Below are 72,089 nucleotides of genomic sequence, written 5' to 3' on the forward strand. Positions count from 1 at the left end.
GATTGTAAGAGGCCTCAGAGGCCAGAAAATGAGTTAAAATGGTTAAGTGAATATGGTTTAAGCAAAGCACCTAGCATTTGAATTGAGTCTGCTGAATGTAGGTTTAAAATCACTGTTCTGGGTTAGTAGCTTAGCTGATGGTTGAGCCCCACATCCATACCTCGATTGGCTGTATTCTTGAATCTGAAAATGCAAGAACTACTACAATGTCTGAATATTACCCCTAGGGCTGTTATGTTATCAGTTACTTGGTGGGGTCATGGCAGTGATGAGTATGTGTACATCCCTGGGAAGGGAGGGATGGGGCGGTAGCCTGTCTGGATCCTTAAAGGTCAAAGATCTGTGACCCATGAACTAAGAGGCCTCATAAAAGCATTTGGGCTAACAGAGCTCTACAAGAGCACCAAGAACATATTTAGTCATTTGTTCATTCATTAACTCCACAGTGGACATTAATTGAAAGCTTATGACCACAGGAGTTTCCCCAAAGAAGAGAGACAGACAACCTATTACAATATAATGTGGGAAGTGTTGTGGCAGAGATGGGCCCTCAATGCTGTGGGAGCCCGTAAGAGAGCTATCGTTATAACTCACGGTGGTGATGGGAAGGGTCTGGGAAGAATTCCAACTCAAGTAACTTGAGTTGATTCAACTAAATGTTGAAGGGCTTTTAGGAGTTGACTGGATAAAGAAACAGAAGAGTATTCTAGGTAAAGAGAACTCCTAGGGCAGTGGGATCAAGATGAGAGAGATTAAATGTCTCGCTCGGGACAAAAAATAGAGAGATGAGGATGGAGAGGAAAATAAGGGCCAGGTCATGAAGAGCATTGTAATCCATGTCAAGGAGTCTGGAATTCATGCCGAGGCCACTGGAAAACCATTCCATAATTTTAAGGAAGGGAATGACCCATGATAACTTCAAAAATGAATCATAATAATTAACATTGATTGATTTCTTATTGTGTGTCACGCACTCTTCTTGAGGCCTGTCATGTACAATGACTCACTTAATCTTTTCTAAACTCCTTTGAATTAAGGATTATTATTAGCATCTTTTTTTTAAATGAGGAAGCTGAGCCCTCCTTAATGCAGGAAATTCTCTCAGAATGGCTCAATTAGTAAGTGGATGGACTAGAATCCAAAACCAGACTGTTGGCTCCAAAGGAGAGCACATGAGTACCCTGCTACCTACCTAGTTCCTTGTCACCAAAGTAGGGCTTCTGGACCAGCAGTGTTAGCATTACCTGAGAACAGATCTTGGGCCTCATCCAAGAACTCTTGAATCAAAAATCTGAATTTTAACATTTCCCAGGTGATTTGTATGCACATCAATGATCAAGAGGCCTAACCCACATGAGGGAACTGGGCCAAGGGTGATGAATTAGAAGCCAAATACTCCATCCAAAGAGGAATACTATTCTAGCTCCTATTGATTGGGGAATGTCAAAATGTACTGAGTGCCCCCAACCCTACTGCAAACTCATTTTTCACGTTTTGACAGTAGGGAAGGGATAAGGATTTCACTATCTTTTTAAAACCATTTTACTATTTTTTTAAACCATCAGTGTGTTGGCTGGCAAAAGATGTTTGCAAGTGGAATTTGGCCTAGCAGCTGCCAGTGTAAAATTTCTGGCTCATAAAATCTGAGAGATTTAGGGACATGGAGAAGCTTCTTTTCCCTAGGTCACTTTCAGTTCTTTGTTTCTAAGATGACAACTATTTGTGAGTAATGACTAGAGAATAGGTCTAGGAGTATGGAGCCAAAGAAATCCCTTCATCTGTGTTTCATCTAGAGTTTTGGGAGCTGCCTGTGCTAGGTGGTGTTTATGTTGGTTTGGGGCCAGATCCACAGTTGGTAAGAAAACGCAATTAACTCCTTGGTGTGTCTGGGACCTTACGGTGACAGAAAAAGACAACTTGTCAAGAATATGGGGGGCTTGATATTTTGACCATTGGTTATTGTCTTTCCAGAAAGTAATAAAAATACACAGGGATTTGGGAACTGCTTTCCAAGGTACTCTTGGAATAATTGTATAGTGTTATGTCCTTATGATGTAGGCTATAAAAAATACGTGTTTTTAGTGAGGCTGCACTGTTCTCTGCCAAGAACCCCAAAGTAAGCCGAACAGATTTTCTTTTGCAGACTTATAGGTAGCAACGAGAAATTTTAAGTGATAGGATATATAAAAATTGTATTTTAGAAATATCACTCTGATGGGAATGTTAAGGATAAACTGGAAAGGGTAAAGACCGAAGATCAATAAGGAGGGCTATTTTAATGGCCCCAAAGAGATATGAATGATATCCACCCATTCACTCAACTCAAATAACTGGGAGTCACCTTGGACTGCCTCACTCCCAAAACCTTTCAGTCACTAAGTCCTTTAAATTCTACTGGATGTCCATCACATCCATTCCTTCCTCTTTTAAATTTTCTTTATTATTTAATTTTTTAATTATTAACATATAAAGTATTATTTGTTTCAGGGGTACAGTTCTGTGATTCATCACTTTCACACAATTCATAGCGCTCACCACAACACATACCCTCCCGATGTCCATCCTCTTGATGCCATTGTTATTTTCCCTACTCAAACCCATGTTCTTTTTCACTTAGAATATAGGCTGAAGTGTCTCCAGTCACTATACCCTACAACCTGTCTTTCATGTAACTGCCAGAATCTGACCTTTTCATTACTCTAAATAAAAAATTCTATGGGACTTCTGGGTGGCTCAGTCAGTTAAGCATCTGACTCTTGATTTCTGCTCTACTCATAATCTCAGTCTCAGTTGTGAGATCGAGCCCTGAACTGGAGGGGCCTCTGCACTCAGCTGGCAGTCTGCTTCTCTCTCTCCCCCTTTGCCTCTCCCCCCATTCATGTGCACTCATGCGCTCTCTCTCTCTCTCAGATAAATAACACTTAAAAAAAATCCTCAGGGCGCCTAGGTGGCTCAGTCAGTTAAGCATTTGACTTTGGCTCAGGTCATGATCTCAGGGTCTTGGGATCAGCTGGCAGCTCGTGGGGGCTCCCTGTTCATCAGGGAGTCCACTTCTCCCTCTCTCTCTGTCCATTCCCCCACCCCGTCCCTGCACTCTCTTTCTCTCAAATAAATAAATAAATCTATTTCTCCAGTGGAATATGAGCCCTCCGGTTACTGCAATGCAATCTGCTTCTTGCTGTATCTTACACTCAGTCATCTTACTCATTATCCCCTTAAGCCCCAATATCCAGAGGGAAATGTTGGCAAAACTTTGAATATAGCAGGATGTTTCTTCATGTCAACATTTTTCCATTTCCCTTCCTTTCTCCTACCTTCTCCCCCGCTTTTCCCCCCTTCCTGCCCCATTCAGAGAAACCTGTTCATCCGGCCTGTCGGGCTTGGCTGAAAACCCCACCCCATTGCCTTCATTATGTCCTGGGAAGAATTTCTTAATCCCCAGCATGTAGCAACAGCATAAAAATAAATCTTGATAATTATTTATTGAATAAATGAAAAAACTGGGTGTGTGCTCTTTCCATAATTCATTAGTGGAAGAGTTTGGTGGTTGTTTCTTAATCCTATGTCACCGACTAGGAAAGCTTGTTCATACCCATGGGCTTCAGTGATCACCTCTACAGAAGTAACTTCCAAAGAGGCTTCAGTTCTGGGTCCTTTATTACTTCCTAGATATTCCAGTGGGAAAAATAAGCCAAAAGTAGGGACAGTACTCAGAGGTCTATTACAATAGTCTAAGTGAGAGGCAGCGAGAGTGGGAATGAGGGAACAAATTTAAGACACATCTGAGATGTAACTTGCATCCAGCCCAGATGGGGGGACTTGCCAGTGTTCTGAAAGTACACAGTAGCTGCTGATGTCGCCTTCTCCCGTGATGGAGGCTGACAAAGTGAGTGCTCACAGGGCTGAGGAAGGGCAAACATTTTCAGAGCACCACTCCTTTCCCCTTCCCTTCCCTCCTCCAAGTCAGTTTTACAGATGAGTGAGAAGCCAGTGGAGCTGGGAACTAAGAAGGAAAATGCCAGTTTCTCCTCTCAGCCCTAGGTCTAATCTTTGGTCTTGGGATTCCCAGATATATAAGATCAAAACTGCTGAATACTTTTAGTAATTGCATGACATTAGACCAGAAAATTTCCTTTATGCCCTCTATTCACAATTTATGGCTTGTGGCAGACCGGCGTGCTGGACGGCTGAGTCCACCTCATTACTACCAGATCTGCCATCTCCTGGATTCCCCGTGAGAACTGTGGCTCCAGGCAAAAAATCCCATGTGTGACCTGTCAGGTCTGACCACAGGCAATAACAAGGCTTTGCCTGGCAGGCTCCCCAGGGGAAGCTGCCCTCCCCATACCAGATTTGGTGCACAGCCAGTACATCTGGAGGGCATTGTAGTCAAGGACTCAGGCCCTTTTTGAGCCTGCCATACTCAGATGCATATCAGCATTCCCAGCCTATAGGCACCTCTATTTGGAGGCCTCTTTATTGGGGGGGAGGTTGTTGAGACACTTATCAAGCACTTCCACCAAGAGCTTGGCCAAGGCAGTTTTCTCCACTTGGACTCAGTACCTTTTCACACCAAGCCCTTTCCCCTCTTCCCTCCTGCGGCCCCACAAGTCCATCAAAAAAGCAAGGGTTTTGTTCAGGGTTCCTTGGCAGTGAGATGATATCCCCATCTGTGCTTCCATTCGATCCCTGCCTGGTGCCATGCCATGGGGAGAAATGGAACACTAGTGCCCTGGTGAGCTAGTGCCCTTCTCTTTTCCTTCTTGTTTATACTGTTGCAGTAAGTAAATAAAAAGATTTGCTTGTTATTTTCATTTTAGTGTGTTATCCTAATTGACCACTTCAACACCTGCCAGTTTGGCCCACATCTGTTTGGGTTCCTTTTCTTTTAAATAGGTATAAGAATATTCCATCCTAAACTCCTTCTACTAAAGGCTCTGGGCTCTTGAAACAAGACCTATTTATTCTACATGTTATAGATTCTATTTTTTTTTCACTCTAGCAAGATTCAAATATATTGAGAAAAAGAGAATGGATAATCCAGATGCACATTAGACAACATTAGATAGAATATTGAAACCTCTAAAACAAAAGCAGTATTTTTGCTTGGCCTACAGAATAATGTGACTAATTTTGGCCAGATGGAGCATGATTATGAATTAGCTACGTGTAGACTAGATTTGAGACACTAAACAATGACCTGCTACATTGCTTTAAATTACACAGATGAGGCTCTTTGCCCATGGTAGTTTAATTATCTTCTTGGAAGATATTACACTTCTTTATTCGGGAAGCCTAATGAATTTTATAATTACTTTTTCCTCTGAAGTCCGCAAATGATGACTCCCCATCTGGACTGGTAAAGAAGAACCCACAGTGGGAAACATTACTGATGTGTGAAAAACTCAGGACAGCGTTCCTTTGCTGACCGTTCCCATTTTTGCACATAGCCAATAGTCGATTAAAGTGCTTGTGTCTCTTGCCCTGGGGGAGAAGAGCAAATTTCTCTTACCCCTGCAAGGTCCTTATCTTTATTACTTTCATAGTTCCTGCCATAGATTAGTACAGCATCACCTCTTGTCTGGATTGTTAGGAACTAATGCATAGTATGTATCCAATTCTCCCTCCACATTGACATCTGAGTTCCTATTATCAAATACAAGCCTCCATTGACTAGCCAATGCCTTTAGGATCAAATCAAAACTCCTAAGCAGAAAACAAATAAACAAACAAACAACAAAAACAACTCCAAAGCAAGTTAAGTCTCTTTCTGTCTCATTTTCTAGCATCATATTATATGCTCAAGGCATAATATCCCCACTCTCCTTTGAACAAAATCCCTTCCACTTCTGTGTCTTTGCACCAATGATTTCTCTGGCTAAGCAAATTACGCATTCCTCTTCTAGGAGTCATCATCATCATCTCTTTTTTTTTAAGATTTTATTTATTTATTTGACAGAGAGAGATCACAGGTAGTAGGCAGAGAGGCAGACAGAGAGAGAGGAGGAAGCAGGCTCCCCATGGAGCAGAGAGCCCGATGTGGGGCTTGATCCCAGGACCCTGGGATCATGACCTGAGCCGAAGGCAGAGGCTTTAACCCACTGAGCCACCCAGGCGCCCCATACTCATCTTTTGCTATTAGGTCAAATTTTAGTTGTTATGTTCAGTACATTAAGGGCAGAAGAGCAAAACAGGAGAGAGGAAAAGCATCTGGAGCTTGGGCTCCACCACTCATCACTGTGAGTTTGAGTGACTTGCTCACCTTCCTTAAGCTTCTGTTCTCTCATAAGTAAGTCGGCAACCTTTCCTCCCAGCTTTATTGAAGTATGACTGACAAATAAAAACTATATTTATTTATATTGTAAAATGTAATGATTTAATATACGTATACATTGTGAAATGTTTACACAATCAAGTTAACACACATATCACCTCACGGTTACCTTTGTGTGTGCGTGTGTGGGTTTGTTTGGGTAGTGAAGACATTTTAGATCTACTCTCTTAGCAAATTCCAAGTATATAGTACAATATTATTAACTACAATCCATCACGCTGTGCAGTAGATCCCCAGAATTTATCCGTCTCACAACTGAAAGTTTATACCCTTTGACCAACATCTCTCCATTTCCCTCAGCTCCTGGAGGCCACCATTCTACCCTCTAGTTCTGTGAGTTGGAGATTTAATAGTCACCACGCATGAGTTTGTTGGGAGGGTCAATTGCAGCAACCTTTTTAAAGTGCTTAGCACAGTGCCTGACATATTGTAAGTGCTTCATATGTAAATGTTAACTATTATTTCTATTTTTGCTGATATTTTCTCCAATTCAGTTGTATTTTAACTTTGTTATGTTTTAGCTAAACTACCTTTTACGCCTAGAATTGTATTAGTTTGGGTGACTTGAATGACCAAGGTAATTGTCATTACCAATTCTAGTTTATTTATTCCTTAACATTTACCACAGCTGTATCTTATGGAGTATGGTTGAACAAATTGCATGGAACTATCATGCAGTAGTGATATTCTAAATTTAGTTCTATCAAGAACTATTATTAAGCCAGGATCAAGTTTTTGTACTTAGGGGATTCTTAGAGTCCATTCAGGTATTTTTAATACTTTGCACTGATAAGAAGCAATATTGACATAATCAAATAACTTAAAGACCCTATGTTTATAAGTTCTTTCTACCTATGTTCCCTACGCTTGATTAAAGAAAAGTATTTTTATTGAATTTATACACACAGGTGTGATCTTTTAATACCATTTATTTCAATTTAATGACATGTCAGAGTCAAATTTATTTCTATCCTATATCAAAATGCTACAGATTTCATTGTGATTTCTAATCTAGCTTTTGGGATCTGACCAGCTCTTATATGTAAATACAGTTTTCTGCCAAGAGAAGGTAATAGAATTTGCAGTAAAAATTAATTGTGAATGACTTGTTTCATCTTTGAGTATATACATGTGTACAACTATGTCTTATTCATCTAAAATCACAAATTTAAACATGTTGAGAATAGAAACCTTCCCCCATTATTCCACAGCTTTGCAGTTGACTTTTCTTCTAAAAACCTGTAATAACCTGTATCACCTCACTTCTCACTTTGTATTACAATATTGGTTCACAGGGTCATTCTGTGTCCATCCACAACTGAGAAGCGAATGAATAAATAAAAATGAATAGATGAATGAATTCTGAAAAGACAAATTGTTTCTTTGAGTGACCTGTCCATGAATCAGACAGATATTCTCAGGTTAGTAGATGACATATTAAAATGCAAAGTCCTGACAAACCATTGCACCTGGCCACCTGCCCCATATGCTCCACCCAGGTGAATATGATGAATCTCAGGAAACTATGGAAGGCACAAGGCCATGGTTGGCCTAAGGTCCCAACTTAAACAGGACTACCTGTTCTGGTACAACGACCTCAACAACCAAGAGCCCACTGAAGATCCTTCCTTGATTCACACAAAATCAGCAAATATCTACCCCAATTTCAGACCCACTCCCAAGACCTCATTCTGAGGAGTTCAGTTTGGAATTTGGCTGCTCTTCTTCTACTATTGTTTTCAAAACTGACTGGGATAGGAAGGAAGAACTTATTCAGGAAAGAAAATTGGATCAAATATTTAACACCTCATATTAAGTGTGGTAATGATGACTATATGCCTGGCTGTCCAAATAAATCTCACATTAATTCTTAAAAAACAACAAAATAAAATGCAATACAAAGCCCTGAATGTTAGCACATGTACGATATGGTTTTACATTTTACATGGATATACTGTATGTCCAAATGGTATATGCATTGATACTCTTCGGGTAATATAATTTAGGAAGAACTCATGACAAGAAAAGGCACTGTTTAACAAAGTCTGTCGTTTCAAACATTTTTTTCTGTTTTTAAAGTCAATTTTTAAAATCTTCTTTTAATATGGATCTATGAAATGACATTGACGCTTACACTTGAGCACCCACAGGAAAGTTAAGAATTATCTCACATTATATGTCAGGTTCACATAAATCCATACTCACAAGGACAGAGATCTGTGAAGGGAAGGCGCACTTTATCTGGCAGGAAATGGAAAATGAGCCCAGAAATTTTCTTCCCACCAAGATTGTTTGGTAAGTGTTATTACATAAATATACTCCATACGTGGTCCTAAGAAAATACTATTATTTTTTTATGTCCACACATTTTGATCTAGAAATAAAATGTAAACCACAAGAAAACTCAGCAGGAGATAATTACTGGAGAATACAAAAAGCATAATTATTAGGAAGGCAAGCCTGGTATCAGAGTTACCAGGCAACCAATCCCAAGAGAAAGTAACATGAAAGTGGATTGGGAGATAAGATCATCCAATCATCTAAATGCCTGGACAATTAGGTGTTTGAGGAGAAGTGGAAATGAACATGTTATCATTTCATGGGGGACTTAAGAAAATTTCCTAACAAGTCAGCAGAAGAGAAAATGAAGAGAAGTGGATGATTTGCTAGTAAAGGTATTATTAACCGTTCCCTGGCTTCTCCCTACTCACCCGCTCTCCTCCAACTAAATTATATTAGTCCCTAATTGTCAACATATGCAGAGCAATAAACTTTAAAATACTTTCCCCATCATTCTAATCTTGCTTACACATGAGTAGGTCTTTCTACGCGCGCGCGCGTGTGTGTGTGTGTGTGTGTGTGTGTGTGTGTGTGTGCCTGTGCATGCATACACATTTGTTTTCCTGGATATTGAGCTTAGGGTGTGAGGAAAGAGAGAAAATGGCATTCAAAGTTTCTAGGTGGAACCACTTCCAAGGACTCAAAGACATCAACATCCTGTGCAGTTTCAGAATCTATGAGCAGCCCAGTGTTGTAGGGGTTCAGTGTATTGGGTGGTGGTTTGGAGTTGAGAGATAAAGCTGAAAGCAAGCTGGGGCACACTTATGTCCTGTGGGCAGAAAACAGGGAGTCAGTAGAGATTTTAGAACAAGAAAGCACTTTTATTTTTATTTTTTTAAAGATTTTATTTATTTGACAGAGAAAGACACAGCGAGAGCGGGAACACGAGCACAAGCAAGAGAAGTGAAGAAGGAGAAATGGGCTCTGCACTGAGCAGGGAGCCTGACTCGGAACTTGATCCCACGACCCAGGGATCATGACCGGAGGGGAAGGCAGATGCTTAAAGACTGAGCCACCCAGAAGCCCAAGAAAGCACTTTTAAAAGTAAAGTTCCCCTAGCAACAATGTTCAGGCAAGACAGATTGGGTGTTGGGATTAGAAAAGCAGCAGTGGCAATGCCAAGGAGGAGCCTCATGCAGGACAGGAGCCTGGGGAGAATGGACAGGACTTGATGCTTCACTGGATACAGGCAGCAAGGGAGAGGGGTGGCAAGCCTTCTTAGCTAAGGGCAAGAATACAGGCAAGAGTGAAAATCCTGCAATCCAGGACGTAGAACAGCCAGCTGGAGCTGTCCAGTTGGCAGTTGCAAATATGTTTCTGGAACTCTGGGGAAAGGTCAGGATTAGGCTACTTTGTAACCCATGATGGCACAGATGGAATATGAAGACCGTAGGAATTGGATAGTCTAGAGAAGAGAGTAAAAAAAAAAAAAAAAAAGAAAAGAAAAGATAGAAAAGATGATGCATGGAACTAAGGATTAGAAAATTTATGGGTAGGGGCACCTGGGTGGCTCAGATGGTTAAGCATCTATCTTTGGCTCAGGTCATGATCCCGGGGTCCTGGAATCGAGTCCTGCATCAGGCTTCTGGCTCAGCAGGGAGTCGGCTCCTCCCTCTACCTCTCCCCCTGCTCATGCTCTCTCTCTCTATCAAATGAATAAATAAGATCTTTAAAAAAAAAAAGAAGAAAAAAGAAAGTCTGTAGGTAAAACAAAGGAAGAGAAGCCAATGTAAGAGATAGAAAAGGAATGGTCTGAGAAGCAGCAAGATACTAGAAGCAGGTCATGGCATGGAGATCAAGAAAGACAATTTTGAGAAGCTGGAGTATTTCATGCTTCCAGATTCTGTATCCAACACTTAAAGGATACATATCCTTCTTTTTTTTCCCCCCTTAGAGTTTGTTTATTTATTTATTTATTTATTTATTTATTTGTCAGAGAAAGAGAGACAGCACAAGCAGGGGGTGGCAAACAGAGGGAGCAGCAGAGGATCCCCACTGAGCAGGGAGCAGGATGGATGCGGGGCTCAGTCCCAGGACCCTGGGATCATGACCTGAGCCAAAGGCAGACACTTAACTGACTGAGTGACCCAGGTGTCCCAGATACATACCCCTCTTCAGCACACATGATTCATATAAGGCATAAAGCGAGTCTAAACAAATATTAAAGAACAGGTATTATGTAGAACACATTCTTTGAAAACAATACAATTAAGTTAGAAGTAAATAACAAGAAGATAGGTTAGAAATTCTATGTAGTTGGAAGTTGAAAACACACTTATAAGTAAACTGATATGTCAAAGAATAAATTGAATTAGAACTTAATGAATGCTTAAAGGAAATGATAATGAAACACTATATATCAAATCTTGAGGTATACAATGAAAATGTTTCTCCAAGGAAAATTTATAGCCTTGCATGCTTATTTAAGAAATGGATAGAGCCTGAAAATTAATGAGCTAAATGTTTTTCTCAGTAAATTAGGAAAAGATTGACAGAATAAAGCCAAAGAAAATAAAAAGAATAAAAATATAAGCAGAAGGGGCCCCTGGGTGGCTCTGTGGTTTAAAGCCTCTACCTTCGGCTCAGGTCATGATCCCAGGGTCCTGGGATCGAGCCCTGCATCAGGCTCTCTGCTCGGCAAGGAGCCTGCTTCCTTTTCTCTCTCTCTACCTGCCTCTCTGCCTATTTGTGATCTCTGTCCATCAAATAAATAAATAAGATCTTTAAAAAAAATATATATATATATATGCAGAAATAAGTGAAATACAAAAAGACAGCATAGAGTGAGTCAATCAAACTAAAAACTTTTCTTTAAAAAATACAAATTAGATAAACCTTTGTGACATTAATAATGAGAAAAGAAAAAAATAATTGGCTAGAAATGGGGACATATGTGCTGAAATAGCCTAGATTAAAAAAGATAATATGAGAACACTATGAGCAATTTCATTACTAATAAGATCTAGGAATAACAGGGGGCACCTGGCTGGCTGAGTCATTGAGCGTCTGCCTTTGACTCACGTCATTATCCCGGGGTCCTGGGATGGAGCCCCTCATCGGGCTCCCTGCTTGGCGGGAAGCCTGCTTCTCCCTCTCCTACTCCCCCTGCTTGGGTTCCTTCTCTCACTGTCTCTCTCTCTCTCTGTCAAATAAATAAATAAATAAAATCTTAAAAGAAAAAGATCTAGGAATTACTATTTTCTTCTTCCCTGTAATCTTGTTTAGGAAGGCATCTAATCCTTTATTTGAAGGACCCTAAGGATAAAGCCAGATCTACCAGCAGATATCCAAGCTATTGCCACAACCATCCCCCTCCCAAAATTTGCTGGGATTGTCACTGGAGATTTAGCAGTTTGACTTTCAGCATCACCTTTGGGGCCCTCCTTGCCATATCAGTCATCAGTCAATGATCTTCCTTGGGATACTTCCTGTACTTCACTCCAGAATTAGCCAGATATCTCAGGGGCATACTCAACCTTAAGGGTGTGAGAATTGTTAGCTGTCTTTGAATGTCATACTGGAATTTGATCAGTTTAGTCCAGCTTTGCTATTTCTTTTTGATGACTCATGGAGTGTTACGAGGTTTACTGCTACACAATCTCATGGATACGTGGCCACCGTCCTGCAATGAGAATACGAATCCAAGAAGAGGTTCTTGGAGGGATTCTTTCTTTCTTTCTTCTCTTTTTTTTCTTTCTAAGATTTTATTTATTTGGTCAGAGAGAGAGAGAGAACACGCACAGGGGGAGCGGTAGGCAGAGGGAGAAGCAGGCTCCCTACTGAGCAAGGAGCCCAAAGTGGATGCCGGACTTAATCCCAGGACTCTGGGATCCTGACCTGAGCAGAAGGCAGTCGCTTAATCAACTGAATCACCCAGGCATCCCAAGGATTCTGTTTCTTCTGTGTTAAGCTAACCTGTGCTCTATGTTTGGGATTCTAGGATTGAATTCTTACTATTCAGATTTTTTTGAATTGCTGCCTTCAGAGGTACTAACCCACGCCAAGTTTTGGTCTTTGCCACAAACGGTGGTGTAGATTTTCTTATAACCCTTAAACAACAAAATATTTGGTACCATATCTCTCCCTGGACCATCAGGGCCACTCTCAGGAGTTCCAAGGTAACTTTTCAATACTTCCTAAGGAATTCTGAGATAATTTTCTGTCCCGGTCTATATTATGAAGTAGTTGGCTTTTTCCTCACTAAATAAGAGAGTGAGAGAAAAAAAAAAAACCCATACATTTCATACTTGTTAGAACCCTTTTCTTGTAGGATACCCGTACAAAACATTATGATGTATTTATCCTTTTATTCTGTGGATTTCCAGAACATTAGCATAAATGAAGTAGTTGGTCTACATTGTTCTAATATCAAGAGAGATTTATGGAGTTTTCTTGTCACTTCGCATAAATCCATTTCCATTTCATAATCATGCCCAGGAATTTGTGGGGCACAGTATCAGGAGTAAGGCAGTTCCATGCCCAGTCCCAAGAGATAAACCCAGTCATGTCATCTCAGCCCCTCTCTTCCCAAAGGCTGTCCCTTCATCCAGATAGAACAGCCTCAACATTGTTGTAGAGATATATTTGTAGAACAATACTGTAGCCCAGAGCTTCTTCCTGCCCCTTTAAGCTTCTAAGAGACCCCCGAGGAGCCAGGAAAAAACTAGAAGGTAGGGATGCTGCTAACCATCCTACAAACCATAGGACAGCTCTCCATACATCCAGCAAAGAATTATCTGGCCCAAAATGTCAACAGTGCAAAGGCTGAGAAACCCTAGTGTACAGAATGTCTTGGAGAGACTTCATGTACAACACTTGACATGGACATGTTAAAAAATAAATCATTATCCCTTTTTTCATCTACTCACTTGTTACCTGTCATTCCTAATCTGATTAATGGCATCTAGTCTAATAAATCAGTACCTTGGAAATCATTCTCTGTCTCCCTCATCATGCTCATCTGTTAGTCACTAAATCCCTTCCCATTCTATCTCCTAAATATCTGTAATCCTTTCTCTTCCCTCAGCTACTACTGCCTTTGTGTGAGTGTAGACATCATTTAGTTTGCAAATGTCTCCTAAATGGACTCTCTGCTTTGAGTCTTATAAATGCCTCCAACTCATACTCCTTGAGTATTTTAAGATGGAAGCCCAATTGCATTTCTCCCACTGTCGACAAGATAAAGGCTGAGCTTTCGTGTCTGGCTTACCATGATTATCATGTGTTTTATTATCTGCAGATCCATGTTCTGGTGCTCTTTTCCTCAATCTGCTCTCCTAGTAAAAATCCAAATAAATAAATAAAACGAACAAAACAAAAAGCTTAACGTTTCACACTTCTGTTTGTTGGACATGGTGTTCCCCCTGTTTGAAATGCCCTCTCCACCAAGCCCCCTATCAGTCCCTCTTGAAAATTTCCTCGTGGAAGGGGGAAAAAATCTGTCTTTTTAAAACTCTGCTCTGTGCACGTGCATACTTCTGTTGGGACACAGGTATAAAATCCCACTTAAAAATTGAAATGTGACAAAGCAACACAGTATATTTTTATTCCACTCAGATTTTAAAAATTTGAATTCCCAGTATATGAAGTGAAAAATCACAGTAAATTTAGGTCCTCCCCATTTGCTCCTGGTTTGTGGTTAAATTCTGGGGGAACCCTCATAATATCTGAGTTTTGGAGAAGATGTAGGTGCCCACACCTCCTCCCTATACACAGGGCGCCCTCAGATTTGGAGCTTCTCTCCCCAGTGTCAGTGTCTTGCTTGTAGATACCCTCATCATTTTGCATTTATGGGGTCACGCTGGAGCTCCAGAATCTTTCTGGGGCTTTCTATGGTCTCCCCATGTCACAGAATTATTCCCTCTGCCGGCTTGCTTCCTACCCCAGACTACCTGAAATGCCGACACTAAATCATTAATCAGGGACGCAGAGGTGTTCCCATTCCTTTAATCTTGTCAATATCTTACTTCAGAAACATTTCCTGTCTTGTGAAACTTTTATCTCAGAGGCATCTAACAACTTTCTTTAATGGGCTTAGACTTTTAATGGGTTTAGTCACTTAAAAGCTAACGGCTCTCAAATTGTTTCTGCTTAGTTCTGTAGCATCCCATTCTTGAGGCAGGACGAAAAACAGAACAGAGTAGCTCCTAAATCTAACAGCCCTTTGGATACACCTGAGGAAGCTTTCAAAATGGAAGATATTCCCCCGCAACTCTGCATAATCAGAAAGCTTTTTTTTTCCTTTTTTTTTTTTAACGATCACAAAAGATCAACGTGCAATTTTCCAATCTCTCAGTGGTGGGAGAGGGAAAAGGGGCAGGACTCCGCTCAGTCTCTCTTTCCTCAGTCCCCACATTTTCTTTTACCCCTAATGCTCACACCCAGCCTCTTCCCCTCCACCTCCCGGCCCGGCTCCGTCCTTCTGGCCCCGCCCCGTCCTTCTGGCCCCGCCCCTTTCCCACCTCGCAGCCACTACCGTAACCTCTTCGCTTCCTGTTCACCTCCCAGACCGCCCCGCCCCTCTCTTTCCCAGACCCGCCTCCCCTCCCCTCCCCGCCCCACTCCTCTCCGCTCCCTCCTCCTCCTGGCCCCGCCCCCTCTTCCACGCCCTGGCTACCCGCCCCGCCCTTTTCCCAGGCCGCTCCCAGGCCGTGCGGTCTCTTCCCTTCCTCACCTTCCTGACCCGCCCTGCGGTTCGCCGCGCGCCGCTTCCGTCGTCGGAGTTGTGACGTTTACTGCCCGCCGGAAGGAGAACCTGCGAGCGCTTTTAGAACTATGGCGGCGGTGGATATTCGAGGTACAATGTTACCCTTTGTCTCCTGCTTGGCCGCGGCCTCGTTTGGGGGTTTATAGCTCGTGGTGGGGGCAAATTCAGGATCTTTTGTGAGGACTCTCAGGCGCTTATGAGTGGTTTCTGTGGACAGCCCAAGGCTCTAATGTGGCGAAAAATCGTTTTCCCCGGCTCCTCAGGGGTCTCTTAGAAGCTTCAAAACGGAGGGGTTGGAAGAAGCTCTGGGCTTCGAGCCCTCAGACCTGCAGTATTGTTGGAGACATGTATCTCTTCAGCGAGACTGGGACAGTTCTGTCCGGGTGAAGGGACGACCTTTGGGTAGAGGTGGGGGTGGGATGACGTGATTTGGTTCATCTCATGGGACGACGCGTGGGAGCTGCCTTATTCCTGACCCTGCGCCCCTCATGTCCTTGGGCATGAATCCCTAAGATTTTCTTCTGTAAGTTTTATTTTTGAGTCTGCAGTACCTTCCATCGAACACCCAACAGTTACTGAGAGCAGGGATCGGTCCTTTTTCACAGCTGAATTGTAAAGGTACTCAGGTATTTGTTGAATCAGTGAATAAATACAGGGAGGCACAGTTCCTTAGCTACTTGATTTTCGTTCCAGTTAGGCCGTACATTCTCTTCTCAGCACGCGTACACACATCTTTTTCAGTGAATTTGGAAAAAAAAAAAAAAAAAAGTCTAGGAATTGTGCTCTGGGATTCCAAAGAGTGAACGAAGGGCGGTTAAAATACAGTGTGAAGCTTGAGAACTTAGTTCCAAACTGTCCAGGTTCCTCCAGATTGGAAGTAACCTTTTATGAGAGTGAGAAAAATTTATGAGACAGAGAGAGTGCCCATGAATATCTTTATTTTTTTGCTGTTGTGATGGCTCCCACAAAACTTCTTGGCCTTGTATGAAACTCTTAACCTGCATTTATTTCCATTTGAAACTTGTGTACTTTTCTTTGAAGGAAATAAGAAATTTTGTACCTAGATGCGAGACCTCTCACCCCCAGCAGTTTAAAGAAAAAGGGCTTTCCTCAAAAGTTGTCTAACTGTAATAGTTCCTAATCGTTTTTACCTAGAGTTATTTTTGTTTGTTTACACCTGATTATTAAAGGGAAGTGTTTTGAGATGCCTTTTTCTATATTAACCAAATTGGACTCTAGAAATATATAGAGATATATTAGAAATAGAAATATATTCTCATTTATATTTACCCAGAATGTCCAATGATCTTCACCATTTCTGCAGTGTTTTTATGTTTGTTTTTCATAGAGTTTCAGCGTGCCTAAGTTAATTACTTGCTGATAGAAAGCTGTACTTTGGCTATGTCAACATGTTCCCTTGGTACCGAATAAAAAAGGAACATTTACTCCATCAGAGTGTTTTCAGATATTTACCTTTCACGGTGTTTTACTTAGATTTGGTTCAGTCATTGCAAAGGCTTTAAGGTGGGGCGTTTCTGGTGTGTTAGAAGAAAAGTAAGGTCAGTGTGGCTGAAGCAGAGTGAGAGAAGTTGCGAAGGAGATGAAGTCAGAGAAATTGGTGAGTTGATCGCAAGCCATGATAATAAGATCTCTGGCTTTCTAACTGACTAAAATGGAGAGCCACTGGAGGGTTTTGTCCAAAGGGGATGAACATAATCTGACTTTCTGTTTTTAAGGATCAGCTTGTCTGCTAAGAACAGTGTAAGAGGGTAAGGGTGGCATTAGGGAGAACAATTAGGAGGTCATTTGTGTAATGCAAGGAAATTTGGAGGTAGTTGGGACTAGGGTGGTACTTGACTTAGTAGTATATTCTCTTAATGGGGCTGTGGTCACAGGTAGTCCCCAAATGGGACAGATATATTTCTCAGCTGCATACCACCCTCATAATCTCAATTAACCGTTTTGTAACTGAACATCCTTGGATTCTGGAGTATGTGTGAATCTATGTCCAGTAGAGTAACTTGTCCTTGGCCCTCAATCATAAATAAATAGACATTTGCTGACTATTTTAAATCTGGTCCTGTGCAAGTGCCTGATGAGTAAGACACAGCCTTGGTTGTCTAAAAAGTCAAATTTAATGGGAACACATTTGTATTTCTGGGTTAAAATATGATGAGTATTAACAAAAGTATAAAAAAATGCTGTGAGAACACATTTCTGTCTTGCAAAGCAGAGAAAGTCTTTGTAGAGACACTGACATTTGAAATGAGTTCAACTGATGTGACTAAATTATCTGCTAAGCTCACACCTTTTTGAGAATGAAAGGGATCTCTATTTTTAAAGGCATAAACTGGAGGTGGGGAGAGGTACAAACTAGAACAGCCTTGATTAAGGCAGAAATAAATTTGGTCATTGAAATTTTAAGACAAATTGATTACTGGCACTGCCACCAACATCTTCATAATTAACATTTACTGGGCTATTACAGTGTGCTAAAAGCATTTCACCTTTACAATCTAGCACATAGAAACTATGTAGTATCTATATAGTACCAGCCTTCTTGAAGTATTGTGTGGTGAAGTGGTTAAAGTAGTGCCTGGCACAGTGTTCAGAAGTGGTGAATAATATTCTTTGTGTTTGTATTGGTTTCATAGGCCTTACTTGCCTGATTTTTCATCTTTGATTGGTTTATAATATGGGGAAAATATGACAGCTGCTGATCAGAATACAGCTTGGTGAAGAAAATTATAGGGAAAATATACTGAACAGTCACTTGGAGCAAAAGATATTTATGATTCCTTCCAAGTTCTGACAGTCTGATTCCACATTTAAACTCAGTATATCCAGGGACACCTGGGTGGCTCATTTGGTTAAGTGTCTGCCTTTGGTTCAAGTCATGATCCCAGGGGCCTAGTTTTGAGTCCTGTATTGGGCTCCTTGCTCAGCAGGAATCCTGCTTCTCCCTCTGCCTGCTGCTCCCTCACTCCCAGCCCCCACTTGTATTCTCTCTCTCTCTCCGGAAAATAAACAAACTTTTAAAAATCATTAAAAAAAAAAACCTTCAACATATCCAAGCCAAAGTCACTATCATTTCTTTACTAAATGAGTTATTGGTTCCCAAATTCTCTGACTTTATAATTGATCTTTCAGAAAATTGGTTGTTTTCTCCCTAAAAATGTCAATTTCGTCCTTCTCTCTCTGTGCATTGCCATTGCCTTCCTCCAGGTCCTTATCACCTCATTCCCATACTGTTGACTCTTCATAATTGTTGGCAGGTGGAATCTATAATTACATATTTATTCATTTCTGCAGCTTATTCTACCTATGCTGAAATGATCTATAATATTGTAATAGTTTATTATCAGTAACTTATGACACCATATAGACATAGTTCCCCTTATGTGAGAAACAAACCTGTAATTGTCAAATGCTTTTTTTTTTTTTTAAGATTTTTATTTATTTATTTGACAGTGAGCGAGCGAGCACAAGCAGGGGGAGTGGCAGAGGGCAGAGGGAGAAGCAGGCTCCTTGTGGAGCAGGACCCTGGGATCATTACCTGAACTGAAGGCAGACACTTAACTTACTGAAACACCCAGGTGCCCCACAAATGCTTTTATATAATTATTCCTAAGGAAATTTTAAAAATGTAAGAATGTTGCTTTGAACAAAACTACTTTAATAACTGGACTCTAGTGTTTAAAGCTGAAAGTAATAATTATCTTTAGTTGCTTTTCATTAAAAAAAAATCTGTCTTTTTCTGAAAATGTTATTTCCTGGCATGTTAGATATTTGGTTATGGTGTGGTGTATTTATGATGAACCATCTTAATGCTCTATGTTGATTATTTGATGATTCACATACTTCATCTGTTTTTTCCTTTATTTTACAGCATACAGAGCACATTTTACCTTTATAAAATTACTCTTTCTCATTTGATTAATTTCCCTTAGAACTGCTTGTTGCCTTGGATTAGGCCTGACTTCTTTAAAGGTGTCAGAAGCAATTACAGTTTAGGAGAGATTGAAGTTTTCCATTCTCCCTTTTTCAACTAGTATTAATAAGCATTGTGATGTTCATAACTTAAACCTAATGGGTTTTAGTACTGTCAGTGATATGGAACATTATTGCAGTCAGTAGGGAATAAAAGCTCATTAATAAAGCTATCTAGTTCTATTTACCGTGTCTTTTTTTTTTCTTTTTGCATTTTGAAATATTAGAGTTAATTCTGTTCCAAAATATGAAACTGTATTGTTGTAATTAAAGGCATTCTACTTCACTTGCTTCGTAACTCTTGCATCATTATCTCCTCTGTATTAATAGCTTCCTAACTTATTTTTGTCCCTAATTGGGTGGCCTCAAACTGGTGACTGTGAATGTTTTCTTTGGGGTGCATTTATTTTTTAACATCTAGTGCCAAAACCCACCTCCTCCTCATCCTGTGAAAAACCATTCCTGTTCCCTCAGGTAAGGGATTCTCCTTCCACTGTGCTCTGGTAACATATTTATTCATATCTTTGTTACAGCGCTTATCGTATCATCTTGTTATTGCTTTCTCGCACACTTTTCTGTGAGAGGATGTAGGTTAGGATTCATACAGGTCTTACATTATAGTGCCTTCTGCATTAGATGCATAATAAGTATTGGATTGGCTTTTTGTCATTTTTCTCATGCTTTATCATTTTGTTTCTTTCCTGTAGATAATCTGCTGGGAATCTCTTGGGTTGACAGTTCCTGGATCCCCATTTTGAACAGTGGAAGTGTCCTGGATTACTTTTCAGAAAGAAGTAATCCTTTTTATGACAGAACATGTAATAATGAGGTGGTCAAAATGCAGAGGCTAACATTAGAACACTTAAAGTAAGTTATTGTAAGAAAGTTGCATCTTTGCCAATTAGAGATGTTGAAATGAATGGTTCTCTCAAGCTATGGATAGTGAAGTACAGAGTAGAAGTTTTGGAAGAACTAGAGTTTGGGGGGTTGGTGTACAAATTTGACATGCAAAGGAATGATCAGTAGTCATAACCTAGGAATGCTTTTCGGTATAATTTCATGTATTCCTGTCTAGTTGAGATATAGCTATGAGGTTTAGATGCAGATCCAGTTACTGACCTTAGCAATGCAATTGTTCTCTACCAGGTGACCATACTCATTGTCTCTTTCATATCAAATTTAATGTCTTAAGCCATAGTCTGGCTTATAGTAGATTTTTCTTTGTATGACGGAATTTTAGCTTGACAGTTGCAAAGTAAGAGTCTTCAGACTTTGGATGCCAAATAATTAAGAATTTATTGCTATTATGAAAGTTTCTGAAACAGTTGTGTAATACAGTTTTTCATTTGTCAGCTAAACATCAGAGGGGTTCTTGAAATTAAATTCCTGAGGTAATTTTAAATAGCTTTTAAGAGGCAAATATTTACAACTATTAAGACTACTTACTGTTGCTTTTAAATAATCTGTCAGTTCAAAAAATTTGTAGGAGACAAGGATAAGGTTTTTGTTGTTTTCTTGTTGAGTGTTGAAATCTATGGTCAAGACGTGAATGGTCTTCATGTACTATATATTTTTAGATTTTACATATATGTATACATCTCAGGAAGCATCGCAGTTTTGGTTGTCTTTTTTGAAATGTACACTCTCCTGTGTACTTCATGACTGAAAATACTCAGATTTAAGCTTATTGTAGATTTTTGTAGAGAAATTTTGTTGTTTAAAAATAAAATCTTACTTTATATTCTACCTACCTGAGAAAATAGCCAGTTTTATTGGACAGCCAGTTTTTAGTATCAAACATAGGCAGTTTTAATTTGATTGACAATGTTATTCTACTTTTATACAATAATCTGATTGTTTTACACAATTGTTTATAGAGCATTCATAGATCTCTAGATGTGTGTGTTCTGTTTTTAGTCAAATGGTTGGAGTAGAATACATCCTTTTACATGCTCAAGAACCCATTCTTTTTATCATTCGGAAGCAACAGCGGCAGTCCCCTACCCAAGGTAAAAATGTAAACTTCAGGCATAATTTTCTTCTTAAAATACTATGATTTACTTAACTTTCTGAGCTACATATTCTTACTTTTTTGGATTGGGTTCTGTTTTGGGGATCCCCAGACCACATACATGTTCAGTGCTTTGCTGAGAGGACTCAGCAGACTCAGCATATGGGTATGTTAGTTATAACTAAGATTTGTTAGGGCAGCACAATAAGGTTCCACAGACAGATCAGTAAGGGAAAAAGCCATATCAAGTAGGATCTGTAGGAATTCATGGGTCAGCTTCCTTTACTTTCCCTCCTGCAAGGGGCTACACCAAGTGCATCCTTTCTCCAGCAGCCCCCGCACACATATTGCGTGTGTAGTATATCTGCTTTAGGGAAGTCCTTTTGATACTCAGTCCAGAATTCTTCTCGAGGGCTAATCCTGGACATCTTCTGCCTGCCAAAATTCCAGACTCTGAGAAGGCAGTAAGGCTTCTACTATAATCGTATTATTTGTACAAATTGTCTAGGCACACTAGTATAGTAGGCATAAATTTACCCCTTAGAAGATATCTCAAAAGCCAAGTTCCACTAGTCACATGCTTGGACACCAAGGGTCTTCTAGCATGCCCAAGGACAACTGTCTAAGCACTAACAAAGTAACTCAGTACATTGAAGCCATCTCTTCTGTGAGGATAGTTGTTGGGAACCTTGACATTCCTAAGTAACTTAGTCTCTCAGTCCACTAAGTCTTAATTCTTTTAAAAAATACATGGTAGATACAGTTGCATCAGATTCATAGAGGATCAGTTGAAAATCCTCATTAACGCATTCAATCGAAATTCTTACGTGGCTTATATTACCAAACACAAACTTGCTTTAGAAATCACACTGAAGAGTATAGAATTCAGATTTGACTTTGAGTCAAAGAAGTAGGTACTATTCCAGAGATGACCAGCTACATCTCTCATTAGATATCCTTATCAAGACATTTAGGAAAAACCTTCACCCTGATCTTGATTTCAGAGAATGACTTGCTAAAGAAGTTGCAGTTCCAGAGCTAAGAATCCACATTTAGTTTCATAATCTAATGATCTAGAGTCCCTGCCCAGCAGAAAAAAAGAACTTTAGAACAAAGGTAAGACCAGGAACAAGATTTCCATGATGAGAGGGTTCGAGGTATGGTAGCGACACAGGGTAGTACCAGCTTCACTAGCAGCTATTTTATTCCTTAGGACCCAGGAATGGGACACATTGGCAAGTTCAGTGCATCTGATATCTTCATCGTAGGCGCTAAATCTCTCACTCTGAGGTCTTATTCCCCAATGTTTAGGTGGCTAATAGCAGCATTGGATCACTTGGGAACTTGTCAGAAATGCACTGTCCCTACTGGGTAGAATCTGACTTTAATAAGATACTTAGGTGATTGAGATGCATATTCCAGTTTGAGAAGCATTGCCCTGGTTGGCAAACTGTTTCTCTGACGGTCCAGAGAGTAAATATTTTAGGTTTTGTGGGCCTCAGGATGTCTGTAACAGCTACTCAATTAGTGTCATAGCAACCTTAGTTGATAATGTAAATGAACGAGTATGGTTGTTTTCCAGTATAAATTTAGTTACAGAAATAGGAATTGCCAAACCCTGCCTTAAGCTTTAATATGAGAATTGTAATATGAATTTTAATTTAATTTTAATTTTAATTGTTCTTTTTATGAAAATCTATTTAGCAGTTTGTGTGCATAGCTATATTCATGAACATTTTTATTTTCTCTGCTTTAGTTATCCCACTGGCTGATTACTATATCATTGCTGGAGTGATCTATCAAGCCCCAGACTTGGGGTCTGTTATAAACTCTAGGGTGGTAAGTATTTCACATTCTTGAAACACTAAAGAAAACTTTTAATCGAGCTACCTTGTTTCCAAGAGTCAAACAGAAGCTTTTCTTCCTTGTGTATGTTGGCACGAAGTGTTGGACTACTAGAATGTCTTGAACATGGGTTTCTATGGGCCAAGTCCATGTTAAAAGTATATATGACAGCCCCAGCTCTGTAGTGATTAAAGTTCTGAAAAACAAAACAAAACAGAAAATTACTGTCTTTGCATATGTAATATTGTGGGTATTTACTTGGGAGATTTTCGTTGATCTAATGAGAAATTCAGAATTTGTTCTCTTTTCGCAAGCTTACTGCGGTGCACGGCATTCAGTCAGCCTTTGATGAAGCCATGTCCTACTGTCGGTACCACCCTTCCAAAGGGTACTGGTGGCATTTCAAAGATCATGAAGAGCAAGGTGGGTAAAACACCCAGACCTCCTAAGAACACTTTTTGGTGTTTTGAGGATGAAGCTGTTTTCCCTAGAAAAAGAGCTATTGATTTCTAGGTGTGTTTTAAATAGGAAGACTTCATAGGATGATGACGGTTTCATAGCTACGATTCCTGTAACTACATGTGGTAATGCTAGCTTTCCCATAGGAACAGATAGAAATTTTAATCTATAGGTAACTGGTAATCTTTGGTAAGTTGATTCAAGGTTTTTAAATACTTGGAGCATATAGAGGATATCAGTGATGAGGAATGAGTCATGATGATGTATCCTGCTTACCTAACTGTTAGGTCCTCTTGAAATCTGGGACCTGAATCTCCCATCTTCAAAGTAGGGGAGATGATTTTATAGCCCTGTCTCCAGATGGCCAGTCTGTTTTCTGACCTTTCCATGTTATTACCTGTTGTGATGCAACTGCTTTCTTGCATAACTGCTAGTTTCCATAACTGCTAGTCTCCTGCTGGTTCTGCACCATACTTTACAATAAAAGTGCTCTGGAAATGTGTCTATAGCAGTATACCTATTTTCTGAATTTCCTTCTCTGAGAAATAGCAACTCAGAATAAATTACTTAAGGAAGAGTAGCCTTCAAATAGCATTCAGACCTGTGGAATGAATGGTTTTTCAGATATAGTTATATTTTTTCTGGTTTTTTTTTTTTAAAGATTGTATTTGTTTATTTGACAGATCATATGTAGGCGGAGAGGCAGAGAGAGAGGGGGAAGCAGGCTCCCTGCTGAACAAAGAGCCTGAGGCAGGGCTTGGTCCCAGGACCCTGAGATCATGACTGAAGCCAAAGGCAGAGGCTTAACCCACTGAGCCACCCAGACGCCCCTAGTTATATTTATTCTTAATTGTAGGTGCAGGCAGTAACATTTGGCTTAGGAAAGTTTGCATATGTTGAATAAACTTCTCTCGAGCTGTTTGCCCCTATTCTAATGAAATGTTTGGAATAAAACTTACCTGGAACTCATCATTTATAGATAGTCCCCCAGTGCAGCTCCCTGCTGGGGAAAGTTCACACATGATTAATTTCAGAATTTCTCTTGCAAGTTCTTTTCTTTCTTACCTTTATGATCTGCTGTTTGGTTTGTCCTTTTTTTTTTTTTTTTTTCCCAGTGAATTATAATGTTCATAGTTATAGTTGAGTATGATAACTTGAGCTTTTGAACGTTGCATTTCCATTTGTACCTATTGGGTTTTGTGGGAAGACAATTTAATACACTTAAAATACACAAGATAATTTCAGGTCCATAATCTGGATTGTGATTTAGGTAATTATGGAAAATGTTAGCCTTAAAATTCTTAATGTCTGTCTGTGCTTAGATAGTAAAACTGAAGCATCTTTAAAAGACTTAATCAGCTTTTTAAATATTAAAATGTTAACTTCATTTAAGAGGGAAGAGTTAAGAATGCTTCTTTCTATATGTTGTGTTTATTTTGGGGGATAATCTTTGGAATAGTAGTTATTAAAAATAATGTTTGAGTATATTCACGGTAGACAGAGCTTTGTAAAATGTAAGGCCCCAAACTAATTAGGCAGTGTTTTGATTTGGACTTCATATTTTAATAGATAAAGTCAAACCTAAAGCTAAAAGGAAAGAAGAACCAAGCTCTATTTTTCAGAGACAACGTGTGGATGCTTTACTCCTAGACCTAAGACAGAAATTTCCACCCAAATTTGTGCAGGTAATGAGAATGCATGTGGTTAATTTTGATTTGACACTTTTTCCTGGAATCTTTATCTTTAATTGAGAACTGTTTCAGTTGTGACATAAAAATATTGACTTTCCTCATTAGTTAAAAATGGTCTCTGGCTGGAGGGGAAAGGGTCTCTGAATCAAAGGGAAGGTTTTTAATGACTTAATGGAAGAAGTGGGTAAAGGGATTGGAATTAACACTGTTCTGTGCTCTTATGTTTAGTTTCTCTTTGAATCTTCACAAACTGAGGATATACATAACATTCTCATTCCAAAGTTGCTAAAAGTGTCATAGATGGTAACGAACTAAACTAGAATCAGAAACCCATGCTGTTTCTACTCTCTATGCTGCCTTTCATCCTGATGTAATAGATATCTAAGTCCTAAAATGATAGACTAGTAAAACTTTTATAATAAGTGGTACCTGGCTAGCTCAGCTGCTAGAGCACATGACTCTTGATCTTGTTGTAATGAGTTTGAGCCCCACATTGGGTGTAGAGATTAGGAGTAAACTTAAGAAACAAAAAACTTTTGTAACAAAAAGGATAGTTGAGGTAGAGAGTTTGGCATAATAAATGAAGGAGTAATAAATGGAGTTTCATCATATTGGTTATTAAGTTATATGAATTCTGTTATGTTATTTAGCATAATAGCAATAACATCCACCTGCCATTCTACTAAATGAGCTTTTGAAGTGAAGTAGGTATGAGATGGAGTATGTGAATATGTTTTTCTCAGTTCATACTTATACAGGGCTTTGTACACACAGGGTCATGTATACTATTTTTCTTGTAGTGGGGGGACTAAGATTTTCAGGTTGGTTTTAGATTTTTTTTTTTTAAAGATTTTATTTATTTATTTGACAGAGAGAGATCACAAGCAGGCAGAGAGGCAGGCAGAGAGAGAGGAGGAAGCAGGCTCCCCGCTGAGCAGAGAGCCCAATGCGGGGCTTGATCCCAGGACCCTGAGATCATGACCTGAGCCGAAGGCAGCGGCTTAACCCACTGAGCCACCCAGGTGCCCCAGATTTTATTTTTTTAAGATTTTATTTATTTGTTTAACAGAAGGAGAGAGGGAGAGATCACAAGTAGGCAGAGAGGCAGGCAGAGAAAGAGGGGGAAGTAGGCTGTCTGCTGAGCAGAGAGCCCGATGCGGGGCTCCATCCCAGGACCCTGAGATCATGACCTGAGCTGAAGGCAGAGGCTTTAACCCACTGAGCCACCCAGGTGCCCCAGGTTGGTTTTAGATTAAATGAGATTTTTCACACTTTGATATGACTTTAGAACAGGCTTCCCCTCCCCCTTTCCCTGACTCCACTGTGTGAGAGTTGTGTGCTGTTGGAATGGTGGTGTGGTAGTGAAGGGAACAGAGGACAGAATGGAATGTAGGACAGGAAAGTCAATTTAGAGAACTCTGATGAATTGCATTTGAAGATAAAATAGTGTCTGTTGAATAAATAAATTATAGTGTGTGTAGGGGTATGAGAAACTATGATAGTGCAGGAGGTTCGGTGTGGTTGACCATTCAGTGAGCACATAATATATATGAGGGAGGCTTAGGAAAGAACACCTGGACCTCCACTCTACAGTAGCCATTAGGTGCATTTGACTATTGAATATTTGAAACACAGCCCATGTGAATTGAGCTGTGATATAAGTATAAAATGCATACTGGGCTCAAGGACTTGGTGGGTGGCGTACAGAGTAAAAAGAGGTAACGAGGGGCACCTGGGTGGCTCAGTGCGTTAAAGCCTCTGCCTTTGGCTCGGGTCATGATCTCAGGGTCCTGGGATCCAGCCCCATATCGGGCTCTCTGCTCAGCGGGGAGCCTGCTTCCCCCTCTTTCTCTCTGCCTGCCTCTCTGCCTACTTGTGATCTTTGTCTGTAAATAAATAAATAAAATCTTAAAAAAAAAAAGATGTTAACGACCAGCTTGCATTGATGGCTCACATCTTTCTTTTGGACAGTTCTGATGTAGAAAATGGGAACAGAACACACAAAACTAGAAATAGGAAAGAGTATGAAGGGACATATTAATGTTCATATGAATTAATGGACATACTAATAATAATGGACAAATTTCTCAGAAACCAGAAATCTTTAGTTTGTTTTTCTTTTTCTAGTTCCTTGAGGTGTAAACTTAAGATTGCTTATTTGAGAACTTTCTTTCATTTTAATGTAGGCATTTATTACTATAAACTTTACTCTTAGTAATGCTTTTGTTGTACCTCATACGTTTTGGTATGGTATGCTTTCATTTTTATTTCTTTCCAGATATTTTCTGATTTCCTTTTTGATTTCTTCTTTGAACCATTGGTTGTTTAGGAGTGTCTTACTTAGTTTTCACATATGAGTTAGCAAAAGGAAAGAAGTGAAAAAGATAAGAGTAAAATCAAATGAAATAGAGACTAAATCTAGGGAAAAAAAAGAAACTAAGAATTGGTGTTTTGTAAAGATAAAATTGACAAACTTTTAACTAGACTAACAGAGGAGACTCAAATCAAATTAGAAATGAAAGAGGAGACAGAAACAAAAGGATCATCAAGAGACTATATATAAGTAATTATATGTCAACAAATTGGAAAACCTATAAGAAATTTGTCAAAATGTACAACCTCCCAACTCTGAGGCATGAAGAAACAAAATCTGAACAAACCAAAAATGAGTAGGGTGATTAAATTAGTAATCCCATTATTAACCCCTCCACAAAGAAAAGTCTAGGACCAGATGACCTCATAGGTGAATTTTACCAAACATTTAAAGAGACTGACACCAAACCTCAAACTCTTTCAATCCAAATTGTATGAGGGCAGCATTAATCTGATACCAAAGACAAACAAAGAACACTACAAGAAAACAAAACTATGTTCAGTATCCATGATGAACACAGATCCAAAAATCCTCAACGAAATACTAAGAGACCCAATTAAACAGCACATTAAGAGAATCCTATACCATGATCAAGTGGGATTTATCCCTGGAATGTAAGGATGGTACAATATACTGAAATCAGTCTTGATGATACACTGCATTTTCAGAACAAAGGTTAAAAATCACACAGTCATCTCAACAGATGGGTTATTCTTAAGAATAAGATGGCTTATTCTTTTTTTTTTAAAATTTATTATTATTTTGTTATTTTCAGCGTAACAGTATTCATTGTTTTTGCACCACACCCAGTGCTCCATGGCTTATTCTTAAGCATGTGACAAAATTAACACCCTTTTATGATAAAAAAAAAAAAAATTCAACAAACTGGATAAGAAAAGAATGTGCCTTGACATAAAAAAGGTCCTATGAGATAAACCCATAGGTAACATTTTCAGTGGTTGAAAAACAGAGTTTTTCCTCTAAGATCCGAAACAAGACAAGAATACCCACTTTGCACAGTTCTGTTCAACATAGTACTGGAAGTTCTACCAGAGAATTTAGGCAGTAAAAATAAAAGGCATTCAAATAGGAAAAGAAGTAAAATTGTGTCTTTATGTGATCCCTGACATGATCTTATGCATACTAAACTGTAAAGATACCACTAAAAAGCTGAATTTGTCAACAAATTCAGTAAAGTTGCAGGATGCAAAATCACTCAAAAATCAGTTGCATTTCAATACACCAACAAGGAACTATCTGAGAAGGAAATTAAAACAATTCCATTAACAGTAGCATTAAAGAATACTTAGTAATAAACTTTGTTTTCAGCTTTATTGAGATATAACTGGTGTATAGCATTATGTATGTTAAAGGTATACACTGTATTGACTTGATACATTTGTATATTGCAAAATGACCACGCTAGCATTAGCTAACACCTGCATCATGTCACATAATTACCATTTCTTTTTTGTGGCGAGATCATTTAAGATTCACTGTCTTAACAACTTCTGAGTGTATAATACAGTATTATTAACTATAACCACTATCCTGTAATTGGATCCCCAGAACTTATCAGTGGAAGTTTGTACCCTGCGACCAACATCTTCCCATTTCCCTTGCCAACCACTCAAACCACTGATAACTATCACTTAATTCTCTCTCTGAATTTGGCCTTTTTAGATTCCACATATAAATGATACATAGATTATTTCACGTTCTCTTTCTGGCTTATTTCACTTAGTATAGTGTCCTCAAGGTTTATCTTTTTTTCTGCAAATGGCAGTATTTCCTGCTTTCTGATGGCTCAATAATAATCAATTTCATACCACATTTTCTTTATCTGTTCATCTTTTGATAGATTATAAGTTGTTTCGGGGCGCCTGGGTGGCTCAGTGGGTTGAGCCGCTGCCTTCGGCTCAGGTCATGATCCCAGGTCCTGGGTTCGAGCCCCACATCGGGCTTTCTGCTCAGCAGGGAGCCTGCTTCCTCCTCTCTCTCTGCCTGCCTCTCTGCCTACTTGTGATTTCTCTCTGTCAAATAAATAAATAAAATCTTTAAAAAAAAAGAAAGATTATAAGTTGTTTCTATATCTTAGCTATTGTGAGTTAATGCTGTCGTAAACGTGGGAATGCAGTTATTTGCAATATCTTGTTTTCATTTTCTTTGGGTATATACTCATAAGTGGGCTTGCTGGATCATGTATTTCTTTTTTTAATTTTTTGGGAACTCTCTATTATTTTCCATACTGGCTGTACCAGTTTACATTTCTACCAACAGTGTATAGGGGTTCCCTCTTCACATCCTTGCCAGCACTTGTAATCTCTTGTCTTTTGTTGATAGTCATTCTGATAGGTGTGAAGGGATATCTCACTCTGGTTTTGATTTGCATTTCCCTAATGATTGGAGTGTTGAGCACCTTTTAATATACTTGTTAACCAGTTGTATATATCTTCTTTTGAAAAATACTCAGTTCCTCTGCCCTTTTTTTTGTTTGTTCTCTTTTTAAGATTTTATTTATTTGTCAGAGAGAGAGAGAGCACAAGCAGGGGGAGCAGCAGACAGAGGGAGAAGCAAGTTCCCTGCTGAGCAAGGCGCCCTATGTGGGACTTGATCCCAGGACCCTGGGATCATGACCTGAGTCGTAAGCAGATGCTTAACCAACTGAGCCACCCAGCTGTCCCTCCCCTGCCATTTTTTAATTGGGTTGTTTGGGGGTTTTGTTTTGTTTTGCTGTTGAGTTGTATGAGTTCTTTATATATATTTTGGGTGTTAACCCCTTATTGAATATAGGATTTGCAAATATTTTCTCCCATTCTGTAGGTTGCCTTTTCATTATGTTGATGGTTTCCTTTGCTGTGTAGGAGCTTTTTAGTTTGATATAGTCCCACTTGTTTATTTTTGGTTTTGATGTGTTTGCTTTTGGTGTCAAATCCAAAAAATTATCTCCCAAGACTGATGTCAGGGAGCTATGTTTTTCTTCTTGAGTTTTTTGGTTTCAGGTCTCATGTTCATGTTTTTAATCCGTTTTGAGTTCATCTTTATGTATGGTATAAGATAGTGGTCTAGTTTTATTCTTTTGCATGTGGTTGCCTGGTCTTTGCAACACCATTTATTGAAGCCTCGGTCAAAGAGGTTGCTGCCTCTAGGATTTTGATGAATTCCTGTCTCACATTTAGGTCTTCTGTCCATTTTGAGTTTCATTTTTATGTATGGTGTAAGAAAGTGGTCTAGTTCCATTCTTCTGCATGTGGCTGTCCAATTTTCCCAACACCATTTGTTGAAGAGACTCTTTTTTCCATTGGACATCTTTCCTGCTTTGTTGAAGATTAGTTGACCATAGGGTTGAGGGTCCATTTCTGGGTTCTGTATTCTGTTCCATTATCTATGTATCTGTTTTGTATCAGCACTCTACTGTCTTAATGATTACAATGTTGTAATACAGCTTAAAGTTTGGAATTGTGATGCCTCCAGCTTTGGTTTTCTTTTTCAACATTTCTTTGGCTATGTGGGGTCTTTTCTGATTCCATACAAAATTTAGGATATGTGTTCCAGCTCTGTGAAAAATGTTTATGGTATTTTGATAGGGATTGCCCTAAATACACGCGTAGATTACGCTGGGTAACCTAAACCTTCTAACGATGTATGTTCTTCCAATCTATAAGCATGGTATGTTTTTCCATTTCTTTGCATCTTTCTCATTTTCTTTCATATGTGTTCTGTAATTTTCAGAGTACAGAACCTTTACATCTTTGGTTAGGTTTATTCCCAGGTATCTTACGGTTTTTGGTGCAATTGTAAATGGGATCAACTTGTTAATTTCTCCTCCTTCTTTCTTGTTGTTAGTGTATAGAAATGCAGCTGACTTGTGTGCATTGATTTCATATCCTGTGACTTTGCTGAATCCCTGTATGAATTCTAGCAATTTTGGTTGGGTTGCGGGGGGGTTGGGTTTTCTACATAGAGTATGTTGTCTGCAAAGAATGAGAGTTTGATGACTTTTTTGCTGATTTGGATCAGGCTTAGATTTAGACTTGGTTTTGATTGATAACCAAAATTGAGAATATAGGAAAAGAAACAGATTGTGGTTTAAATACTAGTTGTTAAGGTTCTATTTTAATTGACCATCTCCAGAATATTCAGTAGTTTACTGCTGTGTTTAGGTTCTGAGGTATCCCAGCTGAGTGACCTTTTTTTCTGGCTAGGAGTCCTGTCTTAAATTCCACATACTTTCCTATTCTGATGAGCTAGGCTGGACAATGTAGAAAACTTCAGACTCTCGAAATCTTAAAAACACTTTGCTTTATAGAAAAATATAGAAATTTAAAATAGCATATGAAAGTAAGTAGAATAATTAAAACCAAAACCCCCGTACATATCTGTTACCTGGCTTCAACAGTCATCAAACATGGCCAATCTTGTTTATTTTGAATTTATTTGAATTTGAGTTTGAATTTGAATTTGAGTTTATTTGAATTTATTTTGAATTATTTTGAAGCTGGTTGCAGACTCCATATCATGTCAGCTCTTTTTTTACATTTTTCTTTTTTATTGTTTATTTTTAAAGATTTATTTTAGAGGTAGTGCATGCACATTTGAGTGGGGGGAGGGGCAAAGGGAAAGGGAGAGAATCTCAAGCAGACTATCCACTGAGTGCAAAGGTTGATGGAGGCTGATGCAGGGCTTGATCTCCTGACACATGAGATCACTACCTGAGTTGAAACCAACAGTCGGATGCTCAACCCACTAAGCCACCCAGGTGGCCCCATTTTTCTTTGAAAGGTTTAGCCATAGTCCTACTTCTGTTGTCATTTTTCTAGAATACTACATTTCTTTTAACCATCCAAGGGCCAAAGTCAACTCCAAAAGAGAGAATATGTCCACTTCTATGTAACAGAACTAGAAGAAAGATGGCTTTCTCTAGAATTGTTAATCCTACTGCTCCTACGCAAAATGTTTCTTCTGAGATCTAGAGAGGAAAGTAGATTTTTGGTTTACCTGAAGTCTCCTGTGAACTTCCTGTTTACCAGTTGTGTCTCCCAGAACTGTTTGTGGCTCAGGACTTACTCTTACTTATCCATTGTATTTGACAGTTGAGCTTCTGGGTTGCCTTATGAGGAGTGCTCAGGAGAATATTAGGAAAGCCCTGACTACTTCCTTGGAGTTCCTTTTTCCGTGTTTTAATTCTTACTACTACTGAAGATTACACTGACACTAATGTGATGGGAGTTCAGGGCCCTTTATGATGAATGTCTTTTCAGTGCTGTTTTCAGAAGTTGTTGAACACCATAGTATTCAGCTAGGTTTATCTCAAGGTTACTGATTAAATTTTGTCAAAATCTGCCCCCATTCTATTTTCCTATCTGAAACCGTATGCTACTACTTTGTCTGACAGTATTCACTAGAAAAGATGAGAGTGTGTGTTGGGTATGTGATGACATTATTCAGAAGTCCATATACAGTCCAGTGTCCAGTATAGTTCAAATAGTTCAGTGCTAGCAGTAGAAGAAAATTCTCCTGTCAGTTTCTTACTTTTCAGTGTTATGCCATGTATTCACTCTCCTGTTATAAAGTAAGAAAAATTCTTTGTTCCCTCAAATCACTTTAGGCATATTTAAATCCTGATACATTTGTAAGATGTGTGATAATGTGGGTATGTTGGAGGTCCTATGAGCACCCTCGTGTTTGGAGATTTGCTTAAAAGACTCACTGGATTTATTAGAGTGACATAGTAAGGATATACAGCCAGATTTAAGGAAAAAGACAAGTGGAGTCTGAGGGAGCCTGTGCGCAGGCTTCCTTATATCCTGTCTTTCCCATTAGGGATTAGAATGCACTTGCATTCTTCTCTCAACGGTGAAATTGAGGCAACATGTATGTGGTATTTTTGCCCAAGGAAGTCCATTAGAGAAGTGGTGCTGGTGTTTTTTTGAATAAAGGAGAGGGAATTCATCATGTAGGTACTCTATCTAGCTGATACCAAAATTCACATTCCTGGAAGGGAAGTAAATGTTCAGCATAAACAACATTGTACAGTGAGCCACCACTATCAGGGAATGATGGGAACCTTCCAAAATTCTTAGTCATCAGCAAGGGCTAGCCTTGCAAGCTGGCTTTTCTAAGGATAGCAGCCTCAGGCCTTCAATGTTAATCTTTTCTGCACAACGGATAATAATATGGAACTCAGTTTTGGTCTTATTAAGTGTAGCTTCCCAGAACTTGCAGTTGGAATGAGCTATCAAGCAGTTGTCAGCATGAATCTGGAAAACGTGATATCAGGAAATGATAGTCTTTAGTCATAGAATAGATGAGAAAGTTTAGGGAGGGCATGTAATTTCAGAAGGAAATTCAGAAAATGCCTGGAAACATTAACCTTAAAAGTGAAGAGAACATTTTTCTTTTGAGATGATGGGGAAGTTTATAAAGTTCATGTATGTGTATATTTAATGCATGTGTTTATAGGAAAAGGAATAATACGTTTGAAGGAGATTGCTAGGAGGGAACTTGGGGTTTTGACATCCTTTTTTTGAAAACGTAGAATACAGAGTCATTAACTGCAAGTGAAGGGTAGGTTGTGAGCCTTGAGGAGGGAGGGGGAAACTGTTTTAAAGAATTTAAGTTAGATAATAGGAAAAGGGAGATGATGGGCACCTGGGTGGCTCAGTCGTTAAGTGTCTGCCTTTGGTTCAGGTCATGATTCCAGGGTCCTAGGATCGAGCCCTGCATTGAACTCCCTGCTCTGCAGGAAGCCTGCTTCTCCCTCTCCCGCTCCCCCTGTTTGTGTTCCTTCTCTCGCTGTGTCTATCTCTGTCAAATAAGTAAATAAAACCTTAAAAAAGGTGGGGGGGAGATGACAGTATAATCAGGCGAGATCGGGCGCGTTCAGGGTGGTATGGCTGTAGACGATGACAGTATAATCAAATAAAAGAGCTGTTGCACAGGATGGAGGATCTGACCTTGTGTGGTCAGACTCATAATGACATTGTTCCTGACTCATGATGCTCCTGTCATTATTTTACCATAGTTTGATTAAAAAAAAAATAAAATTTTTAAAAGATTTTATTTATTTGAGAGAGAAATGAGCTGGTGGGAGGGGCAGAGGGAGAGGGAGAAGTAGACTCCCTGCTGAGCAGGTGGCATGACCTGAGCCAGAAGCAGACACTTAACCAACCAAGCCCCCCCAGGGACCCCTGTAGTTTGATTTTTCATAGACTCTCGTCAGAAGCCGTATGTTCATAGAATAATACCTTCTCCCTCTTTGCTTCCCATACCTGCCATCTTTGTAAGTTGGAGTGTTCATCTGTATTTTATTCTGCTTTCTTCAAGCTCATATCCCCTAAACAAGTATGCCTCCAGAGTCTTGAAAGACTCTATTATTTTCTGCCATTGGATTCTGCTTAGCTACTTTTTGTGAAGTATTAACAGCCTGGGTGTGGAGGCAGAGGGCCTGTAGATAGATGTTCAAGGGAGGTTGACCCTAACCCTAACCCTAACCCTAACCCTAACCCTAACTCTTTCGTCCTAGTTTTAGCTTTGTGACTGTTCTGGAACAAGGGGATGAGAAGTAGAAAATGATACATTTACTTTTTATGGTACATGAATAGTAGTTCCTCTTTATGGAATCATTTTTAATATAATATGAATGAAGGTATAATTTTAATAAGAATTATGAAGTCAAGAAGAAGAGAACTTTGCTAACCTGCCCTGTTTTCTCCTCTCTATCCCCCTTTCTTAAAATTATAGCAAAAGTCTGGAGAAAAGCCTGTCCCAGGTATGGTTCCTGATATTCTTATTAAACTGGAAATAAAACCGGTCTGTTTAACTCAGTGACACCTGTAGCACATGAGATGAGCTAAGGTCCTTTTGTCCTTCTAGACTCTCATGGTAATTTGTTACTCCTAATTTGTGAGACCAGAAGGTGCTTTTGTGGTAGTGATATGAGTACTTAAAAGATTAATTGGAGTAGGAAGAGTAAGTATTGAGGAGGGGTGGAAGAGCCAAGGTGATCTGAGTTTTAGTTCAGATCTCAGTGTGAAAGAAAGGTGTTCTGTTTCATCATTGAAAACAGATATTGAAGTATTTGTTCAGCCTTGGAGAGACTCTGTGTCTTGTTTGTGCATATCGTCTTATTTAAAGGACAAGTGTTTTTGTGTATGATCACAAATTTGCCTGGGTTATCAGGGTTTTAGGTTTGTAAATGGGTTCTTATATATCTGCCTCATAAAACAGCCAAATTTAGAACTTGAGATAGGCAGTTCTAAATGGACTTGAGTCTAAAGTATTCATTTTACTGTTGCCTAAATTGATCTCATCCCTCCGCCTTCCTCTCCAAAAAATACCTGCTTTTGATGTCTAGTGGATCAGACAAAGAAAGAGGCAGAACCTGTACCAGAAACTGTAAAATCTGAAGAGAAGGAGACCACAAAGAACGTCCAACAGATAGTGAGCACCAAAGGCCCTCCTGAAAAACGAATGAGACTTCAGTGAGCAATGGAGAAGAGAGAAGCTTGCAAGACTCCTCTTGCCCGTTATTTATACCTCATTACTGTGACAGGCTCTTGAACTTGGAAATTCTTTGTCACAGCCCTTCCATTTGTATGAATGTGCTTGTTCTTTAAAATAGGATGGAAGGATCCTCATGCTTTTGATATGAATATTTTTAATGTATATTTTGTAACCTTTTCCCTATTCGGCTTGAGCAGCCTCCTCACTCAAATGTACACTGCTATATACATCCAAAAGCAAAATAAAGATATTTATATAAAGCACTTACTCATGACTTTTCCCCTTTATTTCTGTCACTGAAATGTTTCCAGATGCACTTTGTAAACATAAAGAACTAATGTGAAAGCAGTAACTGAGCTCATTTTCTTTTATTGTGTATTTCTCAGTATTAAAATAATAAAGTTATAATTTGAAAGATAAAGGGAAAAACCTCCCACAAATACTATCACAGTGCTATGAAGTTTTTTTGTGTGTAGTTATTTTTAAAACAGCCGCTTGTTATTATTCTCTTCGTGCAATTTTACTTTTATCGTATTACCATATCTTTTGTAAGTACTTCTCCACGTTTGCTTAGTTTTTATAGACTATTTATTTTAGTGACTGAATAATTCCCATGGGTGATTCTGTTTTCTTTAAACTCTTCCTGTATCCTGCTTAAAGCTGTAGTGATTACATTTATGTATAATGACTTTTCTTTAGGATAGAGTCCCACCAGTAGAATCACTGGAATCTATACTCTCTCTCTTTTTTTTATAACTTTAAGTTCATATTGTCACATTGTTTTTCTCAAAAGGTTTGGAACCAGTTATTCAAACAGTAAAGTACGAAAGTACTTCTCCAGAATCTGGCTACCATTGAATGTTGTCATTTTTGTTTTTAGTGCCAATTAAGTAGCAAAGAATATGTTTTAAGTGGTTGAATAATTTCTCATCTTTGATTTTGCTTTTATGAAATGTCTGATTTTTGTATAGTAAGATTTTTAGCTTTTTATTTTGACATAATTGCGAGCTTGTAGAAAATATGCAGGAATCGTATAAAAAATTCCTATATATACCTTTTGCCCAAATTCCTCCCGTATTAACATTTTCCATACTTGTTTTATTCTTTAATTTCTTGCTTCTAACTCTTACTGTCAATTGCTTTTTCCTCCTTTCTCTATGTATGTGTATATATAATACACATACTTACACCTTTAATTTCAGATTATGTCAGTTGCATACCCTACAACCAAGAACATTGACTTATATAGCGACAGTACAATTATCAAAAGTAAGCTGGCATGATACTACTATCTGATCTGTAGATCTTACTTAGATCTCTCCAGTGGTGCCAAGAAATTACAGCAAAATAGTAAATTCACAGCAAAAGAATATCTTGAATTAGCATTGGATTTAGTTGCCCCATGTGTTTAGTCTGCTTTGATCTGCAACAATTCTTCAATCTTCCTTGTTTTTCATGACTTGATATTTAAAAGGTTTAGGCCAGTTACTTTGTTGACTGTCTTTCAGTTTGGGTTTGTATGATACATTTTCATGGTTAAATTCGCCTCATGCATTTTTGTGAGGAATAATACAGAAAGGTGCTTATGGAGACACATACTGTCAGTTTGCCCCATTTCTAGTGGTGATGTTAACTTTGATCGTTTGGTTAAAGTAGTGTTTGTTAGGTTACTACACTGTGAAGTTACTCTTTCTCCTTTTGTAATTTATAGGTGTCTTGTGGGGGAAATAGTGTAAGGCTCTTTAAATATCCTGTTATTCCTCAACCTTTTACCCAGTAGGTATTATCCATTGATCATTTTTCTCTGAATCATTTATTGGTTTGATGGTTGTCCAGTGTCCATTTTCTAATTCCATCAGTCCTTTTATATTTATTGGTTTTGTTGTTGTTGGGAAGAATAGCTTTCCTTTCTTCCCTGCTTATTTATATCATTGTGGACCCGTGGACTCTTGGAATCTTAATGTATTCAACAAGTTATATTTCCTTACTATCATTATTTACATTGATGCTCACATTTGTCTCAGATTGGGCCAATGGGGGTCCCTTCAAACTGATTCTTGTGTCCTTTTGAAATGACCCCCTGTCATTGATTGAGCATTTTCTTTACATGTTAACACAGTAAGGTTTCAGGCTTATCCCAACCCTGGAGTCCGCCATTTCTCTAAGGATCCCTGGTACCTTTGGTGGAAAATGCATTTGGAAAACCCAAGATGTGCGTGCTCTATGTGCTCATTTGCTATTGGGCTGTCATGTTTCTAGGCCTTGTCAGTTGATAATTAAGAAATAGATATAGGCAGGGGTGAGTGAATATGCAATACACCCCCACATTGGTATCTGTCTGTTGTGTTTATAAACAGCCATCAGTTCACATCGATACCATCACATCAGTTGCAGTCCATGACTCTTGTTCACTGTTCTCTTGCATATTTGTAACTGTGATGAGAATTCTGCTTGCTCTTCTCCATAATGTTATTTATTTGCTTAATCCTAGAATAACAAAGTTTTAGAATTACTAACTTCCTACTACTGCAAAAAGAAACTTACTGTAAGAGTTCAGTATTCGGTAGGGTTCTTTTTGTCTTTAGCCCAAGGATTATATATATAGTTCATTTACTGTGTTAAAAAAAAATTATTTGGATTAATATTTTTTCCTCTTCATTGTGGTTACATTATTTACTTATTAAATGGTTTATTACATTTGGTTCTGTTTTTAATTCCAGTTTAGTTTTCCACTTCATCTTACTGATTCTTTCTACTTTGTTGTTGTATTGTTTTGAGGTGTGTGAGATACTAATATGCCTCTAAATGTCAGAGCTGTCCAAAAAAGATTCTCAGTACCACACCCTTCCTCCTCACCCCATTCATTTCTTCTGTCTTTTCCACCTCATTCCAACCCCCACCCCCAAATAACCAGTTAGTTTCTAGTTTACCTCTGCTAGATTTCTTTTCAACAAAGGAGTAGATATTTTCTCATTTCCCCTCTAACTCAAAGAGCAACATATTTCATAAAATTTTGCACTTTGCTTATTTTCCACTTATTTAGGTGTGAACTTGAGACATAAAGATATTAACTCTTTGTCATATTTGCTTCAAGTATTTTTCCAATTTTTTCAGCAAAGCTTTTCTTTCAAATACATTTTAAAGTAAATATCACTCATAGAAAAGTACAGAAAAGAATGCGAGTACAACTCATTATACCTGTGTAAATTACCATGTAGGTAAAGAAGTTGAAAATATTGCCAATACCCCAGAATCTCCATTATGTCCTCTCCTAATCACAGCACTTGTCCTTTTGATGATAGCTCACTGTTATCCTAGTTTTATGGTTAATCACTTGTTTTCTTTAAATTTTTACTATGTAACCATGCATCGCTACATAAGTGTATAGTTTTTATTACCTATTTATTTTTTATATAAATGGATCCAGTGTTTTCATGTATGTCTTCTTTTGTTTAATATTATGTTTATGAGGTTTATCAAAGTTGTTTCATGTTTTTGTAGTTCTTTATTTTCATTTCTGTGTAGCATTCCTTTATATAAATAGATTACAGCTTTTAAAATGTGTTTTAATGGTGGTGGACATATGGATTGTAGTTTTTGGCTATTATGAAAAACTTCTATAAATATTCTTGTACTTTTGTATATCATAGGCTAGATTGTATGTCCATCTCCCAGTACCTCAGGATGTGACCTTATTAGAAAATAGGGTCATTGCATATGTAATTACTCAAGATGAGGTCTTGCTAATCTTAATTAGGCTTGGCCCCTAACCCAGGATGACTGATGTCCTTATAAAAAAGAAAGCCATGTGAAGAAATAACAGGAGAACACTATGTGAAGATGAAGGACAGGAGTGATCCACCTATAAGCCTGGGAATTCTAGAGATTACCAGCAAATCATCAGAAGCCAGGACGAAGCAAGGAAAAATTCCCTTATAGATTTCAAGAGAATCATGGCCCTGCTGACACCTTGATTTTGGACTTCTAGCCTTTGGAACTTTGAGACAATAGATTTCTTTTGCTTTAAACCACTAGTTTGTGGTACTTTGTTTTGGGAGCCCTAGGAAATGAATAACAGTGTACATGTTACTGTTTTACTCAGATTGCTGGGTCACAAGTATGACTTTATACTACTTAATTGATAATGCTCATATGTCTATTTAGAAGCTCCATTATTATAGTTTCACATTCAGGAATGTGGTCCATTTGGTGGGGATTGACCGATAGATCAATTTGGGGAGAACTGACATTCTAACAATATCACGTCTTCAGAACCACAGACATGCTGTATTTCTTCATTTATTTAAGTTTTCTTTAATTTCTCTTAAAGTTTTGAGAATACAGGTCTGTATATGTTTTGTTAAATTTATTCTGAGGGACGCCTGGGTGGCTCCATTGGTTAAGTATCTACTTTCTGCTCAGGTCATGATCCCAGGGTCCTGGGATCAAGTCCTGGATGGGGCTCCTTGCTCAGTGAGGAGCCTGCTTCTCCCTCTGCCTGCTACACCATTTGTGCGCACACTCTTTCTGACAAAATCTTTAAAAAAACTTGTTCCAAGACATGGTTTTTTTTTTTTTTTTTGGTACTATTATAAAGATGTTTAAAAGTTTTAATTTATATTTTGTCTTAGTATATAGACTTATAGTTGTGTTTTTTTGTATATTCGACCTTGTAGCATGTTACTTTGCTAAATTCAGTTCTGATGGGTTTTTTTGTGCGCTGCTTAGGATTTTCTATATCCATGATGTCACCTGGGAATATAAAGAGTTTTATTTCTGTTAAATAACATGAAATTTATCATTTTAACTTTTTAAGTATACAGTTGAGTGGCATTAAGTACATTCATATTATGCAACCATCGCCATCCATCTCCAGAACCTTTTCATCATCCCAAACTGAAATTCCATACTCATTAAACAATAACCCATCTTTTCCCCTTCCCCCAGATCCTGGTAACCAGCATACTGTATGTCACTATGAATTTGGCTACTGTAGGTATCTCATGTAAATGGGGAAAATACTTTATACAGTATTTATTTGTGTCTGATTTATTTTAGTTAACATAAGGTGTTCAGGGTTCATCTATGTTCGAGTAAGTGTCAGAATTTTCTTTTTAAAGTTAAATGCTCCACTGTATGTATACATGTGTGTATTCACACACATTCTATTTATTCAGTCAGTGGACATTTGCATTTTCACATTTTGACTGTTGTGAATAATGCTGCTATAAACACTTATGTACAAATGTGTTTGAGTCCCTGCTTTCAGTTCTTTCTAATGTGCACCCAAAAATGATAATCGTGTGTTTTTGAGGAACTGCCAAACTGTATTCCGTGGCAGCTGCGTCATTTTACATTCCAGCCAACCATGTACAAGGTTTCCGTTTTCTCCACATTCTCACCAACACTTGTGGGTTATTGTTACAGATTTTTTGTTTTTGTTGTTTTTGTTTGTTTTGAAATGAGCCATCCTAATTGATGTGATTTCTCATTGTGGGTTTGGTCTGCATTTACTTCATACAGTTCTGACATCAATTCCAATGTGTGTATTTTTTCCAAACCACCAAGGATTCTCTAAGACCCCAGCTGGGTGTCCTGTAATTCAGCTCAATTCTGACCTACAATTCAACTCAATTCTGACACCATCTACCTGGAGACAGTGTCAGATCCCACAGGTTAAGGGCACAGTCTACAAGACTACCCACTCCAGATGCCAATTGCAAATCCAGGTTGTCTCCTGGGCCTCTAACTGCTTGGGCCTATAACTGCTTGCCCGTGACCTCCTCTTCCAGTTAGATTAATTTGCTAGAGTGGCACACAGAACTCAGAAAAAATTTACTTCCTAGAATACCAGCTTGTTTATGAAAGGTGGTAATACAATTCAGGAACAGCCAGTTGGAAGAGATGTGGGAAGGGGTACAGAGCTTCTGTGACTTTCCTGGGTGTGCTACTCTTCCCATATGGTCACATGTTCACCAACTCGGAAGCTCTTTGAGCCCTGTTCTTTTGGGCTTTTGTGAAGGCTTCATTATACAGAGATGCTTGGTTAAGTCATTGGCCATTAGTGATTGAACTTAATCTCCATCCCTTTTACTCATGGGGTTGGGGAGGGACTGAAAAATCCCAACGTTCTAGTCATGTGGTTGGTTCTTCAGGTGACCAGCCCCTATCAGGTGATCTCAGGACATTCCAGAAGTCACCTCATAATACAAAAGGTATCGTTATGGCTCCTTACTTAGGAAATCCCAAGGTTTTTAGGAGCTCTGTGCCAGGAAGGTGATGAAAATCAAATGTATATTTCTTACTAAGAATCACAGTATCCAAAGGAAAAAAAAAAAAGAATCACAGTATCCCACCCATCTAATGATTAGGGATGTTAAGCTTCTTTTTATGTGCCATTTGTGTATCTTTTTAAAAAAATTCAAGTATTTTATTAAAAATAATCTCAAAATGATATGGAAACTGTATTTTCCAGGAAACGTCTCAAGTTATTTGCACATTTTAAAAAAGATTTTATTTATTTATTTGACAGAGACACAATAAAAGAGGGAACACAAGCAAAAGGAGTGGGAGAGGGAGAAGGAGGCTTTCTGCGGAGTAGGGAGCCCGATGTGGGGCTTGATTCCAGGCCCCTGGGATCATGAGCTGAGCTGAAGGCAGATGCTTAACAACTGAGCCACCCAGGCACCCCTACTACCACATTTTTAATTGTTTTTTTTTGTTGTTGTTGAGTTTAGGAGTTCTTTATATATTCTGGGTATAATCCCTTGACAGATACATGATTTGTAAATATTTTCTATTCTGTGGGTGGTTTTTCACTCTGTTGATAGTATTCTTTGATGTCCAAAAGTTTTTAATTTTGATAAAGTCTAGGTTATTCTTTTGTTACCTATGATTTTGTGACCAGCTAACATTGAGTTTGCTCTTTGGTGAGTTACAGATAAAGATTACACTGAATAGAGTTGTCACACAAAGGAAACTTTATTTTAAACAAATAAGATCACAGGGAATAACTTACCATGGGGGTGAATGTTTTTTTTTAAATTTAGGGTCAGGATGAACAGGAAGGTGAGCTTTGTTATTGCATGGAGAGGTGGACATAGGTTGTATAGACTGCTTTGAAGAAATGCCTATACATGTATCCCGTGTTATGTTAATAGAGCCTGTGCTCGTCCTTGGGTGGAGAGTTTAATGGTACAATGAGGTAGAGGTAACTGACAGATACTCTATGGTCCACGTGCTCTGGTGTGGTCAATCTCAAACTGGTTAGGCCTGTGGAGCTTTTCCTGTTGTTTGCCTCTAAAAGATAAGGTTAACTCCTATGAAGAAGAAGGGGTGTCAGTAGGGGGTCTTGCTGGTGACAAGTTTTAACCTCATTAACCCTATGGGGCACAGTTCTAATTTTGGTGTCATTTTGAAGAAATCATTGCCAAATCCAGTGTCATTAAGTATTTTCCCCTGCATTTTCTTCTAAGTATTTCATAGTTTAAGTTCTTAAATTTAGGTCTTATATTTGAATTAATTTTTATATTTGATGTTAGATAAGGGTCTACAACTTCATTCATTTGCATCTGGGTATACAGTTTTCCCATTACCATTTGTTGAAAAGACTTGCATTTCCCATTGAATAGTTATGACACTCTTGTTGAAAATCACTTAACTACATATATGAAGGCTTATGTGAAGGTCTGGGCTCCCTGTTTCATTGATCTATGTGTTTATTTTTATGCCAGCCACACACTTGTTTACTGTAGCTTTGTAGTAAGTTTTGAAGTTGTAGCTGGACTAATGCGAGTTCGTTCCTTGGTGAGTTACAGATAGCTATTACACCAGGTAGCCTTGTCACATAAACTAATCTTTATTTGCAGCAAATGAGATCATGGGGAATAATTTCCAAAGCTGTGACTCCCTGAGCAGGGGTGAGCAAGGTTTTTTTTCTTTTTTCTTTTTTTTTTTTAAATTTTTAAATTTTTTTATTTTTTCAGCATAACAGTATTCATTATTTTTGCACCACACCCAGTGCTCCATGCAATCCGTGCACTCTACAATACCCACCACCTGGGTCCCCCAACCTCCCACCCCCCTGCCCCTTCAAAACCCTCAGATTGTTTTTCAGAGTCCATAGTCTCTCATGGTTCACCTCCCCTTCCAATTTCCCTCAACTTCCTTCTCCTCTCCATCTCCCCTTGTTTTTTCTTAAATTTAGGGTTTAGGATGAATATTCAGAAAGGGGAACTTTGTCATGGCTTGTAAAGGCAGGTGTAAGGTGTGTGGGCTTACTTAGAAAATGTGCCTATACACACATCATATGTTAATGAAGCTTGCGTTCCTTCTAGGGTGAAGAGTTTTAACATAATGAAGCTGAGGTAACTGTGGAACACTTGGTTTATGTGTGCAGGTATTGACTTGATGGGTGTATCAGTTGACCTTGAGTCCAGGCTACTGCAGAGAAGGCTGGTGTATTTGTTAGTGGGGTGTGAAAAGAAATGGTAGCTAGCTAATTAAGGGGAAACATTTCTCTGAAAAGCAAGCTTTTAAGTTTTCTACTAATTTTTACCTCATTAATCCTGTGGGACACACTTTCAGAATCAGAAGTATGAAGCCTCAGAACTGTTCTTTCCTTTCAAGATTGTTTTGGCTAAAAGACTATAATAAGAGATGAGGAAGGACACAATATTATACTTAAAGTCTCTGTCCAACATTAAGATCTAACAATTTTAAATATCTATGCTCCTAACATGGGAGCAGCCAATTACATAAACCAATTAATAACAAAATCAAAGAAAACATCAACAATAATACAATAATAGTAGGAGACTTTAACACTCTCCTTACTGAAATGGATACATCATCAAAGCAAAAGCTTTGATCAAATCAACAAGCAAATAAAGGCTTTAAATGATACACTGGACCAGATGGATATCACAGATATATTTAGAACATTCCACCCCAAAACAACAGAATACACATTCTTCCCTAGTGCACATGGAGCGTTCTCCAGAATAGATCACATACTGGGTCACAAATCAGGTCTCAACTGGTACCAAAAGATTGGGATCATTCCCTGCATATTAAGACCACAATGCTCTGAAACTAGAACTCAATCACAAAAGGAAAGTTGGAAAGAACTTAAATACATGGAGGCTAAAGAACATCCTACTAAAGAATGAATGGGTCAACCAGGAAATTAGAGAAGAATTTTAAAAATTCATGAAAACACAACTATTCAAAATCTTTGGGACACAGCAAAGGTGGTCCCGAGAGGAAAGTATATAGCAATACAAGACTTTTTCTCAAGAAACAAGAAAGATCTCGAGTACATAACTTAACTCTACACCTAAAGGAGCTGGAAAAAGAACAACAAAGAAAGGCTAAACCCATCAGGAGAAGAGAAATAATAAAGATCAGAGCAGAAATCAATGAAATAGAAACCAAAAGAACAGTAGAACAAATCAATGAAACTAGGAGCTTGTTCTTTGAAAGAATTAATAAGATTGATAAACCTCTGGCCAGACTTACCAAAAAGAAAAGAGAAAGGACCCAAATAAGTAAAATCATGAATGAAAGAGGAGAGATCACAACCAAAATACAAATAATTATAAGAACATATTATAAGCAACTATACACCAGCAAATTTGACAATCTGGAAGAAATGGATGCATTCCTAGAGACATATGAACTACCAAAACTGAACCAGGAAGAAACAGAAAACCTGAACAGACCCATAACCAATAAGGAAATTGAAGCAGTCATCAAAAATCTCCCCAAAAGAATCCAGGGTCAGATGGCTTTAAATACCAAACATTTAAAGAAGAATTAATACCTATTCTTCTGAAACTTTCAAAAAATAGAAATGGAAGGAAAACTTCCAAACTCATTTTATGAGGCCAGCATTAATTACCTTGGTCCCCAAAACAGATAAAGATCCCATCAAAGAGAATTATAGACCAATATCATTGATGAACACAGATGCAAAAGTTCTCACCAAAATACTAGCCAATAGGATCCAATAGTACATTAAAAGGGTTATTCACCATGACCAAGTGGGATTTATTCCTGGGCTGCAAGGTTGGCTCAACATCTGCAAATCAATCAATGTGATACAATACATTAATAAAAGAACAAGAACCGTATGATACTCTCAGTAGATGCTGAAAAACATTTGACAAAGTACAGCATCCTTTCTTGATCAGAACTCTTCACAGCGTAGGCATAGAGGGTACATACCTCAATATCATCAAAGCCATCTGTGAAAAACCCACAGTGAATATCATTTTCAATGGGGAAAAATAGAGCTTTTCCCCTACGGTCAGGAACACGGTAGGGATGTCCACTATCACCACTGCCATTCAACATAGTACTAGAAGTCCTAGCTTCAGCAATCAGACAACAAAAAGAAATAAAAAGCATCCTAATCAGCAAAGAAGAAGTCAAACTCTCACTCTTTGCAGATATGATACTTTATGTGGAAAATCCAAAAGACTCCAAAACTGCTAGAACTCATTAAAGTTCAGAATATATAATGGCACTCATTAAAGTGTCAGAATATAAAATCAATGCACAGAAATCAGTTGCATTTCTATACACCAACAGCAAAGCAGAAGAAAGAGAAATTAGGAATTGATCCCATTTACAATTGCACCCCAAACCTAACCAAAGAGGCAAAGAATCTGTACTCAGAAAACTATAAAATACTTATGAAGGAAATTGAGGAAGACACAAAGAAATGGGAAAACGTTCCATTTTCATGGATTGGAAGAACAAATATTGTGAAACTGTCTATGCTACCTAAAGTAACCTACACATTTAACACAATCTCTATCAAAATACCATCATTTTCAAAGAAATGGAACAAATAATTCTAAAATTTATATGAAACCAGAAAAGACCCTGAATAGGCAGAGGAATGTTGATAAAGAAAACCAAAGTTGGTGGCATCTCAATCCCAGACTTCAAGCTCTATTACAAAGCTGTAATCATCAAGGCAGTATGGTACTGGCACAAAAACAGACACATAGATAAATGGAACAGAATATAGAGCCCAGAAATGGACCCTCAACTCTATGGTCAACTAATCTTTGACAAAGCAGGAAAGAATGTCCAATGGGAAAAAGACAGTCTCTTCAACAAATTGTGTTGGGAAAATTGGAAAGCCACATGCAGAAGAATGAAACTGGACCATTTCCTTACACCACACACAAAAATAGACTCCAAATGGATGAAAGACCTCAACGTGAGAAGGAATCCATCAAAATCATTGAGGAGAACACAGGCAGCAACCTCTTCAACCTCAGCCACAGCAACTTCTTCCTAGAAACACCACCAAAGGCAAGGGAAGCGAGGGCAAAAATAAACTATTGGGATTTCAAGATCAAAAACTTCTGCACAGCAAAGGAAACAGTTAACAAAACCAAAAGACAACTGGCAGAATGAGAGAAGATATTCACAAGTGACATATCAGATAAAGGGCTAGTATCCAAAATCTATAAAGAATTTAGCAAACTCAACACCCAAAGAACAAATAATCCAATCAAAAAAAATGGGGAGAAGACATGAACAGACATTTCTGCAAAGAAGGCATCCAAATGGCCAACAGACACATGAAAAAGTGTGTCACATCACTCAGCATCAAGGAAATACAAATCAAAACCACAGTGAAATACCACCTCACACCAGTCAGAATGGCTAAAATTAACAAGTCAGGAAATGACAGATGCTGGCAAGGATGTGGAGAAGGGGAACCCTCCTACACTGTTGGCGAGAATGCAAGCTGGTGCAGCCACTCTGGAAAACAGTATGGAGGTTCTTCAAAAAGTTGAAAATAGAGCTACCCTACAACCCAGTAATTGCCTTTGTGAACTATTCTTCATCAGTGTCCCCCACTCTTGTGCCATTTTCTCTGTTCCTTCTACTTTTCACGGGAAATCTTAACCCTGCTATGACTTTAGTTGCCTTCTATGTTCTGGAAACTCACAAATGTGTATATCTAGGTCAGATTTCTCTGCTGAATTTGAGACCTTTTATTTATACCCCCAATCAGTGCAGGTGAAGAGAGTTAACAAGTAACAAGGATAAAGATCCTGAGGGAAGTGTGTGCTTTGGTGTGTTAGTGCATCAGCAAGGAGAACAGCTATAGTGGAATGAACAAAGGGCAGAATATGTAGGAGATGAGTCAGAGAGGTAAGGAGGGAGGGGTGGGTACTGGTGGCAGGAGATATATTGGGTAGGATCTTGTAGAAGTTTCTGTAGACTTTTACTGTAAATGAGATGGGAAACTGTTGGAGGATTCCGAGTGAAGTAATGATAGGATATGTGATATGATCTGATATGACTTACATTGTAATAATTCATTTTGTCCCTGTGTGGGAATTGACTGTGGTGGATAGGATGGAAGTAGAAGACAAGTTATGGGTCTGTGGCAATAATCAAGGTGGGAGATGATGGCAGCTTTGACTAGTATGATGATAGCAGGGGGAGGTGAGAAGAGATCAGATTCTGTATATATTCTGAAGATTGGATTTGCTGAAAGATTGGATGTGTGAGGTATGACAAAAAGAGGACTCAAAGATGACCGTAATAATTTTTTTGTTCTGAGCATCTCAACAGATAGAACTGCCACTAACTGAGATGAAGACTGGCACAAGCAGGTTTAGGGGTGTGGTTGGGTGGGGGAGATGAAGAACTCAGTTTGGATGTATTTATTTTGAGATGTCAGTTAGACATTCAAGTGGTGATGCCAAGTAGTCAGTTGGAGGCAGGAGCCTGGATTTTAAAGAAGTGCCAGGCTGGAGACACACACACTCATCAGCATATCTGTGGTCTTTCATACTGTGAAAGGGATGAGATCACCAACAGGAGGAGTGTAGAAAGGGGAAAAAAATGCTCTAAAACACTCCAATTCTAAATGTTGGAGAAATTGAAACATCTCCAACATTTAGATGTTGGAGAAGAAAGACTAGCAATGAAGATGAGAAGGAGCAGCTAGTGAGGTGAACCCTGAAAGCCAAATGAAGAAAGCAATTTGAGAAGAAGGAAGTGATCGTCGAACACTGTCGAATGCTGACGATAATTTCCTATAGATAGTGCTCCCTTTGGCTGGGATTTGCACATTCTGCCCCCAGCTTATGTATTTTTACTTCATGTCTCAAATCAAGTGCCTTGTAATCACGGCCTTTTCTGACTCCCAGACTAGTTTATACTTTTTCATAGGCCCTTACTCTCATTGGGGTTCTTCACACATTTATACTTAATTATCTGTTTTAAGTCTGGCTCCTCTATTGGACTTTACCTTCCACCAGCAATGTCAGTCTTCTTCACTCTTGTATCGCCAGCATTTCTCACAGGGCCCAACATCAGTAAATACTTGTCGAACAAGAGTCTGAACGGATGAATGATCATGCCCGTACGTGCTCTGACTGGCATATTTTAGGATGCCTCAGAAAACTCCACTCTAAAAACCTGGCGCCATCTGTCTTTGGAATCTGAGCAAGGACATTACCATCCTTAGTAGACAGGTATTTCACGAGTTTTTATGTGATTTTACATTCACAACTCGCTGTCTCGGATATTGGCAACAACCTTGTAAGCTACTCCTATCCATGTTGCGATCAAGGAAGTAAAATTTTGTGGAGATTAAAGTGAGCTCCAGGTGTTATTGCTACCAAGTGGCAGAACTTGAGAGTCTATGCACCGTCTTCTTGGCCCTGCAGATTTTTAAACTCTCACTCTTGGCTTAATGACTAAGAGCAAAGCCTAGGTTCACCTACTCTTCATTTTTTGCCAGCTGTGTCCTTGACTGTTATCTAAACCGTCTGTGACCGGTTTTTCTAACTCTAAAATGGGGGTAATAACAATACCAACCTGTCAAGATTGTTGTGAAAGTTAAATGAGTTAATTAATATTTTTGATTAGGGGCATCTGGGTGGCTCAGTTGGTTAAGTGTCCATCTCTTGATTTCAGCTCAGGTCATGAACTCAGGATCTTGAGATAGAGCCCTGTGTCCAGCTCCACGCTCAGTGGGGAATCTGCTTGAGAGTCTCTCCCTCACCCACTGCCTCTCCTCCCCCAACCTCTCTAAATAAATAAATCTTTAAAAAATATTATTTTAGATTAGAACCTGGTACTTGGCAAGCACCCCTACAAGTGCTCACTATTTTTATTATCACTGTTCCTGCTGAGGTAATTCAGCTGTCCTTACTTTTGGGAAACCTTTCTGATCACCTCCCATCTGCTCCAATAACCATGCTTGCAAGAATTCTGTGCACACTATCTTCATAGCATTTGTCTTACCAATATAATTTTGTATTCTCATGTCTACTTACCCAGCTAAGGGGAGGAGAGTCCCCACAACTCTGTAGAGTGTAGTTGGCACTACACCACACACACACACACACACACAAAAACACACACACAAAATATGTTTGAAAGGTAATTCATCAGCACCACTGCCCAGAGACATCAAATTGGGTGCTAAAGGCAGCTAGGGTCTCCAGGGTTCCTTTCTAGCAGCCAGGATAGTAACTATAACATTTGGCCTATATGTTATCTGTATTTTAGACTTCACTTCACCTTTTACCAGATTTCCTTTGTAAAATGATTCACTGGAGATCTTTTAAGACCGCTACCTGCTTTCATGAAAACCATAAAAAACAGAAAGCAGATTTTCTTGTGCTTTCCCTTGACTCCATGACTTTTGCCTTTTTATATCTCTTTATAAAGGATTTTTTTGGGTCTCTTTTCTGGGTATTTTATGTATTAGCCCCATTCTTTCCTCTGATTTCCTGTACCATTTCTCCTTCAGATATTAAAAAGGGAGTCTGTACTGTTTAATGTTTTGTCTCCATGATTATGCCACACAGTCATTCTCTTATGCCTAGTTAGAGTGGATAGCCACAGTGTTAATACGATGAAAGCATTGGGGCACATCTTCAGGGTTTCCTACTGAGTGCCACCACTTAAATGGAAATAACTGAGTACTTACGAAGAAAAGGCAAAAGACATTTAATTTCAGAAGTTAACTGACTGTTAATCTTTTAATTAAACATAAAGAATGAAGAAAATTTGCCTTTGATCGGACTTTCTAAATTAGTGAACTGTGGGTCATTGGACAATGATTGGACAATAACCATGCAGTGGCTTCCCTTTCCAAAGACATTTTTCTTTGAACCAGTGAATATTTTGTAATCCTGCTATTTCTTTTTTTTAAGTTCTCAGGATATTTTCTTGACTAGGACCTCCATTAAAAACAGTATTCTGATAAAAGCATAAGCTATAGAAGCAAGGAAAAAGAGTTTGAGTAGAATTACTGTGTCAAGAATTGTTTTGTTTTTGTTTTTGTTTTTCAAGGAAGGCACATATTGCATGGAACACTGGTTTGGTACATAAACAATGAATCTTGGAACACTGAAAAAATTTAAAAAATTTTTTTTAAAAATTGTTAATAGTGGGTGAAGGGTCTTCCTCTTGGAGCTGGACCTCTGTCTGAGCTTCCTCCATAGCTTGTAAACTCACACTAGGGAGGAGTCCACTCATAATTGCTGTCGTAGTTTTTCATTGCTGCATACTTCTCCCCTATGCCGTTTTTCTAATTTACACTTATAGTTTAGGATCAGATAACTGACACAGCTCCTTAAACATATCTTATATCTTATATCTTGCCTCGACCACAAAAGATGCTATCTTTTACTCGTCCAACATCAGCCTCCCAAAGTTGTAGTTCGTTCCCCAACACTTGGTACCATTAACTGATATCTGAATTATGGCATTGTGTTGTTTAAGATTGGGAATTGTTTCTATGTTGTCACACTGCACTCTCCCACACAAAATTTGGAGGAGGGTGTGTTTTACATGTTATAAACCTTCTATACCACAGTGGCCAAAATGATCTTGCATATTAGTTGTTTTAGAGCAGCTTGGAGACATTCCTTGCTGTTTGGCCAAAATATATTGACAGACATTGTTTATTGTGATGGTTGCATATTTTGTGTTAATAGTAGGCATCCTTAAGTCAGCACCTTGAGCTTCCACTGCACCACCTAAGAAGGTCATACTCACAGATACGTGCTCTACAGAGCTTTCTGGGAGATGCAAACCTATATTTATTCAGCAGGGTCCAAAAGCACAGTCTGCCTAAGGTTTCAGTCTACAATGAGCCACCGCAAGGATCCCTTCTGCACCAATGTTCTGACTCACAGTTAGACTCTTCATCACCTCCCACTGCCTTGTTACTGCATTATTCCAATGGGATAACATTTCAAGAAGCAGGTATATCTGTCAGATAGACTCCCCTGTGGTTCATGAGGTTAAAATAACTTCCATAACTGTAGCTGCAAAAAGCACTGGTATTTGTATTATGAGCGCTCACAATGCAGTGTTTTTTCCCGCAAAAACCTAATTCCTTTATATGAGACATACCAAGATTATAGCCCAGTTGGTGAGCAACGACTAGAGTACAATGTAAGAAATCCTTTTTGAGGAATTTCCAGACTGCTGGCACCAAATGACAGTAGCATATTCCTGAGATCCAAGCCAATCCAAATACATTAGAAAAATCCTAGCCCACAAACAGATGCCCAGAATCATGTGCCAAAGGAGGATAGGGATGAAGACTTTTCCAGTCACTGAAACTGTCAGGGAGTTGCCTTGTTCAACATTGATAAATGTGTCTGGTTCCAAATCTCAATCCCAATTAAAGAAACATGAAGGCCTACATGTGGACAGATGGAATCTACTACATTGATCACATTTAATGTATTTTCTGTTGCCTTTGAGACATTTCTGTTCGAGTAACTGAAACTATGGTTGTCCTTCACTATAACCAACTCCACAAAGGTCAGTGTGGGTCCACCACCCATGCGAACTTTGGGGCAGTTATGAATTCTCCGCTAGCTTCTGATGTTATCATCTTGGTAAGCCAAATTTCATGGCTGTGAATTGAGTCTCATTGCTACTTGTCATGTACAATTAGGGTTCAAATGTGGTAGAGTGCCTTATGGTTATTCATCTATAGCATCCCTCGCAAGGTCTCTAACCATGTCCTAAGAACAGTTAAGAACCTCCAGGGGGCTCTTCGATATAACCATGATGGCAGCAGGCGTCCTGGATGAAGGACTGATCCATTGGAAGGTGCACAGCTCTGAGTGGGGGAACACTGACAGGTTCTGGAAACCAAGATCTTCTTAGGCTATAGACAAAGGACAAGGGTGCGGCCCTCCAAGCGCAGGCTGTAGGCGATCCCCTGAGGGACAGGTGGAAGGATCCCCCAGTGCTGCAGGCTCGGGGGCCTTCTACGGAATCACCCCTTGGGCTGGGCCCAAGAGAGTTGGATTTCCTCTAGAAGCAATGAGGGTGTTGCTGCTTTTTGTTAAGTTCTTGGAATAAATATTAAATAGGGTGTGTGTGTGTGTGAGAGAGAGAGAGAGAGAGAAAGAGAGAGAGAGAGAGAATTCTCAAATAGAGTATACTTTTTTCACCTCACCACTTTTAAATTTTATTTTGAAAAAGTTTGTGTGTGTGTGTGAGAGAGAGAGAGAGAGTGAATTCTCTAATACAGTATACCTTTTTCACCTTGTTATTTTAATTTTTAGTTTTTTTTTTTTAAAGATTTTATTTATTTGAGAGAGGGAAAATGAGAAAGAACACAAGCAGGGAGAGCAGCAGAAGCAGAGGGAGAAGCAGATTCCATGCTGAGCAGGGAGCCTGATGTGGGGCTCAATCCCAGGACCCCAAGATCATGACCTGAGCTGAAGGCAGATGCTTAACTGACTGAGCCACCCAGGCGCCCATCACCTCGTTACTTTTAAACTTTATTTAAAAAAAACCAACCCGTTTTATTGCACTTTATCTGACCTACCACAGACTGCACATATTCAACTTCTGTGTTTAGCTAAGTGTTGACATGTGTGTGCACTTGTGAACTCTTCACCACAATCAAGATAGTGAACATATGTGCCACCCCCAGAAGTTTCCTCCTGTCCCTTAGTAATTATTCCTTTTGGGGTACTATTGATCCGCTTTTGCCAATATAGGTTACGTTGAATCTTCTAGAGTTTTATATTAATGGAGTTAGGCAATATGTACTCTTTTCTTGGCTTCTTTGACTCAGTCTGATGATTTTTGGGAATTATCTCTGTGTTCGTGCATATTAATAGTTCACTCCTTTTTATTGTTGAGTAGTATTCCATTGTATCTATATACCACAATTTGCTTAGCCATTCCCCTGTTGATGAACATTTGGTTTGTCCCAGTTTGGGGCTACTACAAATGAAACTGCTGTGAATCTTCATGCACAAATCTTTGTGTGGGCCTGAGCTTTCTTCCTCTTGGATAAAAACTTAATGAGTAGAATGAGTGCATCATATAATAAGTAGATGTTCAACTTTTTAAGAAACTGCAGAACTGTTTTCTAAAGTGGGTTTACTGTTTTACTTTTCCGCCAGCAGTGGTTAAGATTTCCATTCCCTCTATCCTTGCCATCAGTTGGCATGGTCAGCATTTTTTAATTTTAACTATTCAAATAAGTATATAATAATATCACATTGAGGTTTTAATGCATTTTTCTTATGACTAGTGATGTTGAGGATCTTTTCTTGTGGTTATTACTGCTTTTGTATCTTCTTTAAGTGTATTTTCAGATATTTCATCCATTTCTTGAGGGGTTGCTTCTTACTCAGTTTTGAGGTGTTTATATATTCTGAATAGTCCCTTAGCACATATATATTTTGCAAACATTTTATTCCAGGCTGTGGCTTGTCTCTTCATTCTCTTAAAGTTTTTTGAAGAGAATTTTGTAATTTTGATGTTCAACTTATTTTGTTGTTTTTATGAATACTGTATATTTTCCCACCATATCTAATAAATCTTAGCTTAACCTTTGGTTTAAAAGATTTCTTCTATGCTTTCTTCTAGAAGTTTTATAGGTTTTGTTTTACATGTTAGTCTATGATCCATTTTGGATTACCTTTTTTGGTGCAAGGTATTGAATGAAGTTCTTCTGTTTTCCATTTAGTTCTGCATCATTTGTTAAAAAGACTCCTTTTTTCAGGGATTTGCCTTTGCACCTTTGTCAAAAATCACTTGTCCATATTTGTGTGGGTCTATTTCTATTCTCTGTGTCCTGTTCTGTTTATCCGTCTGTCGTTACACAAATACTCCACTATCTTGAGTGTTGTTCTTTATAATAAGTTTGAAATCAGGTAGTGGTAGTCCTCCAGCTTTTTCTTCTTTTTCAAAGTTAGTTTGGCTATTTTAGGTCTTTGATATTTTTATGTAAATTTTAGAAGAAGTATGTCAAATTCTGTAAGAAAAATGTTAGATTGTTTGACCATTTTGGAGAAAATTGACATCTTTAGTCATGTTAATGATTCAGGTCAGTGAATAAGGTCTCTCTACTTATTTAGAGTATTGTTAATTTCTTTTAGTGTTATTTTGTATTTTTCAGTTATAGATCTTTCACAACTTTTGCCAGAATTATTGCTAAGTACTAAATATGTGTTGTTGCTGTGTAATAATGTTTTTTAATAAATATCACGTCAAATTGCTCATTGTTTGTATATAAAATTAAATGGTTGTATATTCATTCATTCAAATGCTTGTATCCTTTGAGCATGCAATGCTAATTTATTAGTTCTAGTAGCTGCTTTTTTGGCAAATTCCATCAGATTTCTACATAAAGATCTAGAAGTGTCATCTATTAAAAAAAAAAGATAGTTTTAAATCTTCCTTTCTAACCTGGATACCATGTATTTCTCTTTTTTACCTGATTGTACTGGCCAAAATCTTTAGTTGTGTAGTGTTGAATAGAAGTAGTAAGAATAGAATTTCTTTTCTTGTTCCTGATCTTGGGGTGAGGAGAGATACTTTGTATTTTACAATTAAAAGCTACCATTAGCTGTAGATTTTTTCCATAGATTTCCTTATCATGTTAAAAAGTTCCTTCTCTTTTGGTGGGGTCTTTGTCTGGTTTGGGGATCAGGGTAATGCTGGCTTCATAAAAAGAGTCTGGAAGTTTTCCTTCTGCTTCAATTTTTTGAAACAGCTTCAGAAGAATAGGTATTATTTCTTCTTTGAAAGTTTGGTAGAATTTCCCAGGGAATCCATCAGGTACTGGGCCCTTGTTTTTTGGGAGGTTTTTGATTACTGCTTCAATCTTGTTACTAGATATTGGTCTATTCTGTCTGTCAATTTCTTCCTGATTCAGTTTTGGAATTTTATAGGTTTCCAGGAATGCATCCATTTCATCTAGGTTGCTTAACTTATTGGCATATAGCTATTGATAATTTCTTTTTTTTTTTAATTTTTTAAATTTATTTTCAGTGTAACAGTATTCCTTGTTTTTGCGCCACACCCAGTGCTCCATGCAATCCGTGCCCTCTCCAATACCCACCACCTGGTTCCCCCAACCTCCCACCCCCCTGCCCCTTCAAAACCCTCAGATTGTTTTTCAGAGTCCATAGTCTCTCATGGTTCACCTCCCCTTCCAATTTCCCTCAACTCCCTTCTCCTCTCTAACTCCCCTGTCCTCCATGCTATTTGTTATGCTCCACAAATAAGTGAAACCATATGATAATTGACTCTCTCTGCTTGACTTATTTCACTCAGCATAATCTCTTCCAGTCCCGTCCATGTTGCTACAAAAGTTGGGTATTCATCCTTTCTGATGGAGGCATCATACTCCATAGTGTATACGGACCACATCTTCCTTATCCATTCGTCCGTTGAAGGGCATCTTGGTTCTTTCCACAATTTGGCGACCGTGGTCATTGCTGCTATAAACATTGGGGTACAGATGGCCCCTCTTTCCACTACATCTGTATCTTTGGGGTAAATACCCAGTAGAGCAATTGCAGGGTCATAGGGAAGCTCTATTTTTAATTTCTTAAGGAATCTCCACACTGTTGTCCAAAGTGGCTGCGCTAACTTGCATTCCCACCAACAGTTTAAGAGGGTTTCCCTTTCTCCACCTCCCCTCTAACACATGTCTTACTAATTTTGGCCATTCTAACTGGTGTAAGGTGATATCTCAATGTGGTTTTTATTTGAATCTCCCTGATGGCTAGTGATGATGAACATTTTTTCATGTGTCTGATAGCCATTTGTATGTCTTCATTGGAGAAGTGTCTATTCATATCTTCAGTGGCTTTCTTATACACTAACAATGAAAATACAGAAAGGGAAATTAGAGAACCGATTCTATTTACTATAGCACCAAGACCATAAGATACCTGGGAATAAACCTAACCAAAGAGGTAAAGGATCTGTACTCGAGGAACTACAGAACACTCATGAAAGAAATTGAAGAAGACACAAAAAGATGGAAGACCATTCCATGTTCTTGGATCAGAAGAATAAACATTGTTAAAATGTCTATACTGCCTAGAGCAATCTATTCTTTTAATGCCATTCCAATCAAAATTCCACCGTTATTTTTCAAAGAGCTGGAGCAAACAATCCAGAAATTTGTATGGAACCAGAAGAGACCCCAAATCGCTAAGGAAATGTTGAAAAACAAAAATAAAACTGGGGGCATCATGTTACCTGATTTCAAGCTTTACTACAAAGCTGTGATCGCCAAGACAGCATGGTACTGGCATAAAAACAGACTCTGAAAAATAATCTGAGGGTTTTGAAGGGGCAGGGGGTGGGAGGTTGGGGGATCCAGGTGGTGGGTATTGGAGAGGGCATGGATTGCCTGGAGCACTGGGTGTGGTGCAAAAATAATGAATACTGTTATGCTGAAAAAATAAAAAATTAAAAAAAAAAAAACAGACACATAGACCAATGGAACAGAGTAGAGAGCCCAGATATGGACCCTTAACTCTACGGTCAAATAATCTTTGACAAAGCAGGAAAAAATATGCAGTGGAAAAAAGACAGTCTCTTCAATAAATGGTGCTGGGAAAACTGGACAGCTATATGTAGAAGAATGAAACTTGACCATTCTCTTACACCGTACACAAAGATAAACTCAAAATGGATAAAAGACCTCAACGTGAGACGAGAATCCATCAGAATCCTAGAGAAGAATATAGGCAGTAACCTCTTCGATATCAGCCATAGCAACTTCTTTCAAGATATGTCTCCAAAGGCAAAGGAAACAAAAGCTAAAATAAACTTTTGGGACTTCGTCAAAATCAAAAGCTTCTGCACAGCAAAGGAAACAGTCAAGAAATCAAAGAGGCAACCCAGGAATGGGAGAAGATATTTGCAAATGACAGTACAGACAAATGTTGATATCCAGGATCTATAAAGAACCCCTCAAACTCAACACACACAAAACAGATAATCATATCAAAAAATGGGCTATTGATAATTTCTGATTACTATTTCTATTTCCTTGGTGTTAGTCATAATCTCTCCCTTTTCATTCATAATTTTATTAATTTGGGTCTTCTCTATTTTCTTTTGGATTAGTTTGGCCAGTGGTTTATCAATCTTATTGATTCTTTCAAAAAAGCAGCTTCTAGTTTCATTGATGCATTCTACTGTATCTCTAGTTTCTATCTCATTGATCTCTGCTCTAATCTTGATTATTTCCCTTCTTGTGTGTGGAGTTGGCTTAATTTGTTGTTGGTTCTCCAGTTCTTTAAGGTGTAAAGGCAGCTGGTGTATTCTGGATTTTTCAGTTTTTTGAGGGAGGCTTGGATGGCTATGTATTTCCCCCTTAGGACCGCCTTTGCCTTATCCCATAGGTTTTGGACCAAAGTGTCTTCATTCTTACTGATTTCCATGAATTGTTTAAGTTCTTCCTTAATTTCCCGGTTAATCCAAGCATTCTTAAGCAAGGTTGTCTTTAGCTTTCAGGTGTTTGAATTCCTTCCAAACTTTTTCTTGTGGTTGAGCTCCAGTTTCAAAGCATTGTGATCAGAGAATATGCAAGGAATAATCTCAATCTTTTGGTATTGGTTGAGCCCTGATTTGTGACCCAGTATGTGGTCTATTCTGGAGAAGGTTCCATGTTTACTCGAGAAGAATGAGTATTCTGTTGTTTTAGGGTGGAATGTTCTGTATATATCTATGAGGTCCATCTGGTCCAATGTGTCATTCAATGTTCTTATTTCTTATTGATTTTCTGCTTGGATGATCTGTCTATAACTGAGAGTGGCATATTAAGATCCCCTAATATTGAAGGAGTCAAGATGGTGGAGAAGTAGCAGCTGAGACTACTTCAGGTAGCGGGAGATCAGCTAAATAGCTTATCTAAAGATTACAAACACCTACAAATCCAACGGGAGATCGAAAGAGAAGAAGAACAGCAATTCTAGAAACAGAAAATCAACCACTTTCTGCAAGGTAGGACTGGCGGAGAAGTGAATCCAAAGCGACGGGAAGATAGACCGCGGGGAGGGGCCGGCTCCCAGCGAGGTGGCGGAGCAACGGAGCACAAAATCGGGACTTAAAAGTCTCTTCCGCTGAGGGACATCGCTCCAGAGGCTTAACCAGGATGAAGCCCATGTGGGGTCAGCGTGGCCTCAGGTCCCGCAGGGTCACAGAAGGATCGGGGGTGTCTGAGTGTCGCAGAGCTCACAGGTATTAGAACAGGGAAGCCGGCTACAGAGACAGAGCCGAGGAGTGACTCTCAGCTCGGGGTTACCTTGAACCGGTCGCAGGCTCGGTCAGCTTGGAGCCCAGCCGGAGGCCAGGGTGGCGGGAGTCATTAGGCGCTGTTCTCTGGGGGCGCACTGAGGAGTGGGGCCCCGGGCTCTCGGCTCCTCTGGGCCGGAGACCGGGAGGCCACCATCTTCATTCCCGCCCTCCGGAACTCTACAGAAAGCGCTCAGGGAACAAAAGCTCCCGAAAGCAAACCCAGCAAACCCGAGCGGATTACTCAGCCCGGCCCCGGGTAAGGGCGGTGCAACTCCGCCTGGGGCAAAGACGCTTGAGAATCACTACAACAGGCCCCTCCCCCAGAAGATCAGCAAGAAACCCAGCCAGGACCAAGTTCACCTACCAAGGAGTGCAGTTTCAATACCAAGGAGAGCGGCGGAATTCCAGAGGAGGAGAAAGCAAAGCACGGAACTCATGGCTTTCTCCCCATGATTCTTTAGCCTTGCAGTTAAATTAATTTTTTTTCTTTTCTTTTTCAATTTTTTTCTTCTTCTGCTAAATTTTTTTAACTTTTACCCTTTTCTTTTTTAACATTTTTTAACTAGTTTATCTAATATATATATATATTTTTTCCTTTTATACTTTTTCTTTATTGGTTTTTCTTTTTTTTAAAATTTTTTTTCCTTTCTTTCTGAACCTCTTTTTATCCCCTTTCTCCCCCCCCCCCCCCCACGATTTGGGATCTCTTCTGATTTGGCTAAGCATATTTTCCTGGGGTTGTTGCCACACTTTTAGTATTTTACTTGCTCCTTCATATACTCTTATCTGGACAAAATGACAAGGCGGAAAATTTCACCACAAAAAAAAGAACAAGAGGTAGTACAAAAGGCTAGGGACCTAATCAATACAGACATTGGTAATATGTCAGATCCAGAGTTCAGAATGACGATTCTCAAGGTTCTAGCCGGGCTTGAAAAAGGCATGGAAGATATTAGAGAAACCCTCTCGGGAGATATAAAAGCCCTTTCTGGAGAAATAAAAGAACTAAAATCTAACCAAGTTGAAATCAAAAAAGCTATTAATGAGGTGCAAACAAAAAATGAAGGCTCTGACGGCTAGGATAAATGAGGCAGAAGAAAGAATTAGCGATATAGAAGACCAAATGACAGAGAATAAAGAAGCTGAGCAAAAGAGGGACAAACAGCTACTAGATCACGAGGGGAGAATTCGAGAGATAAGTGACACCATAAGACGAAACAACATTAGAATAATTGGGATTCCAGAAGAAGAGGAAACAGAGAGGGGAGCAGAAGGTATATTAGAGAGAATTATTGGAGAGAATTTCCCCAATATGGCAAAGGGAACAAGCATCAAAATCCAGGAGGTTCAGAGAACCCCCCCTCAAGATCAATAAGAATAGGTCCACACCCCGTCACCTAATAGTAAAATTGACAAGTCTTAGTGACAAAGAGAAGATCCTGAAAGCAGCCCGGGAAAAGAAGTCTGTAACGTACAATGGTAAAAAATATTAGATTGGCAGCAGACTTATCCACAGAGACCTGGCAGGCCAGAAAGAGCTGGCATGATATATTCAGAGTACTAAACGAGAAAAACATGCAGCCAAGAATACTATATCCAGCTAGGCTATCATTGAAAATAGAAGGAGAGATTAAAAGCTTCCAGGACAAACAAAAACTGAAAGAATTTGCAAATACCAAACCAGCCCTACAGGAAATATTGAAAGGGGTCCTCTAAGCAAAGAGAGACCCTAAAAGAAGTAGATTAGAAAGAAACAGAGACAATATACAATAACAGTCACCTTACAGGCAATGCAATGGCACTAAATTCATATCTCTCAATATTTACCCTGAATGTTAATGGGCTAAATGCCCCAATCAAAAGACACAGGGTATCAGAATGGATAAAAAAACAAAAACCGTCTATATGTTGCCTACAAGAAACTCATCTTAAACCTGAAGACACCTCCAGATTTAAAGTGAGGGGGTGGAAAAGAATTTACCATGCTAATGGACATCAGAAGAAAGCAGGAGTGGCAATCCTTATATCAGATCAATTAGATTTTAAGCCAAAGACTACAATAAGAGATGAGGAAGGACACTATATCATACTCAAAGGAACTATCCAACAAGAAGATCTAACAATTTTAAATATCTATGCCCCTAACGTGGGAGCAGCCAACTATATAAACCAATTAATTACAAAATCAAAGAAACATATCGACAATAATACAATAATAGTAGGGGACTTTAACACTCCCCTCACTGAAATGGACAGATCATCCAAGCAAAAGATCAACAAGGAAATAAAGGCCTTAAATGACACACTGGACCAGATGGACATCACAGATATATTCAGAACTTTTCATCCCAAAGCAACAGAATACACATTCTTCTCTAGTGCACATGGAACATTCTCCAGAATAGATCACATTCTTGGTCCTAAATCAGGTCTCAACCGTTATCAAAAGATTGGAATCATTCCCTGCATATTTTCAGACCACAATGCTCTGAAGCTAGAACTCAATCACAAGAGGAAATTTGGAAAGAACCCAAATACATGGAGACTAAACAGCATCCTTCTAAAGAATGAATGGGTCACCAGGAAATTAAGAAGAATTGAAAAAATTCATGGAAACAAATGATAATGAAAACACAACGGTTCAAAATCTGTGGGACACAACAAAGGCGGTCCTGAGAGGAAAATATATAGCGGTACTAGCCTTTCTCAAGAAACAAGAAAGGTCTCAGGTACACAACCTAACCCTGCACCTAAAGGAGCTGGAGAAAGAAGAAAGAAACCCTAAACCCAGCAGGAGAAGAGAAATCATAAAGATCAGAGCAGAAATCAATGAAATAGAAACCAAAAAAACAATAGAACAAATCAACGAAACTAGGAGCTGGTTCTTTGAAAGAATTAATAAGATTGATAACCCCTGGCCAGACTTATCAAAAAGAAAAGAGAGAGGACACAAATAAATAAAATCATGAATGAAAGAGGAGAGATCACAACGAACACCAAAGAAATACAGACAATTATAAGAACATACTATGAGCAACTCTACGCCAACAAATTTGACAATCTGGAAGAAATGGATGCATTCTTAGAGACATATAAACTACCACAACTGAACCAGGAAGAAATAGAAAGCCTCAACAGACCCATAAGCAGTAAGGAGATTGAAACAGTCATCAAAAATCTCCAAACAAACAAAAGCCCAGGGCTAGACGGCTTCCCGGGGGAATTCTACCAAACATTTAAAGAAGAACTAATTCCTATTCTCCTGAAACTGTTCCAAAAAATAGAAATGGAAGGAAAACTTCCAAACTCATTTTATGAGGCCAGCATCACCTTGATCCCAAAACCAGACAAGGATCCCATCAAAAAAGAGAACTACAGACCAATATCCTTGATGAACACAGATGCAAAAATTCTCGCCAAAATACTAGCCAATAGGATTCAACAGTACATTAAAAGGATTATTCACCACAACCAAGTGGGATTTATTCCAGGGCTGCAAGGCTGGTTCAACATCCGCAAATCAATCAATGTGATACAACACATTAATAAAAGAAAGAACAAGAACCATATGATACTCTCCATAGATGCTGAAAAAGCATTTGACAAAGTACAGCATCCCTTCCTGATCAAAACTCTTCAAAGTGTAGGGATAGACGGCACATACCTCAATATTATCAAAGCCATCTATGAAAAACCCACCGCAAATATCATTCTCAATGGAGAAAAACTGAAAGCTTTTCCGCTAAGGTCAGGAACACGGCAGGGATGTCCGTTATCACCACTGCTATTCAACATAGTACTAGAAGTCCTAGCCTCAGCAATCAGACAACAAAAGGAAATTAAAGGCATCCAAATCGGCAAAGAAGAAGTCAAACTATCACTCTTCGCAGATGATATGATACTATATGTGGCAAACCCAAAAGACTCCACTCCAAAACTGCTAGAACTTGTACAGGAATTCAGTAAAGTGTCAGGATATAAAATCAATGCACAGAAATCAGTTGCATTTCTCTACACCAACAACAAGACAGAAGAAAGAGAAATGAAGGAGTCCATCCCATTTACAATTGCACCCAAAACTATAAGATACCTAGGAATAAACCTAACCAAAGAGACTAAGAATCTATACACAGAAAACTATAAAGTACTCATGAAAGAAATTGAGGAAGACACAAAGAAATGGAAAAATGTTCCATGCTCCTGGATTGGAAGAATAAATATTGTGAAAATGTCTATGCTACCTAAAGCAATCTACACATTTAATGCAATTCCTATCAAAGTACCATCCATTTTTTTCAAAGAAATGGAACAAATAATCCTAAAATTTATATGGAACCAGAAAAGACCTCGAATAGCCAAAGGAATATTGAAAAAGAAAGCCAAAGTCGGTGGCATCACAATTCCGGACTTCAAGCTCTATTACAAAGCTGTCATCATCAAGACAGCATGGTACTGGCACAAAAACAGACACATAGATCAATGGAACAGAATAGAGAGCCCAGAAATGGACCCTCAACTCTATGGTCAACTCATCTTCGACAAAGCAGGAAAGAATGTCCAATGGAAAAAAGACAGCCTCTTCAATAAATGGTGTTGGGAAAATTGGACAGCCACATGCAGAAAAATGAAATTGGATCATTTCCTTACACCACACACGAAAATAGACTCAAAATGGATGAAGGATCTCAATGTGAGAAAGGAATCCATCAAAATCCTTGAGGAGAACACAGGCAACAACCTCTTTGACCTCAGCCGCAGCAACATCTTCCTAGGAACATCGCCAAAAGCAAGGGAAGCAAGGGCAAAGATGAACTATTGGGATTTTATCAAGATCAAAAGCTTTTGCACAGCAAAGGAAACAGTGAACAAAACCAAAAGACAACTGACAGAATGGGAGAAGATATTTGCAAATGACATATCAGATAAAGGGCTAGTGTCCAAAATCTATAAAGAACTTAGCAAACTCAACACCCAAAGAACAAATAATCCAATCAAGAAATGGGCAGAGGACATGAACAGACACTTCTGCAAAGAAGACATCCAGATGGCCAACAGACACATGAAAAAGTGCTCCACATCACTCGGCATCAGGGAAATAGAAATCAAAACCACAATGAGATACCACCTCACACCAGTCAGAATGGCTAAAATTAACAAGTCAGGAAATGACAGATGCTGGCGAGGATGCGGAGAAAGGGGAACCCTCCTACACTGTTGGTGGGAATGCAAGCTGGTGCAACCACTCTGGAAAACAGCATGGAGGTTCCTCAAAATGTTGAAAATAGAACTACCCTATGACCCAGCAATTGCACTGCTGGGTATTTACCCTAAAGATACAAACGTAGTGATCTGAAGGGGCACGTGCACCCGAATGTTTATAGCAGCAATGTCTACAATAGCCAAACTATGGAAAGAACCTAGATGTCCATCAACAGACGAATGGATAAAGAAGATGTGGTGTATATACACAATGGAATACTATGCAGCCATCAAAAGAAATGAAATCTTGCCATTTGTGACGACATGGATGGAACTAGAGGGTATCATGCTTAGCGAAATAAGTCAATCGGAGAAAGACAACTATCATATGATCTCCCTGATATGAGGGATAGGAGATGCAACATGGGGGGTTAAGGGGGTAGGAGAAGAGTAAATGAAACAAGATGGAATTGGGAGGGAGAGAAACCATAAGTGACTCTTAATCTCACAAAACAAACTGAGGGTTGATGAGGGGAGGGGGGTTGGGAGGGGGTGGGATTATGGACACTGGGGAGGGTATGTGCTATGGTGAGTCCTGTGAAGTGTGTAAACCAGGTGATTCACAGATCTGTACCCCTGGGGATAAAAATATATGTTTATAAAAAATAAAATTAATTAAAAAAAAGATCCCCTACTATTAATGTATTCATATCAGTATGACTCTTGATTAACAGTTTTCTATTTAATTGGCTGCTCCCATATTGGGGACATAAATATTTACAATTGTTAGATCTTCTTGGTGGATAGACCCTTTAAGAATGATGTAGTATTCTCTGTATCTCTGACTACAGTCTTTAGTTTAAAATCTAACTTATCTGATATGAGAATTGCTACACCAGCCTTCTTTTGAGGCCCATTGGCATGAAAGATGCTTCTCCATCCCTTCACTTTCAGTCTGGAGGTATCCTTAGGTTCATTCTCTTACACCATACACAAAGATAAATTTAGGATGTTTAAACTTAGGATACACAAACTTAGGATACATAAACTTAGGATACACAAAGATAAACTAAGGATGTATCCTTAGGTTCATTCTCTTACACCATACACAAAGATAAACTTGGGGTCTTAGGGTCTCTTGTAGACAACATATAGATGGGTCCTGTCATTTTATCCAATCTGCAACCCTGTGCCATTTTATGGGCACATTTAGGCCATTCACGTTGAGAGTGATTATTGAGAGATACGTTTTTATTGACATTGTGTTACCTGTGAAGTCTTTGTTTCTATAGATTGTCTCCATAAATTTCTATTCAATTATATTCTTGGGTTTTTTCCTCTTTTATAGAACCTCCCTTTATATTATTTGTAGTGCCAGCTTGGTGGTCACATACTCTTTTAAACCTTGCCGGTCTTGGAAGCTCTTTATCTCTCCATCCATTTTGAATGTCAGTCTTGCTGGATAAAGTATTCTTGGTTGCATGTTCTTCTCATTTAGTGCCCTGAATACATCTTTCCATCCCCTTCTAGCTTGCCAGGTGTCTGTGGACAGGTCTGACATTATTCTGATGGGCTTTCCTCTGTATGTAAGGAATCTCTTCCCCCTAGCTGCTTTCAAGAGCTCCTGTCTAAAATTATGATTCATCATTTTCACAATCAGATGTCTTTAGGTCTTTCTGGATTCTATGATCTTGGGGGGAGACCTTTCTGCCTCTAGGACACAAATGCTGGTTCCATTCGTCAGACTGGGAAAATTTTCATGGAGAATTTCAGACCAATATCCCTGATGAATACGGATGCTAAGATTCTCAACAAGATCCTAGCTAATAGGATCCAATAGTACATTAAAAAGATTATCCACCATGACCTGGTGGGATTGATCCCTGGGTTGCAAGGGTGGTTCAACATTAGCAAATCAATCAATGTGATAGAACAGATCTATAAGGGAAGAGAGAAGAACCACATGGTCCTCTCAATTGATGCCAAAAAAGCATTTGACAAAATCCAGCATCCATTCCTGATTAAAACGCTTCAAAGTATAGGGATAGAGGGAACATTCCTCAACTTCATAAAATCTACCTATGAGAAACCCACAGTGAATATCATCCTCAATGGGGAAAAGCTGACAGCCTTACCTTTGAGATCAGGAACACAACAAGGATGCTCACTCTCACCACTCTTGTTCAACATAGTATTAAAACTCCTAGCAACAGTAATCAGACACAAAGAGAAATAAAAGGTATTCAAATTGGCAATGAAGAAGTCAAACTCTCTCTCTTCACAGATGACATGACACTATGTATGGAAAACCCCAAAGACTCCCACCCCCAAGCTATAGAACTCATACAGCAATTCAGTAATGTGGCAGGATACAAAATCAATGTACAGAAATCAGTGGCTTTCTTATACACTAACAGTGAAAATACAGAAAGGGAAATTAGAGAATCAATTCCATTTACTATAGCACCAAGAACCATAAGGTACCTGGGAATAAACCTAACCAAAGAGGTAAAGGATCTGTACTCGAAGAACTACAGAACACTCATGAAAGAAATTGAAGAAGACACAAAAAGATGGAAGACCATTCCATGCTCTTGGATCAGAAGAATAAACATTGTTAAAATGTCCATACTGCCTAGAGCAATCTATACTTTCAATACCATTCTGATCAAAATTCCACCAGCATTTTCCAAAGAGCTGGAGCAAACAATCCTAAAATTTGTATGGAACCAGAAGAGACCCCGAATTGCTAAGGAAATGTTGAAAAAGAAAAACAAAACTGGGGGCATCACGTTGCCCGATTTCAAGCTTTACTACAAAGCTGTGATCGCCAAGACAGCATGGTACTGGTATAAAAACAGACACATAGACCAGTGGAACAGAGTAGAGAGCCCAGATATGGACCCTCAACTCTATGGTCAAATAATCTTTGACAAAGCAGGAAAAAATACACATTGGAATAAAGACAGTCTCTTCAATAAATGGTGCTGGGAAAATTGGACAACTATGTGTAGAAGAATGAAACTCGACCATTCTCTTACACCATACACAAAGATAAACTCAAAATTGATAAAATACCTCAATGTGAGGCAGGAATCCATCAGAATCCTAGAGGAGAGCATAGGCAGTAACCTCTTTGACATCGACCACAGCAACTTCTCTCACGATATGTCTCCAAAGGCAAAGGAAACAAAAGCTAAAATGAACTTTTGGGACTTCATCAAGATCAAAATCTTCTGCACAGCAAAGGAAACAGTCAACAAAACAAAGAGGCAGCCCACAGAATGGGAGAAGATATTCGCAAATGACAATACAAACGAAGGGCTGATATCCAGGATCTATAAAGAACTCCTCAAACTCAACACACAAAAAACAGATAATCATGTCAAAAAATGGGCAGAAGACATGAACAGATACTTCTCCAATGAAGACATACAAATGGCTATCATACACATGAAAAAATGTTCATCATCACTAGCCATCAGGGAGATTCAAATAAAAACCACATTGAGATACCACCTTACACCAGTTATGATGGCCAAAATTAACAAGACAGGAAGCAACATGTATTGGAGAGGATATGGAGAAAGGGGTACCCTCTTCCACTGTTGGTGGGAATGAAAGTTGGTGCAGCCACTTTGGAGAACAGTGTGGAGATTCCTTAAGAAATTAAAAATAGAACATCCCTATGACCCTGCAATTGCACTACTGGGTATTTACCCCAAAGACACAGATGTAGTGGAAAGAAGGGCCATCTGTACTCCAATGTTTATAGCAGCAATGGCCACAGTCACCAAACTGTGGAAAGAACCAAGATGCCCTTCAGTGGATGAATGGATAAGGAAGATGTGGTCCATATATACTATGGAGTATTATGCCTCCATCAGAAAGGATGAATACCCAACTTTTGTATCAACACGTACAGGACTGGAAGAGATTATGCTGAGTGAAATAAGTCAAGCAGAGAGAGTCAATTATCATATGGTTTCGCTTATTTGTGGAGCATAAGAAATAACACAGAGGACATGGGGAGATGGAGAGGAGAAGGTAGTTGGGGGAAATTGGAGGGGGATATGAACCGTGAGAGACTGTGGACTCTGAAAAACAATCTGAGGGTTTTGGAGGGGCAGTGAGTGGGAGGTTGGATGAGCCTGGTGGTGGGTATTATGGAGGGCACATATTGCCTGGAGCACTGGGTGTAGTGCATAAACAATGAGTTCTGGAATACTGAAAAGAAATTTTAAAAATAAATAAAAATTTTTAAAAAAGTTCCTTCTATCGCCAGTTTTCTGAGAGTTATTAGGAATGGATATTGGATTTTGTCAAGTGACTTTTCCTGATCTTTTGATGTGATCATATGATGTTTTGTTTTTGGTTACTTAACATGGAAACTTACATTGATTGAATTTCAAACCAATCCTGTACTCATAGGAAAAACTTCATTTGGTCGTGATATATATTATACTTGAATTCAATTGCTAAACTTTTGTTAGGATTTTGCCATGTATGTTCATGAGGGACATGGGTCTGAAATTTTTTTCTAGTAATGTTTTTATCTAGTTTTCATGTCAGAGTAATGCTGGCTATGAAGAACAACTTGGGACATATTCCCTCCTCTTCAGCTTTCTTGGAGAGTTTGCATAGGATTATCTTTTCTTCCTCATACTTTTGGTAGTATTCAGGAGTGAAATCAGCATGTCCCTTGAGTTTTCTTTGTGGGAAAGTTTTAAATTATAAATTGAATTTCTTTAAAAGATACAGGGCTATTTAGTCTATTTATTTCTTCTTGCATAAGCTTTGATAGTTTGTGTCTTTCAAGGACTGTGCCCATTTCATCCCTAAGTTGTTTAATTTATAGACATAAAGTTGTTTGGGGCTCCTGGGAGACTTAGTTAGTTGAGCTTCTGACTCTTGATTTTGGCTCAGGTCATGATCTCAGGGTCATGGGATTGAGCCCCTGTCATGCTCTACACTTGGTGGGGAATCTGCCCAAGATTCTCTCTCTCCCTTGCCCTCCACCCCTTTCCTGCCCCCTCTCTCTCTCTCTAAAATAATAAATAAATTTAAAAAAACAGACATAAACTTATTTATAATAATCACTTCTTGTCCTTTCAGTAACTATAGAATCTGTGGCATTGCCCCTCAACCATTCTTCATATTGGTCATTTTTGTCTTATTTTTTTTTCCCCCGATCAGTATGATGAGAGGTGGATGAATACCATTGCTTTTCTCAAAAAGTCAACTTTGGTTTTCCCCTAATTTTTTTGGTTTGTTTTCTATTTCATTGATTTAGATTCCAATCTTTATTATTTTCTGTCATCTGTTTACCTTCGGTTTGACTTTTCTTTTTCTCAGTTTTTGAGGTGGAAATTGACTTGTTTTTAAATTGAGATATAATTGACATATAGCATTGCATTAGTTGTAAGTGTACAACATAATGAACTGATATATACATGTATCGTAAAATGATTACTACAATAAGTTTCATTAACATCCTTCTTAACACATAGCTGGAAGTTTTTTTCTGGTGATGATAACTTTTAAGATATACCCTTTTAGTAATTTCAAATGTACAACACAGTATTGTTAACTACAGATACTATGCTGTACATTACATCCCCAGGACTATTTTATCTTATAATTGGAATTTGTACCTTTTGATCCTCTTTAGCCATTTCACCCACCCCCAACCCTTGCCTCTGGTAACTGCCAGTCTGTTCTGTGTATCAATGAGTTTCTTTTAGTTCCACATATAAGTGAGATCATACTATATTTATCTTTCTCTGTCTGACTTACCCCAGAATAAATCTCACTTGATAATGGTGTATTAACCTTTTAATGTACTGTTGAATTCAATTTGCTAATACTTTGTTGAGGACTTTTCTGTCTTATGTTCATCAGAGATATTGGCCTGTAATTTTCTTTTCTTGTAGTGTCCTTGTTTGGTTTTGGAACCAGGTAATGCTGGCCTTTTATGATGAATTTGGAAGTGCTCCTTCCTCTTCTGTTTTTGGGAAATCTTGAAAAGGATTGGTATTCTTCAAATGTTTGGTAGAATTCACCAGTCAAGGCATCTGGTCCTGGGCTTTTCTTTGTTGGGAGGTTTTGATTCCTGATTCAATCTTCTTACTAGTAATTGGTGTGTTCAAATTTTCTATTTCTTCACGATTCAGTGTTGGCAGGCTGTGTATTTCTGGGAATTTATCCATTTCTTCTAGATTTTCCAATTAGTTGGCATGTAATTGTTCATAGTAGTCTCTTACGATCCTTTGTATTTCTGTGGTATCATTTGTAAGTCTCCTCTTTCATTTCTAGTTTTACTTATTTGAGTCCTCCTTTTTTTCTTGGTGAGTCTAGCTTAAAGTTTGTCTATTTATATTTTCAAAAAACCAGCTCTTCCTTACATTGATCTTTTCTGTTGTCTTTTTAGTTTGTGTTTTGCTTATTTCTGCTCTAATCTTTGTTATTTCCTTCCTTCTGCTAATTTTGGGCTTAGTTTTTTTGTTTTTGTTGTTTCTAGTTCCTTGAGGTGGAAAGTATAGTTGTTTAAGATTTTCCTCATTCTTTTTTCTTTAAGTAGGTGCAGGGCTTGAACTCACGAACCTTTGATCAAGACCTGAGCTGAGATCAAGAATTCAATGCTAAACAAGTAAGCTACCCAGGCACCTCAAGATTTTTCTTGTTTCTTCATGCAGGCATTTTTGTTGATATGACCCTTCCTCTTAGAACTGCTTTTGTTGCATCCCATATGTTTTGGCATATTTTATTTCCATTTTCGTTTGCTTCAAGATATTTTTTTATTTCTCTTGATTTTTTCTTTGACCCATTGGTTGTTCAGTAGCATGTTGTTTCATCTCCACATATTTGTGATTTTCCCACTTTTCTTCTTGTAATTTATTTCTGCTTTCATACAGCTGTGGAAAAGGAAAAAGATGCTTGATATGCATTCAATCTTAAATTAATTAAAATTACTGATTTTGTGCCTACCATATGATTTATCCTGGAGAATGTTACATGTGCTCTGAGAAGAATGTGTATTTTTGTAAATTTTG

At 38.6% G+C, this 72,089-nt stretch overlaps 1 protein-coding gene and 1 long non-coding RNA gene across 2 annotated transcripts; both read left to right on the forward strand.

The window, feature by feature from the left end:
- The first annotated feature begins 15,318 nt into the window (after positions 1-15,318).
- Positions 15,319-36,522, forward strand: MED6 (mediator complex subunit 6). Its single transcript, XM_047738040.1, has 8 exons — positions 15,319-15,470; positions 20,078-20,237; positions 21,288-21,379; positions 23,138-23,220; positions 23,541-23,649; positions 25,255-25,370; positions 35,494-35,521; positions 36,107-36,522. The coding sequence occupies exons 1-8, from the start codon at positions 15,449-15,451 to the stop codon at positions 36,235-36,237; spliced, it is 741 nt and encodes a 246-aa protein (XP_047593996.1). The 5' UTR covers positions 15,319-15,448; the 3' UTR covers positions 36,238-36,522.
- Positions 25,381-28,482, forward strand: LOC125105029 (uncharacterized). The gene is made up of 3 exons (XR_007128789.1): positions 25,381-26,197; positions 26,617-27,094; positions 27,299-28,482. It is a non-coding gene; the product is annotated as an uncharacterized LOC125105029 (long non-coding RNA).
- Positions 36,523-72,089: the final 35,567 nt, after the last annotated feature.

The sequence above is a fragment of the Lutra lutra genome, chromosome 7, assembly GCF_902655055.1.
Source record: "Lutra lutra chromosome 7, mLutLut1.2, whole genome shotgun sequence".
Taxonomy (NCBI): Eukaryota; Metazoa; Chordata; class Mammalia; order Carnivora; family Mustelidae; genus Lutra; species Lutra lutra.

What these genes read in the sequence shown, in the direction of transcription:
- MED6 (XM_047738040.1), top strand. Translation starts at nt 15,449, where the DNA reads ATGGCGGCGGTGGATATTCGAG. An exon ending in CTAACATTAGAACACTTAAA is followed by an intron (nt 20,238 to 21,287) that starts GTAAGTTATTGT and finishes TTCTGTTTTTAG; the next exon opens with TCAAATGGTTGGAGTAGAAT. An exon ending in TTCCACCCAAATTTGTGCAG is followed by an intron (nt 25,371 to 35,493) that starts GTAATGAGAATG and finishes TTAAAATTATAG; the next exon opens with CAAAAGTCTGGAGAAAAGCC.